Source organism: Schistocerca gregaria, chromosome 10 (assembly GCF_023897955.1).
Source record: "Schistocerca gregaria isolate iqSchGreg1 chromosome 10, iqSchGreg1.2, whole genome shotgun sequence".
Taxonomy (NCBI): Eukaryota; Metazoa; Arthropoda; class Insecta; order Orthoptera; family Acrididae; genus Schistocerca; species Schistocerca gregaria.
Window position 1 is genome coordinate 220403950 of NC_064929.1, and position 72089 is coordinate 220476038.

General features: G+C 40.1%; 1 long non-coding RNA gene across 1 annotated transcript; it reads left to right on the forward strand.

Moving 5' to 3' along the window:
- The first annotated feature begins 15890 nt into the window (after positions 1 to 15890).
- Positions 15891 to 52470, forward strand: LOC126293529 (uncharacterized). Its single transcript, XR_007552300.1, has 3 exons — positions 15891 to 16111; positions 16736 to 16876; positions 51950 to 52470. It is a non-coding gene; the product is annotated as an uncharacterized LOC126293529 (long non-coding RNA).
- Positions 52471 to 72089: the final 19619 nt, after the last annotated feature.

Consider the following 72089-nt stretch of genomic DNA (forward strand, 5'->3'; position numbering starts at 1 on the left):
CAACAGCTGTATTTGTAAAGAGATAAAAAAAAATAAAGAAAGGAAAGGAGTAGGTGGGAAATCATGACTCCAAGCCAAACAAGGCATTGCAGTGGTGAAAGTTGAAAATTTGTGCCAGACCGGGACTCGAACCTAGATGCTCAGATTCTCCGGAAAAGTGGTCTTAACCATCCTGTCTGACTAAAATTCTCAACTTATCACATCCTGCATTGCAGTATCTCTGCACTTGCACTGAAACATGTTATGAAACCATCATGCTTGATTATATTAACATGAGTAAATGTTGTCTGCTGAGTCAGATGTCTGACTGACAGTAATTCTGCAGCATATATCTCTGGTTCAAGATACTGGAACTTTCATTTATGGCGTATGGCATGTGATGCCACTTTACAGTTCACACTTATGTTTGGCACTTTGGATGCTCAGTCTCTATTATTATTGACTGACATTATTCATTCCTCCCCCCTGTTTGCAAATATCAATACATCAAGGAACATGTGCTTTGCCATGTACATAAATAAAGACCCTATGCATACAACAGTTCCTAAATAATTAGGTTTTTGGTGACAAATTTCCATCACAGTTATGGAATTACATTTGACATTTCTGAAGTAATCCTATGCAACTCTGGTTTTTAATCTCACAAGCCAGTACCTGAGTCTCATTCTGGCACTGGCTACAACAGTGCACAAAGGAAACTCAGGTGCTGTCTTTGGAATGATAATCAACTGTCATTCACAGTTAAAAATGTAGTGTTTACCATAAACAGTGACAGTGTGTCTTCACATTGACCACTGCTGAGAGTATTTTGCAGAATGTCAATTCGAGTGTCCCCCCTCAAACTGATAATAGCATCACAGCGATAGTCTCACCTGACACTACTAGAAGGCAGCAGTTTATGCTAGCGGAACAGATTCATATGCTGGGGCAAGAAGTAAGTACTTTCCAGTGAATGCTCAAAGAAGTGATAAACAAAATGTTGCCTAACACCCACTCAGAAGACAACAGCTACAGCAACAAGTTCTGTAGTACCTAAGAATTAACTTCAGACTGGTGTTGGTACCATGGGGAACTCAAGCGTGAAAGAGTGTCTCTCCTTGCACTTACAAATGACAATAGTGACTGGGTTTGGCCCAGCTGGCCACTGTTCCTAGAAGTAATGCCTATCCTTCAACAATGACAAAAGTGATGTTTGCAGTTCTTTGCAACTTTTCAATGCTTTTGCTAACAAACATGACCAACAAACAGCTGCTGCCAAATCAGTCAAAGGATCTGCCTTTACACCGAGTACTGGCAGTGTTGATATTTACAAAACTCAGGAGTGACAAAACACTCCAGGTACTTCTTGTGGGCCATGCTGATTATATGTCACAGTCACTTGTGTTCCATGCACATACTTCATTGGGTCAGGATCAGATGTCAGAGTACTGCCAGTAATCAAGATGAACAAACATAAGCTGACTCTTGGCTTACAGGTGCTAATAACTCCAAAATTTCTACATTTGGGAAATGAACTGTGATTCTGAACTTAGGCTTCAGGTGACCATTGCAATGGAATTTTGTTCGAGCTGATGCCTCAGGACCCATTCTTGGCACCCATTTCTTGCACCATTATAACAAAGACATTTCCACATGGCAAGCACAAATCCATATGGGATTTGCGGAAGTTCATGTATGGCTTGGTAAAGCAAGCAGCTCACATCCTCTGCACTACACCATGTCTCATCGCACATCACATCATAGTGAGATTCACTGCTCTCCTCCAAGAGATCACTTGGCAATCAGTGTAGATTGTAATGGTTGCTGGCCTACTGCCCACAACTACATCTCGAACGATTCTCATATTTTAAAGTGTGCTTCCCGTTACTTGAAAGACAAGTTATCATAAATAAAGGAATGAAAAAACAAACACTTCTACTGAATAATTCTAAAATGTAACTAATTAATGGAAAATCTCATATAAAGATGTGAAACAATTACTAACAAAGAGATAGAGGGGCTGGCCAGTACTTACCTCAGCTCAGTACAGCCGATAGAAACACAAAAAACAACCGAAAATTTAAGTTCCTAGCTTTCAGAATAAATGTTCCTTCATCAGGGAGGAGAGAGGGGAAAGAAAGGGAAGAAGGGAAAGTAGATTTTGTTACTCACAACCCAGGTTATGAAGCAACAGGGAAAGGAAAACAGGGAAGGTAGAAAGGATGGAGGCATGGTTGTCAGAGGGAAGCCAAAGATATTCTACTGTAGGTACTGTGCCAGCTTCAAACCAAAGAGGTTGCATACAGAAGTAAAGAGGTATATAGTATAAAGATGTAGGATGAAAAGATGCATGAATGGCTAAAGAGGAAAGGGAAAGAGGAGAAGACTGAAAAGTAAATGGGAGTGAGGTTGTTTAACGTAGGTTCAGTCCAGGGGGATGGCGGGATGAAAGGATGTGCTGGAGTGCAAGTTCCCATCTCCGCAGTTCAGAGGGACTGGTGTTGGGTGGAAGAAGCCAAATGGCACATACGGTGTAGCAGGTTCCTAGGTCCCTAGAATTATGCTGGAGGGCATGCTCCGCTACTGGGTATTGGACATCTCCTAGGCGGACAGTTCGTCTGTGTCCGTTCATGCGCTCAGCCAGTTTAGTTGTTGTCATACCAATGTAAAAGGCTGTGCAGTGCAGGCATGTCAGCTGATAAATGACATGTGTAGTTTCACATGTGGCCCTGCATTGAATTGTGTGTGTTTTACCAGTAGTGGGGCTGGAGTAGGTGGTTGTGGGGGGGGGGGGGGGGGGGGATGCATGGGGCAGGTTTTGCAGCAGGGTCAGTTACAGGGGTAGGAACCGCTGGGTAGAGAAGGTAGTCTGGGAATATTGTAGGGTTTAACAAGGATGTTACGGAGGTTAGGGGGGCGACGAAAGGCAACTCTGGGTGGTGTGGGAAGAATTTTGTCAAGGGATGATCTCATTTCAGGGATTGACTTGAGAAAGTCATATCCCTGGTGGAGTAATTTATTGATGTATTCGAGGCCAGGATAATATTGGGTGACAAGGGGGATGTTTCTGTGTGTTCTGAGGGTAGGAACATTGTTGTTGGACAGGGAGGAATGTATTGCCAACCTCTTCATGGGACGCATGGAGGAGGCTTTCCTGAAGACCCAACAGCTGCTTCCTCTGGCCTGGTATAGGTTTATTGAAGACATCTTTGTGGTCTGGACTCATGGTGAAGAAACACTCCTGAATTTCACCTGGTCCTTCTCCAAAACCCAAGCCACCTTTCTGGATGTTGACCTTCATCTTGTTGAAGCTCACATCCACACCTCTGTCCATATCAAACCCACCAACAAACAACACTACCTTCACTTTGATAGCTGCCATCCATTCCACATCAATCTCTCCCTTCCCTACAGCCTAGGTATTCGTGGCAAACGTATCTGCTCCAGTGACGAATCCCTCAACAATTAGACCAATAACCTGACCAGTGCTTTCCTCTCCCGCAACTATCCTGCAGACCTTGTCCACAAACAGATCTCCCAAGCAATACATTCCTCCCCGTCCAACAACAATATTCCCCCCTTCAGACCACACAGAAGCATCCCCCTTTCCTGGCCTCGAATACATCAATAAATTACTCCGCCAGGGATATGACTTTCTCAAGTCAACCCCTGAAATGAGATCATCCCTTGACAAAATTCTCCCCACACCACCCAGAGTTGCCTTTCATCGTCCCCCTAACCTCCGTAACATCCTCGTTAAACCCTACAATATTCCCAGACTACCTTCTCTACCCAGCGGTTCCTACCCCTGTAACCGACCCCGCTGCAAAACCTGCCCCATGCGTCCCCCCACAACCACCTACTCCAGCCCCGCTACTGGTAAAACATACACAATTCAAGGCAGGGCCACATGTGAAACTACACATGTCATTTATCGGCTGAAATGCCTGCACTGCTCAGCCTTTTACATTGGTATGACAACAACTAAACTGGCTGAGCGCATGAACGGACACAGACGAACTGTCCGCCTAGTAGATGTCCAATACCCAGCAGCGGAGCATGCCCTCCAGCATAATTCTAGGGACCTAGGAACCTGCTACACCATATGTGCCATTTGGCTTCTCCCACCCAACACCAGTCCCTCTGAACTGCGGAGATGGGAACTTGCACTCCAGCACATCCTTTCATCCCGCCATCCCCCTGGACTGAACCTACGTTAAACAACCTCACTCCCATTTTCTTTTCAGCCTTCTCCTCTTTCCCTTTCCTCTTTAGCCATTCATGCATCTTTTTATCCTACATCTTTATACTATATACCTCTTTACTTCTGTATGCAACCTCTTTGGTTTGAAGCTGGCACAGTACCTACAGTAGAATATCTTTGGCTTCCCTCTGACAACCATGCCTCCATCCTTTCTACCTTCCCTGTTTTCCTTTCCCTGTTGCTTCATAACCTGGGTTGTGAGTAACTAAATCCACTTTCCCTTCTTCCCATTCTTTCCCCTCTCTCCTCCCTGATGAAGGAACATTTATTCCGAAAGCTAGGAACTTAAATTTTCGATTGTTTTTTGTGTTTCTATCGGCTGTACTGAGCTGAAGTAAGTACTGGCCAAATTCTAAAATGTGTATGAACTACAGAGATTCTTCTCTGCCCCAGCTTGCATCAGCACCATGAGTTTCTCTGCTCACAGCTGCTGCGGATCAACCTACGCCTAGTTCTGTTATTTCACATAGTGCAAAACATCGCATTGAGACTACTCCCAGAGCTCTTGTAAATTTCAAGGCTCGCAAGCTATCATCATTACATCCTTGATCTACAGATAATATTGTGTTCTCAAACGTTACTGTGAATCAGTATCATGCCCTTCGCCCTAAGCCTAAGACGAACGACGCCTTCATTTCAACATCACAGGCTTTGCCACCACTGGACACTGTCCATATATTACAGAAGCCATCACAAGTCTGTACCTGTGCCAGGTGGCACAATACAAATACTCCTAGGACACCAGCTCCACTCTACCAGTGGGGAGGGGGGCGAGTGGTGGTGGGAGCTGTATGGCAACACTATTAACCAAATGCTTTGACAATTGCTGAAGGGATGCAGCATGTAATATATTGTGTATGTTGCCTTTGTGACCTGCCTTTTGTCATACTTATGTGATTGATGTTTTATGTCGTTTCATGTTGTATGCTTTTGCCAGTGCGCAATAATAAATTGCAGTATTTCGCATGTGGCTTAAGTTTTCTTTGCTAATGTGTGACTCTGAATGTATGCTCCATTCCAGATTTATGTTTTGTATAACTGATTTATTCAGCAAAATACAGCTTCCTACTGAATGGTGGTACTTAATGATATAAAAATGTGAGTTCGTCTAGTAAGAATGTCCCATTATCAATTTAACTAGCAGTACACAAGTGACGATAGTCTCCTTTTAGTATTCTCAAATTAGTAAGTGCGTTTATACACTAGTTCTTCCAAATCCAAGCTGTGATGCATAAACTAAAGTCCCTGTATGACAAATTATTGTCACATGTTCCAACAGTCAAAGTCACTCTCACAAGTCTGTTCATAATCTGTTTCTTGGCTGCACTGCTGATCAGGAAGAAAAAAAGTCTCCTATAGTTGTTAGCAAATGTCCACTCTCACATAAGAAAAAACCAAGCCAGCCTTCTCTGTGTGGTGGCAATAACATAACCTTTTCCTGCATTTTCCAGCAGCTCCGAGGAGCACATCTCCCACCACTGTGTCCATCAGTGTCACCAAGCTTTAGCCAACTGAATGTCAAGTAGCTCCCCACCACATAATGCACTTTTTGCAATGCTTTGACACATCATTGTACTTGGAATAGAACGAAAATGAACTTGAGACACAAATGTAAATGGAATTGGACCACCATAAATACAAAAATAATTATGCACTTAATTTACATGTGTTGCATGAAACAGTATTTGACACCATGTCTACAGACACTAATTACTATTCCATGAAACATAGATCTATGATTTAAAACAAATACTAACAAAGAGATAGAGGGGCTGGTCAGTAATTACCTCAGCTCAGTACAGCCGATAGATACACAAAAAACAACCGAAAATTTACGTTCCTAGCTTTCTTAATAAATGTTCCTTCATCAGGGAGGAGAGAGGAGAAAGAACGGGAAGAAGGGAAAGTGGATTTTGTTACTCACAACCCAGGTTATGAAGCAACAGGGAAAGGAAAACAGGGAAGGTAGAAAGGATGGAGGCATGGTTGTCAGAGGGAAGCCAAAGATATTCTACTGTAGGTACTGTGCCAGCTTCAAACCAAAGAGGTTGCATACAGAAGTAAAGAGGTATATAGTATAAAGATGTAGGATGAAAAGATGCATGAATGGCTAAAGAGGAAAGGGAAAGAGGAGAAGACTGAAAAGTAAATGGGAGTGAGGTTGTTTAACGTAGGTTCAGTCCAGGGGGATGGCGGGATGAAAGGATGTGCTGGAGTGCAAGTTCCCATCTCCGCAGTTCAGAGGGACTGGTGTTGGGTGGAAGAAGCCAAATGGCACATACGGTGTAGCAGGTTCCTAGGTCCCTAGAATTATGCTGGAGGGCATGCTCCGCTACTGGGTATTGGACATCTCCTAGGCGGACAGTTCGTCTGTGTCCGTTCATGCGCTCAGCCAGTTTAGTTGTTGTCATACCAATGTAAAAGGCTGTGCAGTGCAGGCATGTCAGCTGATAAATGACATGTGTAGTTTCACATGTGGCCCTGCATTGAATTGTGTGTGTTTTACCAGTAGTGGGGCTGGAGTAGGTGGTTGTGGGGGGGGGGGGGGGGGGATGCATGGGGCAGGTTTTGCAGCAGGGTCAGTTACAGGGGTAGGAACCGCTGGGTAGAGAAGGTAGTCTGGGAATATTGTAGGGTTTAACAAGGATGTTACGGAGGTTAGGGGGGCGACGAAAGGCAACTCTGGGTGGTGTGGGAAGAATTTTGTCAAGGGATGATCTCATTTCAGGGATTGACTTGAGAAAGTCATATCCCTGGTGGAGTAATTTATTGATGTATTCGAGGCCAGGATAATATTGGGTGACAAGGGGGATGTTTCTGTGTGTTCTGAGGGTAGGAACATTGTTGTTGGACAGGGAGGAATGTATTGCCAACCTCTTCATGGGACGCATGGAGGAGGCTTTCCTGAAGACCCAACAGCTGCTTCCTCTGGCCTGGTATAGGTTTATTGAAGACATCTTTGTGGTCTGGACTCATGGTGAAGAAACACTCCTGAATTTCACCTGGTCCTTCTCCAAAACCCAAGCCACCTTTCTGGATGTTGACCTTCATCTTGTTGAAGCTCACATCCACACCTCTGTCCATATCAAACCCACCAACAAACAACACTACCTTCACTTTGATAGCTGCCATCCATTCCACATCAATCTCTCCCTTCCCTACAGCCTAGGTATTCGTGGCAAACGTATCTGCTCCAGTGACGAATCCCTCAACAATTAGACCAATAACCTGACCAGTGCTTTCCTCTCCCGCAACTATCCTGCAGACCTTGTCCACAAACAGATCTCCCAAGCAATACATTCCTCCCCGTCCAACAACAATATTCCCCCCTTCAGACCACACAGAAGCATCCCCCTTTCCTGGCCTCGAATACATCAATAAATTACTCCGCCAGGGATATGACTTTCTCAAGTCAACCCCTGAAATGAGATCATCCCTTGACAAAATTCTCCCCACACCACCCAGAGTTGCCTTTCATCGTCCCCCTAACCTCCGTAACATCCTCGTTAAACCCTACAATATTCCCAGACTACCTTCTCTACCCAGCGGTTCCTACCCCTGTAACCGACCCCGCTGCAAAACCTGCCCCATGCGTCCCCCCACAACCACCTACTCCAGCCCCGCTACTGGTAAAACATACACAATTCAAGGCAGGGCCACATGTGAAACTACACATGTCATTTATCGGCTGAAATGCCTGCACTGCTCAGCCTTTTACATTGGTATGACAACAACTAAACTGGCTGAGCGCATGAACGGACACAGACGAACTGTCCGCCTAGTAGATGTCCAATACCCAGCAGCGGAGCATGCCCTCCAGCATAATTCTAGGGACCTAGGAACCTGCTACACCATATGTGCCATTTGGCTTCTCCCACCCAACACCAGTCCCTCTGAACTGCGGAGATGGGAACTTGCACTCCAGCACATCCTTTCATCCCGCCATCCCCCTGGACTGAACCTACGTTAAACAACCTCACTCCCATTTTCTTTTCAGCCTTCTCCTCTTTCCCTTTCCTCTTTAGCCATTCATGCATCTTTTTATCCTACATCTTTATACTATATACCTCTTTACTTCTGTATGCAACCTCTTTGGTTTGAAGCTGGCACAGTACCTACAGTAGAATATCTTTGGCTTCCCTCTGACAACCATGCCTCCATCCTTTCTACCTTCCCTGTTTTCCTTTCCCTGTTGCTTCATAACCTGGGTTGTGAGTAACTAAATCCACTTTCCCTTCTTCCCATTCTTTCCCCTCTCTCCTCCCTGATGAAGGAACATTTATTCCGAAAGCTAGGAACTTAAATTTTCGATTGTTTTTTGTGTTTCTATCGGCTGTACTGAGCTGAAGTAAGTACTGGCCAAATTCTAAAATGTGTATGAACTACAGAGATTCTTCTCTGCCCCAGCTTGCATCAGCACCATGAGTTTCTCTGCTCACAGCTGCTGCGGATCAACCTACGCCTAGTTCTGTTATTTCACATAGTGCAAAACATCGCATTGAGACTACTCCCAGAGCTCTTGTAAATTTCAAGGCTCGCAAGCTATCATCATTACATCCTTGATCTACAGATAATATTGTGTTCTCAAACGTTACTGTGAATCAGTATCATGCCCTTCGCCCTAAGCCTAAGACGAACGACGCCTTCATTTCAACATCACAGGCTTTGCCACCACTGGACACTGTCCATATATTACAGAAGCCATCACAAGTCTGTACCTGTGCCAGGTGGCACAATACAAATACTCCTAGGACACCAGCTCCACTCTACCAGTGGGGAGGGGGGCGAGTGGTGGTGGGAGCTGTATGGCAACACTATTAACCAAATGCTTTGACAATTGCTGAAGGGATGCAGCATGTAATATATTGTGTATGTTGCCTTTGTGACCTGCCTTTTGTCATACTTATGTGATTGATGTTTTATGTCGTTTCATGTTGTATGCTTTTGCCAGTGCGCAATAATAAATTGCAGTATTTCGCATGTGGCTTAAGTTTTCTTTGCTAATGTGTGACTCTGAATGTATGCTCCATTCCAGATTTATGTTTTGTATAACTGATTTATTCAGCAAAATACAGCTTCCTACTGAATGGTGGTACTTAATGATATAAAAATGTGAGTTCGTCTAGTAAGAATGTCCCATTATCAATTTAACTAGCAGTACACAAGTGACGATAGTCTCCTTTTAGTATTCTCAAATTAGTAAGTGCGTTTATACACTAGTTCTTCCAAATCCAAGCTGTGATGCATAAACTAAAGTCCCTGTATGACAAATTATTGTCACATGTTCCAACAGTCAAAGTCACTCTCACAAGTCTGTTCATAATCTGTTTCTTGGCTGCACTGCTGATCAGGAAGAAAAAAAGTCTCCTATAGTTGTTAGCAAATGTCCACTCTCACATAAGAAAAAACCAAGCCAGCCTTCTCTGTGTGGTGGCAATAACATAACCTTTTCCTGCATTTTCCAGCAGCTCCGAGGAGCACATCTCCCACCACTGTGTCCATCAGTGTCACCAAGCTTTAGCCAACTGAATGTCAAGTAGCTCCCCACCACATAATGCACTTTTTGCAATGCTTTGACACATCATTGTACTTGGAATAGAACGAAAATGAACTTGAGACACAAATGTAAATGGAATTGGACCACCATAAATACAAAAATAATTATGCACTTAATTTACATGTGTTGCATGAAACAGTATTTGACACCATGTCTACAGACACTAATTATTATTCCATGAAACATAGATCTATGATTTAAAACAAATACTAACAAAGAGATAGAGGGGCTGGTCAGTAATTACCTCAGCTCAGTACAGCCGATAGATACACAAAAAACAACCGAAAATTTACGTTCCTAGCTTTCTTAATAAATGTTCCTTCATCAGGGAGGAGAGAGGAGAAAGAACGGGAAGAAGGGAAAGTGGATTTAGTTACTCACAACCCAGGTTATGAAGCAACAGGGAAGGAAAACAGGGAGGGTAGCAAGGATGGAGGCATGGTTGTCAGAGGGAAGCCAAAGATATTCTACTGTAAGTACTGTGCCAGCTTCAAACCAAAGAGGATGCATACAGAAGTAAAGAGGTATATAGTATAAAGATGTAGGATGAAAAGATGTATGAATGGCTAAAGAGGAAAGGGAAAGAGGAGAAGACTGAAGAGTAAATGGGAGTTAGGTTGTTTAACGTAGGTTCAGTCCAGGGGGATGACGGGATGAAAGGATGTGTTGGAGTGCAAATTCCCATCTCCGCAGTTCAGAGGGACTGGTGTTGGGTGGAAGAAGCCAAATGGCACATATGGTGTAGCAGGTTCCTAGGTCCCTAGAATTATGCTGAGATTTTGAGATGTCCAATACCCAGTAGCGGAGCATGCCCTCCAGCATAATTCTAGGGACCTAGGAACCTGCTACACCGTATGTGCCATTTGGCTTCTCCCACCCAACACCAGTCCCTTTGAACTGCGGAGATGGGAACTTGCACTCCACCATCAGATGCGGTCTGAAGAAGGTCCATCCACACTTCGACACGCTGTGCCTTCTGATTAGCAGTCAACATCCTTGGCACAAATTTTGTGGCGACACGATGCATGTCCAATTCATCAGTCAACATTCGTTAACATGTCCCATAACTAACACCCACTAAATCCACAAGGTCTCTAATGGTTCGACGTTGATCCACACAAATGAATTGTTGAAGTTGGGCAACAATGTTTGGCATTGTGCGGCTAACGGACCTTCTAGTGTGAGCATCATCTTCAACGTCTGTACAGCCTGCACTGTACTGAGCTTGCCACTCAAACACACGTGTGTGACTCCTGCTCTATCCCCCGAACACTTGTTGAATTATTGCAAGGATCTCCATAGCATTTTTCCTGGGATTTTGCACAGAATTTGATACACACAGGCTGTTCTGTTCACAGATCCATCATAAAATCGCCACACACCAAACACGGAGTATTAAGGAAATCACTGTAGACGTGCAACATGTCCTCCTAACTGAATGCCACTCCACACACTGATTCATCAGATATGCAGCTCTCATCACCTAGCGGTGCAAAGATCTACTACTGCAACTTTCCAGTTGGCAGCACCAGTACATAAAATTTTGTATTCCACCTCGTATTTGTGGAAGTGACTGGGAGACACCAGAACGTTTAAGATTGATTATGTAATAGTTAGACAGAGATTTAGGTATCAGATTTTAAACTGTAAGACATTTTCAGGGCCAGATGAGGACTCTGAGCACAATTTATTGATTATGAATTGTAGATTAAAACTGAAGAAATGGGAAAAGGGTAGGAAATTAAGGAGATGGGAACTGGATAAATTGAAAGAACCAGAAGTTGTTGAGAGCTTCAGAGTGAGCATCAAGCAACGATTGACTAGAACAGGGGAAAGGAATAAAGTAGGAGACGAATGGGTAGCTTTAAGAGATAAAATAGTGAAGGCAGTACAGGATCAAATTGGAAAAAAGACATGGCCTAATATAAATCCTTGGATAACACAATAGATATTAAATTTAATTGATGAAAGGAGACAACATATAAATGCAGACAATGAAGCAAGCTAAAGGGAATAAAAATGTCTAAAAAGTAAGATTGACAGGGAGTGAGTGCAAAATGGCTAAGCAGGATGGCCAGAGGACAAATGCAAGGATTTAGATGCATCCACAGCTTTACTCTGCAAACCTTATGAGGTGCATGGCAGAGGGTACATCTAGTTGTACCAGTTATTAGGGTTTCTCACTATTCCATTCACGTATGGAGAGTGTGAAGAATATTGTTTGAATGCCTCTGTGAATGCAGTAATTATTTTAATTTTATCCTCACACTTGTGTGAGCGAAATGTAAGGGGTTGTAGCATATCCCTAGAGTAATCAATTAAAGCCAGTTCTTGAAACTTTGTTAATAAACTGTATCAGGATAGTTTACATCTGTCTTCAAGAGTCTGCCATTTCAGTTCCATCACCATCTTTGCATTAAAGAAACCTGTGACCATTTGTGCTGCCCTTCTTGTGCACGTTCAATATCCAGAGTTAGTCCTGCATGATATTGGAGTTCCACTTCAAATCGCTATGTTTTATTTTTCGCTGATTGCATGTTTCAATGAAATTTTGTTAAGTGTATGAAATTAGTTGACCCAATGATTTATTTTCTTCGTTACACATACTAATAATGCCTTCTGTAGTGATTGACTATCTGGTAAGTGCCTGTGCAAAAGTTTCTAAATTAATGGGACATTCTTTAGGCAGGGGAAGCTTTTTTGTTTTAATTGACCCTAAAACAAGCCATAGCTTGATGGGATGTCGCTATTTCCCTGTCCAATTGTATGTATACTGAATAGAGCTTTTAGCAAGTACAACTGTTAAATACAACATGTACATAAAGTCGGGTAACACTTCCAATCATTTTATTGCTACAACATTCTAATTATTTGACCGTGCCTTTTCTTGACAAGAAAATGAAATCTGCTGAAGCCATTTGAATTTCAACAATTACATTCAACTTGAATCTCAACAATTACATTCAACTAACTAAATTTTGTACAATAATTCTTCTCAACATACCTGAAATAATTTTTCTTACAGTTTGTGAATCAAATAATTACATTCCATAAATAAAAATACTTCTATCGAAGTTAAAAATTTTCTGTATTTGAACATGCGGTATTCAATATGGCTATTTCAGCATGTATGGGATGGCTAACGGATTTTAATAGTTATCTTGATTCCTTTGGCAAATGACAATAATAAAGTCTAGTTTTTGTTTTTGCTCAGATCCTCAATAGATTCTTCATGACAAAGACTGAGAATGTCTTCATTCTGGGGCATAACAAAAGCCTTAGCAGTAGGCCTACTCACCAGTCTCCAACTTGTACTATATACGGTGTCAGTTGTGGGGATAAGCATGGCTACACAGATCCCAGACAGAAGGCAGTACCTCAGAAACTCCAGAAACAAAGCAGACTGACCTGTACCATAGCCACACTTATAGTTTAGGTTCAAAGGTGACGATTTGGTTGTGAGTTGGTGATGCCAATGAATGTGAATACAGAGTCTTACTAGTGAAATACTGATATGTAGGCTTGATGCCTAGATTAGGTTGAAAGGTGAAAGACTGATTTGAGTTGGTGAATCAGTACTGAAGGTTTCAGTTAATCCAATAGGTATGCCAGTTGATGGTGTGTGGTCTCGTCAGACCTTCAGTGAATTTCTACTGTGACTGATGGTTTAGGCCTACTGCCCAGTTACTTTCCTTAACTCAGTCACTGTTTACAGAGATGGGCTGTGCAGTGTTTATTCCAACTGATTGGAGAAGTCAAATTTTGTAGTTTTTGAGATTTATTAAACATTAGTTTGGCACCAACTCATCTGAGTGACTGGAAAGAGGTATATAAATATTGAGCAGTCAGTTTAACTGACCAGAGACAGGAGTTTATTCTTTCTTATTTCTCACCACTCCTTCCAAATACATCAACATCTATACTCTGCAAACCATGTGAAGTGCACTGCAGAGCATATGTCCCAGTTATTAGGGTTTCTTCCCATTCCATACATGTATGGAGCATCGGAAGCATGATTGTTTGAATGCAATAATTATTCTAATCTTGTCCTCACCATCCCTATGTGAGCAAAACATAGAAGATTGCAGTATATTCCGAAAGTCATCATTTAAAGATGGTTCTTGAAACATTATTAGTAGACTTTCTTGGAATAGTTTACGTCTATCTTCAAGAGAGTTCCAGTTCAATTCCTTCAGTATTTCTGAGATGCTTCCATGGATCAGACAAACCTGTGACCATTTGTGCCACCCTATTCAATATTCCCTGTTAATGCTATACGGTATGGGTCCCAGACACTTGAGCAGTATACTACAACTGGTCGCGTAAGTGGTTAGTAAGGAATCTCCTTAATAGATTGATTGCACTCCCCCAGTGTTCCGCCGATAAACTGAAATCTATCACCTGCTTTACCCATCACTGAGCCTACACTCGGGTATTTGTGTGAGTTGGTCAATTCCAACAATCACTCACTGAAATTATAGTCACAGGCAACTATATTTCTTTGTTTCGTGAAGTACACAATTTTACATTTCTGGACATTAAAAACATGTTGCCAACCCTTACACCATTTTGAAATATTATTGAGATCCAAATGAATATTTATGCAGCTTTTTTCAGACAGTACTTAATTATGGATAACTGCACCATCTGCAGAAAGTTTGAGGTTTCTATTGATACACTGTATGTATGAGTATTTTCTCAGTGATGGCATGACAACATTAAGGGGACACTGCAAACGGTCAGTGGGTCTGTTGTTCACATACCACACTGGCGTCTCAATCTTCCATTTTGCTCTCGTGAAGTCCAATAAGCCACAATACAATATCTACTATAATTATAATACATAAAAGTGTATGTCTTTGCAAACTAAATCTCATAGATGAGATACAAGTTAATTCATTGTTTCACTCAATAAATGTCAACATGAAGGAGCGTTCAGGAATGTGCAACAGGTCAAATTATTCATTAGGTGACAGCAAAAGCCACTACAGGCAGCTTCTGTAGACTATACCAGTTAATTCTATATCATTCTTTTTATATAAAAAAAAGCTACTTTAGGGAGAAAAAAGCCATTGCTAGTAATAGACACAAAGCAGTTACTATGAAATTCCTCCACTCCACTACTTGTAAACTCTCAGTTTAAAACATTACTAGGGCTAGAGTATGAGGTACAAGTTATGTAATGGACTTTGCATTAAAATAAATGTGAAAGAATAGTCCATTATGAAATATAGTTTCTCTTAACAAGGCAAAATGCGTTAGAATATCGTGCAAATGCAAACATTAGGCTACGTTACAGGTCAATCTGTTGGCATAAATTTTATTTGGTTTTCATATTTATTAGCTTCACGAATTCACTACAAAATTCTTTTCTTTTCTACAAATAAGTACCGCATTCCAAGAGGTGTTTTATATTTCGCTTTCAAGAATGCATGTTACATCTGTGTGAAATTTATTCGCTGCACAATGGGTAGCACGCAGCAGTATCCTGCTCCAAGCAAAGCCAGATAATTTCACCTGAACATCCCACACGTAACAGACTAATCGGTCAACTTTTCGCGGCAGCTGTAATGGCTAAAAAAATCTTATTCTGTATTTCTTTCTCTTTCGTTTGCATTTGACAACGAATGCTATTGCTGTATTGCATATGGTCAAAAAGAGTGTCTGTATTGACAAGTCGATCGATACTTCCTACGAAGCAAGCAAATAAGCTGTGATTGATGGAATGTGAAAATTGCAAAATAGCGGGACATGTCGGGCGTTTTGCGGGCCTTTTTTTTTGCTAATTCTTCCAGTGCGGGATTTGAGGTTCCATTGATGCACGGTCCCGCAGAATCTGGGACATTTGACCGCCTTTAGCCTTACATCATCACAAAAATATTCCACTCGCAGTGACAGCATATGAACTTTGGTGGGACGGTTACCACGACAACGCAAAATACGACATAATTTGTTGCGCGAAATAGTGTGCGTGATGGGTGGATAGACAAATTGGTGCATGTATAGGTCCTTTAACAGCACAAAAATTGATTGGCAGCAATGAAATCCAACATGCAGTTTTTCAGTACATGTCAGGATCGTGTCAACCACTCCTTTTTTCCAAGCATATATGTTGGCAATGCGTCAGCTCCCTTAGCCAATGGGAGGATAGTTTTAGGTAGCCAATGAGAGATGAGGAACTGAGGAAATATTCCGAGCGCTGGAATTGAAAGTGTTCGACGTTCTATACTGTGGTTATTCGTAGTTTCCTTGAATTTTCAGCTCAGCAGATTCGACAATATTTTGTGGATGGAACTTGCGGCGAAATATAGGTTTGTAATGTAGCCCAAGATTCTAATTATTGAATTTCGTTCTCTGGTTAGCTGTAATTGTAGCTTAGACGTAACTATTTAATGTTTCGTAGTTACAGAAGTTCAGTGCGTTAACAGTTATTGTAATGTATTGAGTTAATCTGTAGTTAGTAGATAATATTTATTAGTGAGAAAATACGCCGCATCGACATTGTATCCCACAGCTATAGCTAAGTTTTAGTGTTTAATTTTACGAAAATATCAATAATTTTGCGTAATAGCAGCTACAAGTTTTTTGTAACGTCAGTATTCACAAAACGAATAGTTGAATATTATCAAATTACTTTTTTTATCTCGATTGTGCAGTAGCTGTGAACTAACCTAACCACCGTTTCTGTGACAATAAACGATCTTAAAATCTAAATTAACAATTTTCATATTCTCTCGTAAAATAAGTTTCATTGTGGTGTGAATAATGTTTACGCTTAAAAACTACTCCTAAATTATGTAGCTGATTTGCCGTAAAATAATTCTTATTGTCAAACAGTTTTGCATAAAATTCCCTTACGTGTCATCTTTCATGATCATAGCATGCCAACCAAATACCATCAGTGTTATTATGAACAAATGTACGTACTGTTGTAGGAGGATGGAGGCTCCAGTCTTCATACAGTCATCCTGATCCTAGTTTTCCATCATCTCTCAAAATTAATTCAGGAAATTCCGGATGGTTCCTACTATATGGCCACAGCCAACTACCTGTTCCATCCTTGTCATACTATATCTGTAAGTATGCAAATGTCTGTGTATGTTAATTGTTTTATTGTTGTTTTTCTTAACTTGTAATGCCATTTTATGTTCAGTATTCGTGTACGAGTGTCACTTCTGTAAATACAGTAATTGTCACTTTTGCTACACAGTATTTGATAAACAGTGGCTTATCTTGGAAGTAGGTGCTGATTTGGCAGCAGTTCAGGAAGAGTTGGCAGTGCTTGATAATGAATTATGGCCAAAATTAGCTAATAGCACTATCTTAATAAAGCACAATACAGCTTATAATGTACAATGTTTTGTTTTATAAATTAGTAGAAAGTTGGGCAATGGGATATGTTTTTAATTTTCTTTTGAATTGGCAGACACTCCAAGTTTCTTTCTTTATGTTGTATGGAAACGCGTTGAATCTCTTGCCACCAGAGTACGGAACTATTGGCAATTAAACAAGAAGGCAAAGTCTACTGAAAAGAATTGTTTTTTAATTGTATTGTGATTGTGTAACTCACAGCTCAGCTAATAATAATAATAATAATAATAATAAAGACAGACTGAAATATTCCATGTTTTGATACCATGACCTTTCAAATTCTGGGCCTCAGCCTTGCCATTGAACCACCAGGCCCAGTGCTGTCTAGCTGACGCTAATTTGGTTATCGGTGGCAAAAACCATTCTTTAAGATGTATTCTTGTTGGAATGTAACTGCTGGAGAGTAGTTACCCAGGGTACTATTTCCATGAATGTGACATGCCAGTTGTATGTTCATAATTACCTCTACATTAAGTCTTTTCTTGCTGCACTCATGTCACTCCTTGAAGCTGTATTCCTGCTATGCGTTTGCACTCGTAGCTATATTGTATTTCTTCACCGCCTGAAGGAAAACTCTGTAGTAGTGCAAAATTATGTTTGCCACCTACTGGCTACAAAATCTCATAAAAACTTATTTTCAAAATCTTTCTGCATTTACCAGCCGCATTACACTTTTTACATATCAATTAAATATTCACATTTAACCACTTAATAAACAAACTTGTCAACAGACATATTGTTAGTATCACAAATCCAAGAAGTAAGTAATTAATTAATTCCCTACAGTCTTCTTTTGTTGTTCATTTTGGAATGACAGCGATTGTCATGCTGACTTCTTCTTCTTTGGCTTCCATGGCACTCGCACCACGTAGAACTCATCTTAATATCTAAGATTTACAATCTTCATTTATCTTCGGCATTCATATTTTAGTATATCAGTTTTCTCTGAGTTGTTCATGACACCTTCAAGGGATAAATATTCACGTCAAGCAAGTACTACTGCACTCACCATACCATACATTGCTCCTGCTATGCTATGTCACTGCATACATACTGTCTGCACAGATCACAGATTGGGGCATCCACAGTACATTTTTCACACAGCATAAAATGTTTATCGAAGACAAGACCATATTTCACCAGGGTGAGTGCCCTCAGTGGAACACAGGTCTTTGTCATGAATAACCCATGTTATAGTATGCTGTTGTTGTTGTCTTCAGTCCTGAGACTGGTTTGATGCAGCTCTTCATGCTACTCTATCCTGTGCAAGCCTCTTCATCTCCCCCAGTACCTACTGCAACCTACATCCTTCTGAATCTGCTTGGTGTATTCATCTCTTGGTCACCCTCTACGATTTTTAACCTCCACGCTGCCATCCAGTACTAAATTGGTGATTCCTTGATGCCTCAGAACATGTCCTACCAACCGATCCCTTCTTCTTGTCAAGTTGTGCCACAAACTTCTCTTCTCCCCAATCCTATTCAACACCTCCTCATTAGTTACGTGATCTACCCATCTAATCTTCAGCATTCTTCTGTAGCACCACATTTCAAAAGCTTCTATTCTCTTCTTGACCCAACTATTTATCGTCCATGTTTCACTTCCATACATGGCTGCACTCCATACAAATACTTTCAGAAACGACTTCCTGACATTTTAATCTATACTCAATGTTAACAAATTGCTCTTCTTCAGAAACGCTTTCCTTGCCATTGCCAGTCTACATTTTATATTTTCTCAACTTCTACCATCATCAGTTATTTTGCTCCCCAAATAGCAAACCTCCTTTACTACTTTAGGTATCTCATTTCCTATTCTAATACCCTCAACATCACCCGACTTAATTTGACTACATTCCTTTATCCTTGTTTTGCTTTTGTTGATGTTAATCTTATATCCTCCCTTCAAGACCCTATCCATTCCGTTCAACTGCTCTTCCAAGTCCTTTTCTGTCTCTGATAGAATTACAATGTCATCAGCGAACCTCAAAGTTTTTATTTATTCTCCATAGATTTTAATAACTTCTCTGAATTTTTGTTTTGTTTCCTTCATTGCTTGCTCAATATACAGATTGAACCTGCCTCCATAGTAATACAGCTGAAAATGTGGTCATGAGGCATACATAGCCTTCAGTGGTTTTTATACAATTTTCTATTGCATTCCTCTGTAGTTTTGAAGTCCTGTCTGTGTACAAATTGTGTGAAACCACCAATGCCTGTGGCCACTTCTTCCAAGAAGGGATGGAGTAGAACGATGTAGAAGATGGCCAGCCAGTCTGGGGTACCAGGAGTAATTCAGTAATACTTTATTGACAACATTAAGTTTTCTTTCATGTCCTGAAGTGGCACGCTACTACAAGCAAAAGTTCCCACAGTTCCTACGTGACAACCCAGCATGTCCTTCAAGGTAGAAACACTTCATTCTATGAGCTCCCTGCTGAATCCACTAGCGTACCACACACTGCATTTACCCAATAGAGAACATAATAAGCAAGTCAGGTGTGTGGTCGCTGGAGTATCTCGGACAGCATGGCACAGTGTAGGTGCTGTATTGGACTTCTGCCTTCAAACACAGCTGATGGCTTGTGCTCTCACCCTCTGGCCCAACTCACCATGACTGGCCACCAGCCACACAACAATGAACCACCGCGTCTCAAATATCCCATTCTTTTTGTTTTATTCATGCACACCCTGACCGACATGTCCCCTCCCCCCTCCCCCCACTTCCCCCTCATGGTGAGAATTTCTCTATTTGAGTACCAAGAATGTATTAAGTTTCAATGAGTTTCACACTTCAATTTTGTAGAACTCCCTTCTGATGGCCCCCCTCTCCTACACTGACCAAGCTGCTCCTCTTTTATGCCTGCACAGAGATGTCCAAATATGTCTGAATGTCTGTGGAGCAATGGGAGCCCATTCTTCGTCAAGATCTGCAACCAGAGAATGTTGTTGGATGTTGGGCACTGGGGTCTGGAGCGAAGTTGACTTTCTAACTCATCCCAAAGGTCCCCTTTTGTTCAGATGGGAACTTTAGGCATCATTCCATGTCGGGAATGTTATAGTCCACAAGCAATTGCTTCGCAAATGCTGCTTTATGGCAGGGTGCTTTGTCACGATGGTACATTCAATCACTGTCTCCAAACCCCTGCTCTACTGTATGCAAAGTACACATCTCTGTAAAATGTCTTCATATCCTTCGACATAAAGCATTTTCTAAAGCTTTATAATCACAAGAAATGTCCCGATGCTGTAAAACACGCTCCTCCACAATTCACTGTTGGTCCTATACTTCATGATGGGTAACATTCTCCAGTCATTCACCAGACGTAACCTGTTTCATCAAATTGCCACCGGGCATACTGTGATGTTTAACTCCAGATCCCTTGTTTCCAGTAATGTTGCTCTTAACACAATATTGAATGTTGCTTAGCACTGAGAATAGAAACGTGTGGCTTATCAGAAGCTGCTAAACCATTGTACACCATTATTTTTAACTTCCCACATACAAGTCATTGTGGTATCTGTGCTGCTGCTGGTAGCATGTTGAAACTCATGAGTGACTCCTTTCATTAATTTCATACAGACTTCTTAAAGCTGCTCTCCACAGTGCTCAAAAGTCCCTATCCATCCGTAGATGAAGTCTGCCTGGTCTTGGTTTAGGTGTGGGTTGTTCCTTCACATTTCCACTTAACAATAACTCACCAACAGTCAACTTGGACAGCTTTAGAATAGTTGAAATGCACCTCATGGATATGTGGTTTAGGTGACATCCAAGGATAGTCCACATTGAAAGTCACTCCTCTTTCTGCCTCTAATTGTGCCACAGCATCGAATGGTAACACGTCTGATCATTGTAGTTATTCACTGGGCCAGTGAGACCTGGAGCTGCCGTCGGCATCAGTGCATGTGCCTGATAAGAGCTGAGTCACCTCGTCCCAGCCCCCTTTTGGTACTGCTGGAGTTTTGACTTGAGGATAAAGGTCTGCTGGGTGCAGTTTGCAACCAACCGGCAGTACACCGTGTGGTGCAGTTGGTAGCCATAGCCACAGCTCTGTATAGCAATACATGAATATTTTAGAACAGAGTCGGCAGAAATCACAAGATTGTCTCACGAGGAAGGTAATACAAGCAATCAAGGCAATAGGCAAATACGTGATCACCATTCGAAGGATATTCAATGAGAAAATTTCATGTTGCTTTGGTCTTGAAGCTGAACATTTCTTTCATGCAATTCTCTACACTAGAGTATCCTGTGTAACCCTCTTTATTACTACATGTACATACATATTCTGTGAACCATTGAAATGCATGGCATAGAGTACTTACCATGTACTACAGGTCAATGTTCCTTTCTATTCCATTCATGTATATCGTGCCCTTATTTATCTTTAATTAGTGGTATAATTATTCTAGTCTTGTCTTTGCAGTCCCTGGAGGAGTGGCATATATTAGATGGCTTTTATAAGATAATTGTCAAGAATAGGCTAATTCAGCTTTCATCATTTTACTTGGTGCTCCCCATAGTGCAGTCTACATCCATCAGAATCTGCATGCAGTAATCAAGCCTAGGTGACACTGCAGAATTTTGACCCTCACTTTATCCCACCGCTTTGCCCCTCCCAATTAGCAGACTGCCTACCTGATGTGTTCTAAGTAGGACTGTTGATATTTTTAAAAATATCGAGAATTCGATATATCAATATTTAAGAATATATCATTATCAGCCCTCGATATTTCAAAAAAAAAAAAAAAGTATCGATATATTGACGGAGAAAATATTGATATACTGGCCTATAAAAATATTGACTGCACACTGTAAATGTACCACCGGTTTTAGAGCTATATATTTAAGTTTTGATTTCTTTAGGATTAAAGGAAATGACTAAAAATTCTTAATTCTGAACCAGAACTTTCCAAGCATTATTAAGTATTGATTTATTATTAGATATTCTGTACTTCAGCAAGCCAGCAGCCTGCTTAAACACCTTAGAGCAGGGATTTAAAGGAAAATGAGCATGTTCACACTTGGCGATTACCACTTTGTAGTAATGGTAACTGCATAAGGTGTCTGATGGGTCTCTCATTGAGTTTTGTTGCACATTGGAATTGTCCTGAACACGTCATGTTGAGTTCCCTGGTTTTTTATTTGTGAAAATGCCAGCAACCTATCAATTGTAGTGTCAAAATTGCATGGTGAAGTTAAACATTGCAGTTTCTGTTGGTAGTGCCAAGCACCGTTACGTCAGTGTTTCTCCTCCCACATCTCCACCCATGGAAAAAACCAGTCTTGTCATTTAGATTTTTGTTCTATATTTTCAACAACTGTTTTTTGAAGAATGCCAATGTGAAGAAATAGCACACTAGTGGCGTTAAAAAATGAACTGTGCTTTGGAGTCTTCATCAAACTGAGAAAGACTGGACGTGATGAAAGCTCAAAAAGTAGTAAGACTCATTGACATTGTGAAAGTAAAATTATGTTCTACTATAGTTTCAAAAGAATAACTTCAAATATTTACTGAAAAAAAACATGAAATAAAAATATGGGCACCTGATATTGCCATTTTGATATTGATATATCAATGAAAAAATTATCTCCGATAAATATGGATATTTTTTGGAAAAAGTATTGATATATTGATATTTCATCAACAGCACTAGTTCTAAGAGAGTCACGTATGTATGGTCACTTCTCACTGCCCCAAATAAACACCAGCACAATACTGTAACAGTTCTGTGCAACATACCACCCAAAGCTATATGTATAGCTCCATGGGATCAGCTGTTCATTAACCCTGGTTTCACTTGTTTACATTTAGTTCTTCTTTTAAAGTTTAAGAGATCTGAAGTATCATGACTCTGGCTCCAGCCATGGTATCCAATTTATTTTTCTGTTGTTTATAACATAAATTCGTTACCTAGTGGGTATGCCATTTCTGGCGTGTGAGTGAGTTTGTAATATTTCATCTTATTTTGTTGGTGTTATTAACTATCCTGATATGTAACACCAGGTGTAATACTTGCAAGTATTTTGTGTTCTCTGAATTGGTTTACAGAACATACTGTCATGCAAAGCCAACTGTAATGTTCTTATGCCATACTGTTAATAATAAGCAATGTAACAAACAGAAATACAGTTACCTATCCGGACAGCAAAATCACAACAAATGTAATAACCATGTGTGTTGACCTAAGGAATAAGCATCAGACTTTCACTCGTTTCTTCAAATAAGTTATTAGTTCAGAGGTATGGCAAATAACAGTAGTTAGACTACTATTCTGCATCGATAACAATATATGTGGTTGGTGGTACAATATTATTCATCAGTCTAATTAGGCACACATACTGAAGCTGAGTAGGACAACCCATAAGATTGCAACTGCCTACATACCTAACAGACTTCACTGTAGATTTAGGTAAAATATGGTTCAGCAATACAAGAAAAGTTCAGCCGCTCGAAACGAAACTACAGTACCAAATTGCTTAAGCAAACAGACTGATTTCATGAAAGCAAAAACAAATTTTGGACAGGGGTGGGTTTCTACATCAACATATTTGGTACTCAACATTTCATTGATTCACAATAAACTGTTTAACGCCACCATTTATCACCATTAATCATTAACTTAGTATTTCCTTTCACTAATACATAATGTGAAAGCAGCGAACAATTTATCTAATGTGGTCTCTGAATCTGGCATAACCTCACGTAATCATTTTAACACAGAAAATAATAGCAATGTTTATTATGAAATTCTCAGTTATTCTTTCCATTAATTATTTCACTGATTTGCCAACAGTGTATTAAAGATTTCACAGTCTTGGCTGAATACAGGTCACTTGGCATTTTCATTTACCAGGTTAGGATCCTGCTTGGTTTATGAGCAGCATAAATTACCAGGTGGACGCAATTGTTAATGTGGATGATGGTTATTATTCTTAAAGCACATTTCAGCTTCCTGGCACACACTATAATACATAGCTAAAATGTCGTATCCTGTAAGCTGTGATCAGCGACGGTGGTGTTGGTGGCAACAACTGCATTAATATCAGAACAGCCAAGAGCAGTTACCCATGTCGGTCTTATTTCCTCTTCATAGCGATGATCCATCTTATAATCAATAGCCCGTTTTTCTCCCCATACCAGGCCGTGATAAACTGCAGTTTCCAACCGAGGCAAGATGCAACAATATGGTGCACTCCACACTATGCTGGTGCTGTACGTGCTAGATCACTGGCCACCTACTAACTGTGTTCGCGCTCGCCAAAGTGCGCCAAAAGTTTCCACTCCCACCTTTTCCTACGCTTACACAGCTTTCCATTCGAGACGGAACTACTCCATCTTTTATACTACACGTATTGGGTACAGCCCTAAGTGAGTGCCAGTAACTATTACATACATAATTACATTGTAGCACCTTTTTATATTTAATAATTATAACAAATAGATATCTTTACAATATTTAAAAGTAAATATGGACAATAATGTCACACATGCCCCTGTTTCAGTAATGTTTTAATGTATACTACCGTTAAGCATTACTGAAACAACCAAAGTTACGGTTGTTCATATTTGCTTGACTTCAAGACCTCAATTTTTTTTATGTACCCTACATAAGCAATAAATCTCTTATACTAAATATCATACACTTTATAGTTACATAATAAATACACATAATCTCATGAAAAATGGAAATGGTTTCATACAAATATTGTACTTACATATCCACACAAGAAATACCTATGATTACAAGAAATAACACACCTTCTGTCATATAAGAAAATATACATAATTACACAAAAAATACGTAGTCACATTGCAAATACACCTAGTACAGTGTAACATTACTTTAGCAAGAAACATCTATGTACCCTTCATGCGTTGTTTTACCTAAACTATATGCTTTCATACCTCTATTGCTGCTCCCAATATGGGTTACTATGGCAGTCCATTATTTCCACAAATTGCTGTTTCGCGCCTTTTGGCTGCCTCTATGTTTCAATGTACTGGCAGTCCGTTTTAACATTTTACTCCTCACATTTTAACTGACCAAGCAATTTCGTGTCACACCTGCTGTATACCTCATTTGCAGTGCTTTATCGGTGATACATTCTTATTTGCTTCATATAATTAGGCTCAATAACTTTATATACATCCAATTTGTCTCAGAATCTGAAACTGACATAGTTGTAGTACATATAAAACACATTACATAAATTTTACACTTTTCTTTCAGGTGTCTAACATTATTAATTAAGAATTGTTTACCCATTTCTGACCACATATCTTTTAAGATCGATAATATTTCTGGTACCTAATGGTTTCTTCGTCTTCGGGTATATTAGGTAATAAGCATTTGGGTGCGGTATCACTTTTATTTCGAAAGGTCCTTGGTAAACATATTTGAATTTAGATATTTCATGGTTTGCCTCACTAGACTTCTCGTGTGTATTTACGAGTACCAGTTCACCTATATTGAACTTTACAAATTTTTATCTCTCATCATGTCTTTTAGCTCCCATTTCTGCTTTCCTTCTCAACCCTTCTCTTGCCAAGTCCTTATTTTTCTCTAAACTTAAGCCTTGGTTTGGAGGAAACTATTGTTTTGTCAATTACAGTCTTACTTTTGTAACCCAACATGATCTCTTCAAGGGTAAAACCAGTTGTGTCATGTTGTAATGAATTCATAATTTTCTCAAATTTTGGAATAAATTTTCCCCGTGTATGGTGACAGTATGTTCTGCATAGTCTACCTAATTCATGCATGTATCGTTCTATGGAACTGTTCTGGGAATGGTATGCTGATAGATGTGTTACTTGTATGTTCCTCTGTTCCATACCTTCTACCCATAGTTTTTCAATACACTGCAGACCATTATCTGACAAGACTCTTTTTGGTGTTCCTACCGTCTGAAAGTATTCTACCATTTTGCTGAACACAGTTTGTGCTGCAGCTCACCTAAAAGGATAAAGTTTTATGAATTTTGAAAAGATGTCCAAAACTACTAATATATATGTGAATTTACCACACGTTCTCGGCAGAGGTCCAAATAAATCCATTGATAGTAATTCTAAGCTATTGTTCAGTTTTATACTTTGCATTGTCCCTCTACTTGTATTGTTAGTAACCTTTGCCCTCTGACATACGTCACAGGATTTTAACCGACTGGTTACTTTCTTCAAAGCGTTGATACCAATTTTGGCTACGCTTGCTAACTTCTCATAGCACTTCTTTGCACCACAGTGCCCATAAGCCAAATGAAAATAGTCTGTCAATTTGGTTTCGAATTGTGATGGACAGCAAATTTGCCATTCCTCACTGTCCTTACTTTTCCTCACATCTGTGGACAGTCTATACTGTCAAATTTGGCCTTTACTGATTTCCATACTTCGTCATTTTGCAATCTCTTCATATTTTTGCAAATAGAAACTATCTTCTTGCTGCCCACTACATCCTTTAAATACAGTATTTTGAATGTCCTTTTGTCATAATTATCATGCACATTTAATCCTTTACCATATGGTAATCTAGACAAAGCATCTGCTATGTTGTTTTCTGCTCCCTTTACATACAGAATTTCATAATCAAATTCTTGCAGATAAAGAGCCCAATGAGCTAACCTTTGGTTTAACAACCTAAAGTCCTTTAAAAATGTAAGAGCTTTATGATCTGCGTGCATAATTAATTTATGTTCCCATAAATAATTACGAAATTATTTCAGTCCCCAAATTGTAGCTAGTGCTTCCTTTTCTGAAATTGTGTAATTGTTTTGTGCACAATGCTGGCTTCTTGTTCTACCTCTTGAAATATTTCTACTCCTGCCCCACAGTTACTACTGTCAGTACTCATGTGAAATGGTAGTGACAAATCTGGATGGTGCAACAGGTTGTTCTTTAGTAATTCAGTCTTAATTTGTTCAAAATCCTTCTGACATTCCTCCGTGCAAATAAACGCACTGTTTTTACGTAACAAATTGTTCAATGCTTCAGTGTTAAATGCATGTCCTTTTACAAACTTTCTGTAAAATCCGTATAACCGTAAGTGTGCCTTTAATTGTTTCTTATTCTTGGGAGGAGTGACACCTTTCAATGGCTTTAAGTTTTTCAGGGTCCTTTACAATACCAGTTGTCGTAATAATATGACTTAAAAAAATTTTAGTTCTTTTCTTACAAGTTCACATTTTTTAAATTTCAGAGTCATTCCTCCCATCTGTAAAGCCATCAACACTTGTTCCAACAATCCAGTGTTCCTCCCACTCTTGGGTAGCTATTAACAGATTGTCTACATATATTTAATGCCGTCTTTATTCCAAGGAATAAACATACATGAGATACAGGTACTGGGTGTCTTATACCACATCATACCTCCGGAACGAAGGTTTACAGGGCATCACACCTCAATGTATATACATAGAAATAAACATAACTTAAATAACAAAACAGAACAAAATGCAGAAGGAAGAAAGGAATAAAGACTGGTTCTTGCTACTGTGAAAGACCCCAGGAGTCAGGGTTGGAAAGAGCCAGCACACTATCCAATGCCAGCCCTGGACATTGGGTGACGAGACGTCATACAGTCGAAGATCTTGTATGAAGCGTAGCACGACGTTAACACCTTTGATGAGACGATGGAAAATTCCCGCACTTTGAAGCCCAGCTTCAAGAGGTCACGTGTGGATTGTGGGGACCAGATTCCCCTCCAGCTCAGGGTGACTGTGGCTGAGGAGAAGACAACACCCTGGACGCCAGGACGAAGGCAGAGAACAGCATGCCTGATGGACGACGTGTTGTACTTCGCCGCCTTCTGCTGGTGACACCAGTCGAGCCGGAGGTGATCTCCGACTATCTGGGCGTCGACAATGCGGTACTCAAAAGTTCTCCCGAGTATCCAATCCAAAGCACGAATATATACTGACACTGATGTGTTCAGACCGAATGGCAACAGTTTATAGTGGTAACACCTTCTGGCGAAGAGAAAAGCGGTATACTTTCTCAATTTGACACTGAGCTGCACCTTCCAGCAGCTAGCAGTCGTGTCAAGGCTGGATAAATGGCTTACATTATAGAATTTCTGTAGCATATCGTAGAGAGATTCAGGATGATCAATTTCCTTTTTCACTATTTTATTCAGTATCCTTGCATCAATGACTATCCTCACTCCACCATCCCGTTTGGCCACAATAAAAAGCGGGTTACTGTATTCTCTATTACTATGCTCAATAATTCCCCATTCTAACATTTTGTCGATTTCTGCTTGAACTGCCTGTTTCTTTGCCGCAGGCACAGGATAAGGATGAACAAAAAACGGTTTGTGTGGTAGAATTTCCATTCTGTATTCAAAACCTTTTATTCTACCTGGTTCGTCCGAAAATACTGTACAATTTTCTTCCAAAATTTGTAACAGTTCCTCCTTTTGTCGTTGATTTAACTCGGGTATACTGTTTACTAGGTTCTTAATTTCTCCCAACATCTGTTCTGTACTCTTCATGCTTCTCATATGGTAAACTTCAAATAGTTCAGATAACCCTTTGTTATCTGTTTCTATCTCAATCATCATAGATGTAAAGTTCACTTCTAACTTCTCGTTCGTTTCCTCAAAACCGATATCCAAATTTACGTCCTCGTTGGTTATCCTAACTATCTCGTTAGCACAATTGATAATCACCTTTCGTTTGTGCAACCAATCCACACCTAGGAGTACTTCAGTACTAAGTTCTTCAATTACTAGAAAGTAATGTGAAAACGTTTGTCCTTTTATCTTAAAGTCGACCAAGGTTTGTTTCTTTACCGGTTTGTTTCTTTTCCCAGTAGCACATACAATACGTATTCCTTGGACAGTCATTACTACTATTCCAGGTTGTTCTCTGTGTATTCATAAAACAACTTAGACAACGCACTGACCTGCGATCCTGTGTCTAATAATGCTCCTAACTTACAACCATATATCTCAATCGGTATAATGGTCTGTTTCTTAGGCTTCTCTTCTGTATCGCCTTGTCCTTCCCATAACAAGTCCTCATCCACCATTGCATCTTCCCACGAAATGGCGTTCATTTCCTTTGATTGTACGTCTGGCAGCTCTTTCTTCCTTTTGATCGGAAATTCCTTCACGATCTCCTCCTGCAATGCCGGACATATTCCATCATTCAGGTCTCTCTTGTCGTTTTTGGTTCCTTAATCTGTAAATTCTTTCTGTTCTACGTTAGCATCAGTTTTCAGCAACTTTCCGCATGAAAGGTTTTTGTTTTCTGTTCCTACTGCCTTTATACAACAAAGTTCTTCCGATAGTTTTCTTACTTCAATTTCGGAGTCACTCGAATAATTACTGTCTTTGACTACTTCCAAGGGAGCACTTTCTATATCACTTCCAGGCTCTAGCAAGAATGCTTGTCGTAACTTCTTGGTAAATCCAAGTCATTACTAGTCTCATAATCCATGCATTGTTGGATTCTTTCGAGAGTAGTAAGATATTCCTCCTTATTTTCCTTTGCAGTTCTCAGGTCTTTACTAACACAGAGTTTGTTTTCATCCGAACTACTTTCTACATCTACGGCAATGACATCAGCTTGCACTTCAAATACACTGTAATCCTTGTGGAGTTCAATTAATCGCATGCATTCATTGTCTTTTAATTCAGGCTTATGGCTGACAGCAACACTTTCCTTCCTTCCATGGCCGCGGAATGACTCATCAGCAACATGTAAGATTCCATCTTTCAAATTGTTGCTAAGTACGGCTTCCTCCTTTTCGGCCACTCGTGTTCTTTGCACGGTGCTTTTTGTTTCGTTTAAATTGGCAGCTTGCGAACTCTGCACGGCTCCACTACAGAAACTTTCCTCCCTTCCTGCTGAGTTCCCCGTTTAGCGCTACTTTGTGTATCTTATATTGCTTCAGGCCGTCATACAAATTGCTCATTTGTATATGCCATTTACCTATTCCTTCGGACCAATTCTCCGTTTCCTTTGCCTCCCATTGTCTATCGCCTGCCTGAAAAATTCCTTCTGCGAGTGAAACTCCTTCCACCTGCTCGTCTACTACTTCAGCTGATTGCCTCACTGGGTTCCTGACTGACTCTATTGCGTCCTCTGCCGTCCGAACTGCTTGAGAGAACTTGCATTCTGCCGTGGCTACTGGTAAATGCGCAGTAGCGCCATCACTGCGCTCTCACCTGTCAAATTGTGGCAGAATCTTCACGCCATCCGTTGCTGCGCGGCGACTGTTCCAGCTCGCTTTAGCACAGCGCTGCAGTACTTCTGCACTGCGATCATGATGTTGAAAACCTTTCTTGCATCTGGGCCATTTTTCTTTACCGCGTCCGTCCGACTCTTAACATTCGCGGACTCGTTTTTCGAGCAGCTTTCCGCTGAATAATTGCGCGATCCATTTCTTCTACCATGTCTATTAAAATGACCTCTTCCCCTTCACACCATATTGATTTGATAACGTTCGTTATCTCTTTTGTCATCATGATGCAATCTTTGGTTCCTATTCCCATTATTTCTATTCTGGCGGTTATTATTGTTTTCGTGCCAATGGTCCTCATCACTGACCTTTTCCAGATGTGCTGAGAATGATTTGTGGTTGCTACCCACATATCTCTTAGAATCTTCTGGCAACTTCTTCCAGAGTTCCCAAATAATTTCGGAATCTGATCTGCGATTTCTTAAACGAGCTAACGTACTATACCAGGACTCACAAAATTCTTTCGTGGTCATTCGGTTGTTCCTTTCAAACATTTTGACCATTACAAACTCACGTCATAGGCTATTTTGTATGTTGTCGGACCAGTATTCGTCCAAAATTGTTGCCTAAACGTACTGAAGGACATTTCTTCAATACTCTGGTTTATGCCCCATCTTTTAGCATCTCCTGTTAATCCACTAATTAAGATGTTGATCTTTTCCTGATCGGTGGTATTTTCAGGAAAACCCTTTCACAGTTTTTTATGAAATCCACAGGGGATAATCCGCTGTGTTTTTTGTAAGGGCCGAATTTTTCTTCGCCCTCCAATACTTTGCTATGACTTACTCCGTTTACTATGTAAGAGATGTTGTTCTTAATTTGATTTGCAAGGTTGCTAACCTTCTCCTGAATGCAAGTCGTGTTATTACAGTATTTTGCCTGGCACAGTTATATCTGTTTCTTTAGCCCTTTTTCAGTTTCTCAAACAGTATTTCTCAGTTGAGATATCTGTTCCTTATTCGTCTCAATGATGGTTTTCTTCGCTTGTGAAACCTCCTTTTTCACTTCAGCTTTAACCATAGGTTCGACCTGCTCATCTATTTTCTCTACTTCTGTTTCAAACCTAGCATTGATTTCAACGATTTCAGTTTGAATGTTACTAACATCTTCCTTCAGATCCTTGTCACTTTTAATATTTATTAATTCCTCAGTAAGAAATCCTATTTTATTTTTTACCTTTTCTATATGTTCAGTTTGTTTTTTAAGCTGTAGATCTACATATTTTGTGTGTTCTCTAAATTGTTGTTTTGTGTGTTCTTTAAGCTGTTCATTCTGAGATTTAATTTGTTCAGTTTGCCTTTGAAGCTGTTGTTTTGTTTGAATTTTAAGCTGTTCACTTTGGGATTTGATTTGTTCACTGAAAGTTTTGGTCTGTCTCTGTATGTGCACATTAATGCTGTTCAACAAAGCATACCAATCTACTTGTGATTGTGCTTTTTGTTCTGTGTCATTTCCCTGATCCCTGTCTTCCTCTTCAGAATCTAACTTTTCTTTCTTTATCTGGGATGGATTTAACAACATAAAAGTCTCATCTTGAAGATATACCTGCTGAACCTCTTTTTCAACCAGTGAGAGAGATTCATTTATGTTTTGCTCACTATCACTGTATATAGAGCTTGTTTCACTATCATCCTCCTGATTCACTTCCATGTATTGCATTGCCTTATCTTTATCCATTTTTAACAATTTCTTAAACCACATGTATTGTTCCTAATGACTGTAACAGATCCGTGCCCCTTAACTTCCTGTACCTCTCTCAAAAGTCCTGGCACGCGGTGCCAAGTGTAATATTCCTCCTTATTTTGTGTGTGTTATTTACTGTCCTAATATGTAAAACCAGATGTAATACTTGTATGTATTTTGTGTTCATTGAATTGGTTTACAGAACATACTGTCATGCAAAGCCAACTGTAATATTCTTATGCCATACTGTTACTAATAAGCAATGTAACAAACAGAAATACAGTTACCTATCCAGACAGCAAAACCACAACAACAAATGTAATAACCATGTGTGTTGACCTAAGGAATAAGCATCAGACTTTAACTAGTTTCTTCAAATAAGTCATTAGTTCAGAGGTGTGGCAAATAACAGTAGTTAGACTACTATTCTGCACCGATAACAATATATGTGGTTGGTGGTACACTATTATTCACCATTCTAATTAGGCACACACACTGAAGCTGAGTAGGACAACCGATAAGATTGCAACTCCCTACATACCTAACAGACAGATAAAAGATGGTTCAGCAATACAAGAAAAGTTCAGCCACTCGAAACGAAACTACAGTACCCAATTGCGTAAGGAAACAGACTGATTTCATGAAAGCAAAAACAAATTTTGAACAGGGGTGGGTTTCTACATCAACATATTTGGTACTCAACATTTCATTGATTCACAATAAACTGTTTAACGCCACCATTTATCACCATTAATCATTAACTTAGTATTTCCTTTCACTAATACATAATGTGAAAGCAGCGAACAATTTATCTAATGTGGTCTCTGAATCTGGCATAACCTCACGTAATCATTTTAACACAGAAAATAATAGCAATGTTTATTATGAAATTCTCAGTTATTCTTTCCATTAATTATTTCACTGATTTGCCAACAGTGTATTAAAGATTTCACAGTCTTGGCTGAATACAGGTCACTTGGCATTTTCATTTACCAGGTTAGGATCCTGCTTGGTTTATGAGCAGCATAAATTACCAGGTGGACACAATTGTTAATTTGGACGATGGTTATTATTCTTAAAGCACATTTCACCTTCCTGGCACACACTATAATACATAGCTAAAACCTCGTACCCTGTAAGCTGTGATCAGCGACGGTGGCGTTGGTGGCAACAACTGCATTAATATCAGAATGACCAAGAGCAGTTATCCATGTGGGACTTATTTCCTCTTCATAGCGATGATCCATCTTATAATCAATAGCCCGTTTTTCTCCCCATACCAGGCCGTGATAAACTGCAGTTTCCAACCGAGGCAAGATGCAACAATATGGTGCACTCCACACTATGCTGGTGCTGTACGTGCTCGATCACTGGCCACCTACTGACTTTGTTTGCACTTGCCAAAGCGCGCCAAACATTTCCGCTACCACCTTTATCTACGCTTACACAGCTTTCCGTTCGTGACGCAACTACTCCATCTTTTATACTACACATATCGGGTACAGCCCTAAGAGAGTGCATTACACACATAATTAAATTATAGCACCTTTTTACATTTAATAATTATAACAAATAGATATCTTTACAATATTTAAAAGTAAATATTACACACTTTTTCTCAATGTGTACATTCACTTTAATCTTATCATTGAGTTTCAGTATCGACTTCGCTTCAAACAAGATCTCTACTTCTGCTTTAACAGTTTCCATAAAATATTTACAATTTTTTTTAAAAAAAAAGATATGAACAATAATGCACAACTTACGTGAGAGTCCCAGTACTAGATTATGTGAATATAGACTTAATTTCTTTTCTAACAATTGGAATAAGTGAAGTATTTACTGTCAATAAGAAATAGTGATGTACTCATCGAAGAAGTAGCCTTTTGTTTGCTGTCTGATATAATGTTTAATAAAGATATGCTGGCCCAAACTCCAGGCACTGGTCTGATCATCATGGTGCTTTACCAGGAGCAGTATCTTACTGGAGTTGTTGTGCTGCTATCTTCCTCTGACTTTTGAACCACATAACCAGGCACTTACAAGAGGACTTGTAGTGTAACGAAGACTCCAAAGCACAGTTCAACTTCGAATTTATTGTGAGAGGTTTAAGAAGGAATATCTGGAAATAGGCATATGTAGTAATTTACAGTTAAATGACTACACAAAACTAGTAATAGGAAAGGCAAATGCCAGACAGATTCATTGAAAGAAACCCAAGAAATCACAAAGGGTGTAGCTTAGCTTAGAAAACAGCAGAGATGTTGATCGCAGATAGGCGCAGCAAAAAGACTGTCTCAACATAAGCTTTTGGCCAAGGCCTTTGTTGAAAATAGTGCGCACACACACACGCGCACACACACACACACACACACACACACACACACACACACACACACACACACACACAAGGCTGCAGTCATGCTTGTGCAAATTGTATTTGTGTGTGTGTTTGTTGGCCGAAAGCTTATGTTGTGATAGTCTTTTTGTTATGCCTATGTGCAACTCAGCATCTCCGCTATATGGTGAGTAGCAACTTCCGTTTTCATAATATTACTACATTCCATCCTGGATTTTCCATTGTTTGATTTTAGCTTAGAAAACATTCATTCAATCAGCACTGGAGGACTGCTTGTCAATTTGGGACCCACAAGCATCTACAAGGGAAGATGAGGACAAAGGACAGGTTGTCGGCTCTTAGCTCTCTAAAATCTACAACACACTTTTCTTATGCACTGCAGAATTCTCTTGCACATATAGAAATAGTTGTTTGATTGTACTAAACCATGGTTTAATCTACACTGGTGCTATTATTATTGTTATTGTTATTATGTACTATTCTGCCTAGTGGCACATTGACGTCAGTATATGGAGAATTTCTGACATCAATGTTCCCTGTCTTGAGCTTGTTCCTTTAGTTTGCTGCATCTCCTTTCATCTTTCATGTCATCCAGACATTGAATTTTTCTTCTTCCTCATCTTGTATTTCATTTGATTTCCCTCCAATGACATTGTATATGAGCTCCTCGTGTGTGAGTGTGTGTCCGATCCTGTTGAACTTCCTTTGAATAATTGTATACAGAATAGTTTTCTTCTCTACTGCTCTCCTCAGTGTATAATCGTTTGTCACCGAACTGCCCTCTTGATCTTCCGTATTATTCTCCAGCACTACACATTAAATTTTTCCAGGTATTTTTTTCTCAATTCCTCTCATGGTCCACATCTCTGCTTCAAATAGTGCAGTGCTCCAAATTTCATTTATGCAGTGTGCATCCTTTGTCAGTGAGCTTCCCAAGCATTCCAGCTGCATCACGTTCTCAATTTTCGTCAGTTATCCTCCAAGGTTTTTCCCGGTTTGTAATCCCCATCACTTCTGATTGCTCAGTGTTGATTTCCATTCCATATTTTGTTCCAGTATGAACCAATTGGTTTTTGATTTTTGGTGAGCACTGCCAGATCATCTGTGTACTTGATGGTGTTGAGGATTAGTTGTCCTATCCTGAAGTTTCCACATATTTTCAAAGCTTTCCTCTCACCAGCCATTCTCCTTGCAGGTTGAAGAGACTCTGTGATTGACAACATCCTTGTCTTACTCCTCTTCCTATTTCCATATTGTTAGTTTCTTCATAGCTCAGTTGCATATTTATTATTTGCCTCACGTACTAGTTGAGACTTAGTCTCTGGTCTCTCCAGTGCATTCCTATCTCCTTACAGACCTTCATCAATTTTGTCCATTTGACTCTGTCAAAGGCCTTCTTCCAGTCTATACAAGAAGCACAATTTTTTTTTCATTAACAGCCAAAACTTTCTCTAATAAAACCCTCAGTGTGCCAATGATGTCCCTGATTTCTTTTCATTTCCTAAATCCAAACTGATCCTCTCCTATTACTTCCTCAATTTTGTGTTCCATTTGCCTGTTGAGTAGTCTTGGAATGATCTTCACCATTTGTGAGATCAGACTAATTGTTTTGTAGTCACTAAATTTCTTAGCTTTTGGTTTCTTCTCAAGAGTAATCATTGTCATGTGCAGTTTTGTAAATTTTGTTGATGCGTTGCGTCATCAGCTTCAAACCTCTGTTTCCGATTTCTTTTAGCAAAACCACTGGTGTGTTGTCATTTCCTGTAGCTTTCCTCCCCTTTAAGTACTTAGTTGTCTTCTCTGTTTCCATTGTCAGTATGCTGGACCCTTTTTCATCTTTATCAGTAGCCTTCTCTGTCCCTATTTTGACATCTCCTGGACAATGTTCCTTACCATAAAGTTTTTACAATTTTCCCCATATTTTCAGCATGTGTATTTGTTCAGTAACTATATATCATTTACAGTCTTACTCCTTTGTTCTCGCTCGTCCCTCCCAGTTCCTTCATTTTCTGGTATATGATGTTGTACCTTCCTCTTCATTGTAGTTGCATTAATTCATCACACATTTCTTCTGTGTACTTTTCCTTCATTTTGTTTCTTTCGTGAGTGCATTGTTAACTTTTCTGTATTTACCTTCATTAACATTTTTACACTTCCTCCTTGCCTACATCTTTTCCAGCATCTCAGTGGTGATCCAGCATTTCCTTACTCTCATTGTTTCGCTCGCAACATTTAACGTGTTCAACAAAACCAGAGTAACATTTTGCCACTGCACTTCTATGCTTGCATTTTCACCTCACACTTCACTAAATTGTTGATCCAAGAATTCTCTTACTGCTTTATTTTTCTCTTGTAGCTTTCCCAGGTCCCATCCCTGCTTTCTCCTCCCTCACTGTCCTATCCTCTTCAGCCTTGTACTGATACCTACAACCCAAAGGCCAAGATATTAACTGACATCAACAGGCAGCATAGTCTTGGTATCTTCTATGCTGCTCCAAAAACCTCTGTCAAGTATGCAGTTATCTGATATCTGTTAATCACCGGGGCTCTTCCGTATGTACAGTTTACTCTTCCTTTTCTTGTATTAAGTGTTCATCACCACCAAGTTGTTTCACTAACAGAATTCCACCAACATCCCTCCTCCTGTAATTTCTTCTTCCTAATCCATCTGTCCCATGACGTTTACGTCACTACCTTGCCCAACCACACTATTCCAGGCAACCATGACTATGGTGTTTACTCTTCCTCTGCTTCTGTGCAGATGATGTCTCCTATTCATAGTGCATTTTTCTTCCTTTGTTGTCGTGGTCTGATATTGGCACGTACTCTTGAACTACTGCCCAGGAGGATCACCACTCTTTGGCAGGTTTGTGCTTGGCTACCTCGGGGCCCCAGCCTTTTGAGTATCTTTTCCCTTCCATGCTGCATGTCTATCCTCATCCTGTTCTTTTTCCCCTCCCATGGGGAACATGCCTGGGCTGGTTTTGTAAGTGTATTCTGCATTTTTGGTAATCAGTATCAGATTACTCTCCACTGTTTTTCATTGCTTTCTTCTTCCATCGTTCACCTCCTATTCTTCCTCCACTTTGGCATGTGAGGTTCTCTTTTCCTTCTTCCTCTCTGTGTGCTCCTGAAGGCTGGCCCATGCATTTGATGTGTAACAAGTGACTGGATAATGCATTATTCCCAGCTCCAGCCCTAGCCCCAGATCGACAGGTAGGGTTCGCACGTACCCTCTGGTACAGGCCAGGCCCTGGGAGGGATTATTGCCTGAGCTGCAATCTTCCCAAATTGCCTATTTGTCCCTCTATCAGGTGTTCAGGGAGTGTGATCTGAAGTGTAAACAGTCACCTAAAGTGGGTGCAGCCCCTTCTGAAGGGGGTCCACAGTTGGAAGGAGCATGCTGTCAGAGATGCAGGAAATCGTGGGGGGATTTTCTGGCAATGAGCCAATCATCTTCACTGTCAACAGTTATGAAATGTAAACAAAATGAGGCTAACAATTCACAGACCCTCCCAGCTGCCCCACAGTTCCTTATGGTTTCATGTGCTGAAGACATCAGTCATTCACCATTTACTATTCAGAAATGTGATGATGCAGTTCCTGGCCCTTTCTCTTGTACAAGCAATGACACTTTGCTTTTGGAAACTACATTTGACTGTCAAGCACAACAACTGCTTGCAGCTTGACTCCTCCATGGCCAAAGTTGTGTCAAGGCCCATCGAACACTGAATTCTTCACGTGGTGCTATTTGCACTAGGCTGCTCAATGGTCTGATGGAGGCAAAAATCCAAATGTACATCTCTGATCAGTGCGCCATTGCAGTCCATCAGGTGATGAAAAAAGTAGAGGCCTCTTTAGTGCTCACAAACATTGTCTTTCTCACATTTGATAGAGCGGTTCTTCCATCAAAGCTCACAGTCAGACCATATATTGTGAACCTGTTGTGCTGCTACCAGTGTCAACGCTACAACCACACTCGAGAGCCTGTCGACACCCAGCCAAATGTGTAACCTGTAGTAGGGATGCTCACAAGGGTGATTGTCCCTCTCCTTCTCCCCACTGCATCAACTGCGCAATGGCGACCATGTGGCTTCCTCCTGCAGTTGTCCCCTGTACCTCGATGAGCGGACTGTCCAGCAGATCGGAGTGAAGGAAAAAGTGCCTTACTTGGTCACTTGCAAGATGATGGCTAGTTGGAAACCCTGTGTTCTTGCGATGTCTCATTCCATGAAGGACATGGCCATGCAGACATGTGACCTCAAATTTAGCACCGTGGTTGTGAAATCGCCCAGCATCATGGTAGCTTCCCCTCTCCTTCTCCAGCTGTGCAACATGCCACCAGACTATTGCCTCGCAGAGTGAAGTCACCAGCTACACAACTGGCATGCCTGAAAGAATAGAAGGAATACTCCCCCTGAAAGAACAGAAGGAATACTCCCATGAAGACTTACTAAGTCCCTCCAGCCAACCAACATCTGAATCTTCCTCTGCCAACCGGAATGGCTCAAAGAAGTCAAACAAAGGTAAATGGTCTTCTCCTTCGCCGACTCAAAAATCCCCTTCAACAGTGTCACCATGTGATACCCTTGTCTGGTCGACCTCCGTGTTGCTGGTGCACACTACTGGTTTGTATGCCCTGGACTGTGCAGGCTGACAGAAGGAGAAAGCCGAAGCTTCTGTAGTCCTCATGGAGCTGGATCCTCCAGCCTCTGTGCCCTGCAGCAGTGAGTCTTCGAAGGCTGTCACTCAGTGGTAGGTGATGTTGCACCCCTTCATTTTTTCCTTGTCATTGCTCTCCTTCAGTGGAATTTCCATGGTCTTTGATCCAACAAAGAGTGTTTGCAGCTGCTCTTAGTATTGCAGTGTCCACTTGTTCTCTGCCTTCACGAAATAAAATTGCGTCCTCACGGCCTTTTGGAGCTCCTGCATTTTTTCCTGGTCCATTTTGACCTTCCCTCTTATGGGTGTGTCATGCTCCTTATATGGGATGACGTTCATGGTCAATCCATCTCCCTGACTACCCGGTATCAAGCTGTTGAAGTTTGCCTTTTCTTCCTCACTTTTCACATCCCTCCATCATTGGATGTCACCAGGGAAGACTTCCTTCAGCTTATTGGCAGCTACCTCATCCCTTTCTGCTGCTGCAAAGTGACTTTAATGCGCACCATCCCCTTTGGAGTTCTCCCAGAACCTGTCCGAGAGGTGATCTCTTGGCTGACTTCAATCAACTTAACCTCTTCTGTCTTAACATAGGAGCATCCACATTCCTTTGAAACTTCAGACACACCTATTGCCATTTGGACCTTTCCTCGTGCACTGGTCCACAGCTCGTAGTCTTGCGGTTGCGTTCTCGCTTCCATAGCATGGGTACCCGGTTTGATTCCCAATGGGGTCTGGGATTTTCACCAGCCTCGAGATGAATGGGTGTTTGTGTTGTCCTCATCAACTCCTCATCATCATTCATGAAAGTGGCAAGATTGGACTGAGCAAGGGTTGGGCAATTTGTACGGGTGCTGATAGCTGTGGAGTTGAGTGCCCCACAAATCAAACATAGTCATTATCATCTTCTGCACTCCCCAGCTTGCCCATTGTCTCGAGTTGTCCATTCTCTCCGACACTTACTCGAGCAACTATCTCCCATGTGAGACGTGCTCTCCATATTTTTAACCATCATCCTACAATGACCAACTGAATTCATTGTGAACAGTTGTCTGCACAGCGTTGTATTCTTCAGGATAGCAAAATTGCTAGCTGGATTTCATTCACTAGTTCTTTTAACAGTTCCACTCCCTCTTCTGTTCTGTGAGCCAACCTCCAACAGCTCTCTGGGACCAAATCCATTTCCCAATTTCTGGCCCAACAGTAGCAGACGATGTCATTGTGGATTCTATTGCTATCTCCAACTCCTTGGATGACCATTTTGTGGAGATTTTGAGCTCCTCCCCCTAACACCCAGTCTTCCTCCATCAGAAATGAGCGGAGAATGTGCGGACAACACCCTTCTCTTATCAGAATCGTGAATGCTAGAATGGCGCCTTTACTATTGAGGGAGCTCGATCATGCTCTAATTTCATCCCAATACTCTGCCCCATGACCAGATAGTGTTCACATTCAAGTGTTGCTGCAACTTTTTCTTTGGCGAGCACTTTCTGTTTCATATGTACAACCACATCTGGGCAGAGGACACCTGCCATACCCATACCCATACCCATACCCATACCCATACCCATACCTAAACCCAGTAAGGACAAATACCTTCCTGTTAGCTGCCATCCCATCTCTCTCACCAGCCGTGTTTGCAAGGTAATGGAACAAATGATTCATGCCTGGCTGCTAAGGTGGCTTGAGTCTCGCAATTTACATACCACTGCATGGTGTGGATTTCGAGCGTACCATTCTGCAGTTGACCATTTTGTCACTTTGTTCACACATGCCATTAATGGTTTTCTGTGGGAATCCCAGACTGTGGCCATGTTTTTTGATCTGGAAAAAGCCTATGATACCTGCTGGAGGACTGGTACCCTCCATACTCTTTACATGTGGGGCTTCCAATGCCTGCCTGCCCTGTTTTCTTCAGGAATTTTTAAGAGACTGGGTTTTCAATGTAAGTGTCTGTTGTGCCTTGTGAGACACCTTTATCCAGGAAAATGGTGTGCCTCAGAGTTCCGTCCTGAACGTCGTTCTCCTTGCTATTGCCATTAGCCCTATAATGGCTTGTCTCCTGCTGGGCACCTCCGGCTCCCTGTTCATTGATGAAATTGCTATCTATTGCAGTTCTCCATGTACCTGTCTCATTGAGTGACGTCTTCAGCAGTGGCTTGATCATCTTTACGCATGGAGCATCGACAGTGACTTTCACTTTTCCACTGACAAAACAGTTTGTATGAATTCCTAGCTGCACAGTTGGTTTCTTCCACCATCTTCACATCTTGGGTCTTTTGCTCTTCCGTTTGTTGAATCCCAGGGGCTCATGCTTGATAGGCAACCCACTCTATGTGGCCCCTCAATGGTACTTCCTGAGGAACAGATCGAACCACGGTCCTCCGTTAGAACCAGTCCCTTGTCTGTTCAAAACTAGACTATGGGTGTTTCATTTATGTAGTTGCACATCCACCCCTCTTGTGCCATCTCAATACCATCCATCATTGTGATGTCTGTTTGGCCACTGGCACCTTTTAGACTAGCCTGGTTGAGAGTCTGTATGCCGAAGCTGCTGCTGTTCTACTGCTGTGACTTTCTCCTCAACAGGTATGCTTGCTGATTGCCAGTATGGGGTGCATCCCTTTTCTCTGTTTCCTCCTGCAGTTAACTTTTGGCTCTTGCTCTGGCAATTTAACTTCATGTTACCCGGCAATTTAACTTCATGCTACCTGCAAACTTTCATGATGGTTGTAAATCCTTCACCTCCTTGGCTTCGTGCAGCAGCCTGAGTTCGCCTTGGCCTTCATTAGCTTCCTAAGGACACTACTCCATCCTCACTCTATCACCTTCAGTTTCATGACCTTTCAGAACTTCATGATAGTATCTTTGTGTAAAGTGATGGCTCTCTGACTGACTGTGATGTCGGGTGTGCCTTCATCATTTTCACAGATGGGGTTGGTATCAGCTTCTGGAACACTTATCAGTATTTACAGCAGAGCTCTTTGCCCTGTATCATGCCTTGCAGTACATCCAGCGACACAGGCTCTTCAATGGTGTCATCTTCTCTGCCTCTCTGTGCCCTTCAAAGTCTCTGTGTGCTGTACACAGCCCATCCCTAAATGTAATGGGTACAGGATAGCTGTCACTTGCTCACTCTTGATGGAGCCATTGTGATGTTTATGTGGGTTCCTGGTCACATTGGTCTGCAAGGAAACAAGGCTGCTGAGCATGCTACCAAGGCTGTAGTCCTTGTACCTCAGCCTGTTAGTTGTTACATTCCCTCCAATGATCTCTGTGTTGCTGTCTGTCAGCAGGTGGTGTCACTTTGGTGTCACCACTGGTCCTCCCTTCATGGAAGCAAGCTCTGGGTTATTAAGCCTCACCCAATGGCTTGGATGACCACCTCTCGGCCTTCTCACCGTGAGGAGATCATTTTAGTAGGTTGCTTATTAGGCACTGCCTTTTGTAGCCATCACCATTGTTAAGTGGCGCTCCCCCATCATTTGGTGCTCATTTGCACTCAACGTTTGATGGTCCGCCTTTTCCTGATGGAATGCCCTTTTTTTTTTTTTAACCACTTACATTCTTGTTTGTGTTTGCCATTTGAGTTATCAACCGTTTTAGCGAATGACATGAGGGCTGTTGACCCCATTTTACTTTTTATCCGTCATAGCAGTATGGTGAAGGTCATTTAATTTTTAATTCATGACCTCTGTTTCTCTATGGTGTGTTTTATAGAACTTTCTCCATTTTTTTAGCTGTCTTCTCTTTCAGTGATTGGGTTTAACGTGTAGTCATTTTTAACTCCTCTTTTTGTCTTCGCGTTCTACAGTTCTGATGGGTGCGCATATGGCTCTAGTTGATTTTGCACCCTAAAACAAAACAAACAAACTACATTTGAACTATCAGAATGTCCACTGGTTCTGTACTTGTTTCCACAAATGGTAAATGATCACTATGGCACACCACTTTAATCACACTTAGCACTATTTGAATCACTATCACTATTGCTACACCGTGTTAAAAGCTTTTTCCACCTGAACAAAACATCACGTACTTACCTGACAGTATTTCACAACTATTTAGCCACCTCACTTTGCTTAAACACATTATGTTCACATCACATTTCTCGATTTCTTTCTTCAGATTTTCCAGTTCCTCTGCTGTTTGAAGTGTTCTTATTAAAATGGTCATCTCTTTTGATGACACCTGAAATACTGCCAACCTGGAGATCTAAATTGGGAGGGGGCCACATATACCTCCAGAATTTTTTACTCTAGGAAATGCCATCATTATTCTCTGGAAACATAAAAAACATAGAGATCTTTAATTTCCTTACCATGTCACAGTGTCGTGGCTGAAGAACCAGACTGTGATTGGTTTCACCCTTGCACCTTTGATCTTGGTCAATTTAAAGTGTCGTGTACTTGGTGAATCGTGTCAGTATGGTGTCTGCTGCTGCCTGGTACCAGCCTACCCACATCACCAGCTGCCCACCCCGTACAAAATTGACATTAGCTTATAGAGTTGCCTCTTCTGCAATCTCTTCATCTCCTTTCTCACTTCTTTTGAGGTCTTCACTGTTATCCTGGCAAGGAGACCTTACAAGTGTGACCCATCACAAACACAATCATCTCTTCCACTTCCTCGTACATGTCCTTATCAAGCTGCAGAGCAGCGTGAGTCCAACCTCCAGCAAGTGGATTCACCTACCATCCCCCCCCCCCCCCCCTCTCCTCCCTCATGAGCACAACACAGATCTGGATGTAGTACACCTTGCCAACATTTGCAGGACATGCTACCAGCACTACTCAATAACCACAGTAGTGTTACATACTTTTTGCCCAACTATAAACTAAACCATGCTTCATATATGGTTGCAAATGCATCAGTTGGAAATACAACATGCTATTTACTGTGCTAGAAGTGAAAGAATGAAACTTTCCATGAACATGTAGAGAGAAAGTGACACCATTCTGTAACATATTGACAGAATTGCTCAACAATACATCTAACTAGGTACTGCAGGACTGTGTTAATGCAATTCTAGGGCATTCAGAGTTTGATCTAGTGTCCAGTTTTAGTGCACATTTAGATGGTTTGTCACAAACATCTAGACAAAATACTGGTTCTGGATTACACTTGGCATCAAGTATCCCAAACATTTAGCTTTCAGCTCACATTTCTTCAACATTATTCATGTTGCTTAAACTTAAAAAATAGAAGACATTGAAATAATGTAATCCATTGATTAATATGGTAAGAGATAAATTTCTGTGAGCAAATAATGTGATATTCAACATTTGACACAAATAGTTTTATATCCTTTCGGTACCGATTCCTCTCCCCTAATGAAGAAGCTCAGGTTATGAAACTGATATACACATATACCTACATAATACATAAAATATATATTTGTTATTGAGAAAAAACAATCTCCATGATAAAAAGATCAGAAAGTGATGGCAAATACCAAAATATCCCTATTAGCATATAGACACCAAATACAGTCAAATTCTTTGAAACAGCCCTGGACTATGTCAAATGGTTAGCTAGTATACATGATGGTCTGATGAAGGGTCACTGCATTAGGAATGTTGCTGCATATGCTTATTGTCTTAAACGGACCCACAAATAATGGTCAGTCATCAGCAGAACATGTAGACAGTACCACTAATCATCACTGACATATCCAACTGCTATCACTAACATTTTTTTGTATCGTGTTTGACAGGAAGCATCTTAGTCGATCTGTGACCATATTTAGCAGTGGATGGAAGTACACTAGTCTCGCTCATCAACATAATTTTTATTAACATCTTATCATTACACATTTCAGGACTCCCCATTATCAGATTAGTCAAAATCCCAGCAACAGTCCAACAGATCATCAGTACCCAAACTCAGTAACATTATCCTCTGCATTTCTGATAATGTGATTGAAATATACTGAAGCCTCATCTTCAAATTTTCACAAGGCTGTCCTGCAGGAAGTCTTAGAGTGCTTTCAATATATTTCTTGTAGATAGCTACCTACAATTTCAGCCTACATTTTAATCAGAAACTCCAACTGGTGTTTAATCTGAATTGTTGTAACAAAAGGATTATCATCCACCCACAAAAATTTGCTATCCCATTTATTTCAAATATTGGCTCATGTGTAAACAAGACAGAAGACACAAACTGTGGATTAGCAGTTGGTGGGACAGATCAATAGCAATAGTTCTCTTATGGCATACTACTGGTGGGGAAAAGATACTGAAGACCATACACAAAACTGTTTATGTACCCTCCATGTGGCATAATGAGATGTACAACATGGTACACCTGTCTCCGCTATGGTGACAACTGAATGCTCAACAATCTGATTTGTGCATTCATTTTTGTCACATCTGCTAGCAAGTCTTAGCCCAATTTGATGCACCATTTGTGTTGCTACTGATCTTATCTCAGTTATTTTATGATAAACAGCACTGAAGGTTGTCTTCTATCCAGAAGCACATTTTCATACAGCCTTGTGTACATTACCATTCACTTGGCCTCGCATAAAATCATATTTACCTGCTCGTAAAATGTATATCCCGATGGTTGACCAGAACATTTATCACATAGTTCATTAGTACCATGTAAGTGAAAGAATCAGTGCAGACTAATATAAAAAGTATACAAATGTCTTACTTATTTCCGTGTTCCATGCACCATAATTTCATTCTCTCATTATGATATGCAATGAACCAGTTTCAAAATTCTAGCACTAAAAATGGAAAGTATGACAGTATACAGGCTGTCCAAATCATCTGTTAAATTTGTTACACCATTAAGTAGGTGGTCAACAATTTTTCATGGCTGAATACCACACTCCTTTCTGTACAACACAAAGGCTGAGAAGTGGATAACTAAACTCAGTTCTGTTTTGAGCCTCTGTTGGCTTCCCTGTTTCATTTCTCAAAGCTACCAATTCATCTTCTACTGCATTTGTTTCCCTTGTTCTTGTCAATTGTTACCTAATGGTCCCCATGAAACTCCCAAGAACCTCTGGTTCTTTAAACTTACACTGACCCCCATCTCCTCAATTTCCTACCTTTCTGCAGTTTCTTGATTTTTAATATACAGTCAACAGCCAATAAATTGTCTTCGGAGTTCACATTTGCCCCTGGGGAGTCTTCCAATTTACAATCTGTACCCAAAATCTCTTTCTTACCATTATATAAACAATCTGAAATCTTCCGGTGTCTCCAGGTCTCTTCTGTGTGTACAATGTTCTTTCATGGTTTTTAAGCCAAGTGTCAGTGATGGTTAAATTACGCTCTGTGAAAAATTCTGCCAGGCAGCTTCCATTTTGATACCCCTAAAGTATGTTAATATTTTTCCAAAACACCCTGTAGATGGCATTAGTGTTAAAGTTTATTTCCTGATTGATCATTTTTTAGGAAAAGTATATATTGGCACTTCACGAATTATTATAATTATTGGTGTCCATCAGAATTATTGCAAGTGTGATGCTCTGTTTTGTTTCTAGCTCAGGTTACCAATTTTCACTATCGAAATTACTGGCACAATTATGAATAAATTACTCCTGCGGAATATTTTTTATCTACATTTCATGACTTGTTAACATCATTGTTGGATGCTTCCTGTATTTAATATAAAAGAAAAACTGTATGATTTCAGATCATCAAGACAAAAAAATGAATAATCATACTAATACTTATTCTTGATTAATATTAATTATTTATGAATTCATATCATTATCGTAAAAATACTCTAGGTTTGGCAAAAAGCAGAAGTGTTGAGCTGTCGATAGGCACATGCAAAAGAAGGAAAACTTATTAGCTTTTGGAGTTATCGTTTGATGAGCTACAGTAAAATACAAAAAGACCCAAACTCTTACACACATTCATACGCATGCATATGTACCCACATGGTACCAGCTAGACTGACAGTTCCAATGCTATTTTGCACCAGGTGACTGGCTGTGGTGGTGATAGTATTGGGTAGAGTGGGTACATGGAGAGGCAGGCAGGAGGCACAAAGAGGGGCTGGGATGAATGGCTAGCAGTTTGGAGGGAGGTGGCCAGATTGCCATTTAGGAATTTGGGAGGAACAGTTGCCAAATATGTGGGTTGGTCCAATTATAACTGGTGTTGGGAAGCAACACATACTGGAAGTCGCATGTGAATGCAATAAGGAAGAGGGTGTCAGGACAGAGAAAGGGCGAACTGTTGGATGGAGTGTGTGGGGACAGGAGGGTACCTGAGTTTGGGGTCAGGACAATTGCAGGAGCTGAGGATGTGTTGTAAGGGTAGCTCCCATCTGTGCAGTTCAGAGAAGCTTGTGGCAGAGTAAAGGTTCCAGAGTGCATAGGTTGTGAAGCAGCCATTGAAACTGAGCATGTTGTGCCACTGGGCAGTCAATTATGTTCTTGACAGCAGACTGGTAGTGGCAATTCATCCTGGTAGACAATCGGTTGATAGCCATCCCAGCATAAGAGGCTGTACAGGGCTTGCAGAATAGTTTATGTATGAAATGGCTGCTTTCATAAGTGGCCCAGACTCTGATGGTGAGGATAAGCACTTGACAGGACTGGAGAAGGAGGTGCCTGGTGTGGGTGGATTGGGCAGGTCTCGCAGTTTGGTCTCCACAGGAATATAATTCTTGTGGCAAGGGCTTCAGAGTGGGGGTGGCGTAGGAATGCACTAAGGTGGTGTTATGTAGGTTGGTGGGCGGTGGAACACCACTTTAGGAAGTGCAGGAAGGATTTTGGCTAGGACGTCTCCCGCTTCAGGAAAGAGTGAAAGATAATCATAGCTCTTGTGAAGGATATGATTCAGTTGTTGCATTCAAGACTGATATTGGCTGATGAGGGGTATGGACCTTTGTTGCTAATTGTTGGTGGTGGTGGGAGGATTTGGGGTATGTAAGGAAATGGCATGGGAATTCTGATTGGTGGGGAGGGGAGAGGGCAGGGTATACCCTGTATGAAGACCTTTGTGTGACCTTAAACGTAGTGGGGAACAGCATTCTTGTCACTACTGATGTGTTGTCCACAGGTGGTTAGGCTACGTGGGTTTTATTTTTGTGGTGTGGGAGGTGGTGACATCAACTGTGACAAATAGGGGTTCAGGAGGTAAAGAGGCGAGGATGGTGGAAAGATGGTGAAGGAAGTGGTTAGTATCATTAATGTGGGAGGCTAGGTTTCAGGCAAGTGGGTGGAGGTGTTGGTCAACAAGAGCTGAAATTCTTCCAGAGGGACCACAATAGCTGGCTACAATGGGCCACCCAGGATTGTTGGATTTGGGGATTATGTGGAAGGGTGCTGTTGGCTTGAGGAGCAAGATCATTATGAGTAAATGCTCCATAAAAGAAAGAATGATGCCTGGATAAAGTTTGATGCTACATTCCACCTTTCAGACGAAAAATATACAAAATTTGTTTTGATGCAAACAAAACAGTTGTATTCTTGCTTATTCCACCTCCACACAATTGAGCTCCGTTAAATAGAAAGTGGGCAAGGGGCAATGTCCCTGCAACCTAAAAGCACACTGTTTGTGTATCCTTCTAGTCATGACAACCTACAATAATAGATTAATAGTGATTTATTTAGCTTATCAATCATTTCTGTAACTTTTTTGGAGAGTGTTGTAAATTTATCTTTTTAACTGATTAGTGTTTAGTGAATACACGTAATCCCCATGTCCAGTTTTCTTCTACTGTCATCAAAGAATTTTCGACGTATCTAAAGTGCATGTACAGTATGAAGGGCCGATTCAAGAACATTATACTGCACAAGTGACTTATCGTACTCCTCCACCCTTCCCTCACCACATTTGCCATTGTACACTTTCATCCATGTCAGTTTCCACTACTAATTGTGATGTACAGTACATAAAAATTTTGCACTTGAGTTATGCTGTCAGCTCGGTTCCCCAGGCATCTGCTATTACTTGTGGTATGTGCTGTACAGAATTCTTATAGTTATGATGCAGCTAGTGCCTCTCCAAGTTTGGCACTCCAGCTCTCTATTTGTGTCACCTGTGTCTTGAACTGGTCCTTTCTGTATGGTATATGTAACATAATTGTTAGATACAGCAATCATTTCTGACCTATAATGATGTGTAATTATCTTGAACATATGAACTATATGGTGATTGTTATCTTTCCTCCTTCCATTATTCTCACTGCATCATTTTATTGATATACAATTTTCATAAAATAATACCACATAATGAGCTAGTTAATTATAAACAGGCTGAGTATCTGGGGCAGTTATATGATGCTTCGTAAGCCCAGCATCAACTACATACTCACTGACACCCCTACCTAGCTTGTTGAGGGCATGAACGAGCTTGCGAGCAGTATTACAGTCTTGCAGGTTCTGTAAACTGTGCAGCTGCCTCTGGCCCAGGGCACTCAACTTGACAGCCTGAAGCTCTCGCTACACCTCATAGCTGCCCACTCTGGCCCATTCATCATTGTCTGACTTTAGGGACCTGTCTTAAAGAGAAAATTAGTTGAAATGTCAATCAACTTAAAGTACACACGACAAGTCATAAATGAGGGAAAACTTAAGATGTGCAGTTGAAACATACCACCCTAAACATATACTAGAGTAGTAAATGTATCGATGTATGGTTTTCACTATGTTATAGCAGACAATGTGGTGAATTTTCTGATGTACAAAACAATTTTTTTATGTTTTTATGCCAAATTATAACACTAATTTTGTTATTTTTAAATGAAAACTATGTGTCTTCAAAGTGAATTTCAAAACCATAGTGTGTGGAACTTAGTAGCAAGATAACAGTATCTGCCATGATGTTCTAAATGTAAGTAATCTCTTAACTCTGGAATTGTTCGTGTGTATATTGTTATCACATTTATAGCAGGTGCTCAAAATGTTACTTAATTTCTTCTGGATTTGTTAAGGGCTCTAGATATCTGGATGAAACAAGAAGTCATGTAGGTGCCACACCTGGATTGCCTTTTCTTAGTTGTGATAGTTTCTAATAACTTCTGTTGAGGACTACATAGCCAGATACATTTAAAATTTCTGTGAGTAAAACAGGGACCAATGATCGGATTCCTATAAAGTTTGCTCAGCACACTGGGTGACCGAGGTAACAGCTTATCCATTTCTTTCAACCAGTGTGGATTTTCAAGTGGACAGGTAATGCATATTGTGAAAATATATTTGGTCATGATCTGTAAATGATGCTTTTTCCATAAACAAAATCTTACACAGGAACACTGCATTCATAGACACCAGAACAGTCACATAAACTGTTGATGGGGTGAAATGTGGAAACGGTTAAAATGGGTCGGGATGCGCTATTTGCAGAACACTCATTTTGATTAATCCCTCTCACCTGCTAGAGCTTCCTACTGGTGACATGTTGATTTTGTGTTACTGCAGTTATAATGTTAGTTCCATTTCTCTCATGTATTACTGTTCTTTCTTTAAGGATGAAAATGTAAAGAGTAAAATGTGATTCTTGAATTTATCATTATGTTTGCAAATGAAGATCGTATGGGATTGGAACAATCAGGACATGTTCCAGTACAGGATAGCACCACAGCTCCAACAGTTTGACAACAGTGATTGTAAACAAAAACTGTATCCACATTTTCAACTGTTGTTTACATTGTGAAAATCTGAATATCTCCACAAACAAGTTGCCCTACTGCTACAACAACTGAACAAATATTAATGCACTTCAAGCATCAGAGTGAACTCACAAACTTTAGTTGGGTTATGTGTTGACAGAATGGGCAGAGTCACACCACATGAAATTTGAGCTGTGAACACAGAGTGGTCGATATTGCTAGGGACCACACCATTTGGAATGCTAGAGAAATTGAGCTGTCTGGCAACTGTCTGCTCCTAGCTCATGCACACACATGAGAACCTCTAAAAGTTCCTTTCAGATTTTCCAAGCAATAGCTGTAGTAACATATATTGATTGAAGACCAGTTTAACTAGGAATATATTTTGATCTTAAAATATCAGATAAAGAGAAAAAAAATTTTTTTGAAAAATTATAGCTCTTCCTACCTCACCAAAAAGTGCATCAAAACACATACAATGTTCATTGATAACACATGCAAGGCAGGTCTGCATATCTTCTCAGCCTGTTTAGAGACAGAGACAGAGACAGAGACAGAGAGAGGGGGGGGGGGGGGGATCAGGTGGGCAAGCAAGTCATTTTTCATAAACATGGTTATTCGTGGATGTATTTCTTAGTGAGGCGAAGTAAGAGTTGGGATTTATGTTGTTACAACTATTATTTTAAAATGGCATTATAAGCCATAATGACAAAATTTGTGGATAAATAACGTGTAATAATATTCTCCATTCTATTATTTCTATACTTTGGAACAGCTATGAGTAGTTATTGGAAGGGGCAAGATACATAGGTATCCCACATGATGTTTATTGCTGTTGAACACTGAACTGTATTGTCAATAGAAGTGTGCTCAGTTGACCTCTCTACCAGTAACAAGACAAAAGTGAACAACTTCTCACACTTTCCAGAGTTTCTACTATAGAAAAATGTAGGATTACTTTCCACGTACCAATTTATACAGTAATTACAACTTGGGTGATAGGAAATATTTAGGTTTTCTTTAGCTCCTTCTGTGTCAGTCTCATCATCTTCAGAGCAGCAATAACAACCACCACCTTAAATTATTTGTTGTATATATTCTAATCTCTGTTTGCCTCTGCAGTTCTTGCCCTCTACAGTCCCTGCAGTAAAGTGGAAGTTATTCCCTGATGTTTTAGCAGAGTTGTTTTCCACATATATCTCTCCCTACCAATTCACCTAATGTCTTATCTGTGTGCTTCATTTTCAGCATCCTCAGTCCAAAGCATAAATCACAAGCCTAAGTCCTTTTCTTGACAACACAAGCAAGACAATTCTGCAGCCTAGAGCTATGTGTTGCTTTAGACTATATCAACAGGTGGTGTGTTTGCACATGCCACAAGTGTTGTTGCTCTACAGTCCCACTTTGAAAGCGATCACAGCAACAAAGCCACAGCAGCCTTTGGCCTTAAATAGATTGGGCATACTGCATAAGGGGAACCTAACAATACTGTTGAACACAAAATACTTTTATTGTGTATTTTGTGATGGCAGTACCACACAGCTCGTAAGCATTTGTGAAAACACCATTGTTCCACCACCAAGAGATCATCATCAGTTATTCTGTATATCAAGGGAGATAACTCCTTAAATGCATTTCATATGTAACTGTCAATACAATGCAGTCTAATGAAGTGTTTCTGTTACCTTGTACAACATTCAGTCAATTCATATTAGCTATAAACCATATGGAACTATTGTTTTATCACTTAGTGTACTAATTTTCACTGTGTGTGCATGTTATCATTAATAAGATACTGTGTATGTAACTATGTTCCAACATATTGTCAGCCTACATATTATAGTTCATTATGGTTAATGTTTCCTGTAAGGAATTAGAACCTAACTGTGATAATATGTACATATTACTTCAAGTCAGTAATGTACCATACATAAATATATTAAAAATGTACTTTCTTGTACTCCACTTACATTAAAACTAAAGAGTGTTGTTTCCTTCAAAGGTCACAGTGTAAAGAAAACATTGCACATACAAAATGTGAGGAGGAGAAAATTTAGATAGAAGAGAATACAAATATGTGTGTGTGTGTGTGTGTGTGTGTGTGTGTGTGTGTGTGTGTGCGCGTGCGAGTGTACACCTGTCCTTTTTTTCCCCTAAGGGAAGTCTTTCCGCTCCCGGGATTGGAATGACTCCTTACCCTCTCCCTTAAAACCCACATCCTTTCGTCTTTCCCTCTCCTTCCTGAAGAAGCAACCATCGGTTGCGAAAGCTAGTAATTCTGTGTGTGTGTTTGTGTGTTTTGTTCATGTGCCTGTCTGCCGGCGCTTTCCCACTTGGTAAGTCTTGGAATCTTTGTTTTTAATACATAGTATACTATTGCATACAAAGTATAGATTGCTGAGTTTCTATATATGACTGTCATATATGATCAGAGTGTCATATGATATACAACATGTATAATTTCATTTCATTTCATTTCATTTTATTATCTTCCTGTAAATCATTTATGTGATTTAGAAATTGTCACAAGTTTAATTAACTTGCAAAGTACATGTAGTACAAACATAACAAAATGCCACTTAAGTAACTTTTTTCAATGCATTTTTGGGAGTACAACATTTGTGATGAACATGTACATAAATGTTAAGACAATAATTTTACGCACATTCAAAGTACTCATCTAAGTCATAGAAACTTTTTCTTAAAAGGTAATTTTTAAGCTCTGTCTTAAATTTTACTTAATCAGTTATTTCCTTCATTTACACTGTTTACCCCAGAATACTATACCATAGGACACAATAGACCAAAAGTAAGCAAAATACACTAATCTAGCTCACTCTATGCTGCATACTCTACATATCATCTTCACTGTGAAACATGCCGAATTGAGCCTGTGGGATAAATATTTGATATGCTCTTTCCAGCTTATGTTTTGATCAAGAAGCATGCACAGAGATATGATTGATTGCACATTCTCCATCTCTTGTCACTCAGTTTTAACAGGAGGTTATTTCCTTCAGTTGCTTTGCCATACTGGTTATAATTTGTTTTAATTAAGTTAAATGTTAATTTGTTTGCATTAAACCACTGGTATACATATTTCATGACTATGTCAGTTGTGGTGGATAGTTATTTTCATCATCACTTCTAATTATGCTTGTGTCATCGCCGAACAACATAATTTTGGTAGCAATATTTAGATTCTTTGTCATTTATATAAACTGAACAATAAGAGCCTAAGAACACTGCCCTGCAGGATGCCTATTTCCCCCTTTTGTGCATCTGAAACCCATTTTACTTTCTGGGTATTGTGGTCTGAGATTATATCTATGACCTGAGTTCTGTCTTGAAGGTAAGATCCAAACCATTTCCACACAACTCTTCTTACTCCTATTGCCTCCTTCTTGTTTGACAAAATTTGGTGATTTACTGTATCAAAGTCTTTTTGATAGACCTAAGTTAATTCCCACTACACATTTTTTGTTGTCAAGATTCCTACAATGTCATCAGTGTAGGCATGGATGACTGATTGTGTGCTGGCCTGAACAGAAGCCATGTTGCTAGCAGTTCAGAAGTTTGTATGCATCTAAGTAACCTTTAAGTCTTATTTTTCACTAATGTCTCCAAAATTTTGGAAAATGATTAGAGAAACTGCGGTCTAACTTTTAGGATTTTCAACCTCTTCAGAAACATCCCTTAGCTGAATGACAAATTGACAATATGTACCAGGGGCTTTACAACTGGTTGTGTAACTTTTTTAATTACTAACACTTAATACATGCCTGCAGACATTTTTGGTTTTACTCTTTATCACCTTTAATGTTTCATTTATATTGGTGGGAGTTAACATCATGTTACTGGCTAGTTTCAAATATGTTAATTTCTTGCATTTGGTAAAGTTTTTGCTTAATGACACAGGCATACTTAAAGAATAGTTATTAATGTAATTTTCCAGATTTTCAACTTTTAATTCAATATTGTCACAGTTTTTGAGTACTATTTCCTGATCCATGAGGCTGTTACCCATTTCCCTTTTCATTATTTTCCAAGTAGTTCTTGATTTACTGCCCAATTTTCCTATTAATATATCACTACTTAGTAATTTTGCTTTTATTATTAACTTTTCTATATATATCTTTCGTAGTTTATTACATGTTCTTCAAACTTGGGGCCAGTAAACTTTTCATTTTAGAGTTAAGCATTTTCATTGCCCTGGATGAATTTCTAATACCTGTTGTAATCCAGGAATTAGTTTGTAAATGCCTGTATGAGTTTGTTCTGACAATATTTTTCAGAAAATGCATTTCAAACTTTAACATAAAGAGGGAAAAGGAAACATTATATGCAGCATTTGTACTTGATTGTAACAATACTTTTGCCGATGATTGGTTAATAACCAGTGTATTTATGAAATGACTGCAACTGTTAGAGGAGAAAGTTCTGTTGTATATTTTATGTGAAGCATTTTTAGTCACTGGAGCTGTGACAATTTTAAGGATTATTTCATTGTGATTGGATACTCCTAGGCTGACATTAATTACATCTTTATCTGTAGTTCCTAGATTTGTGAAGAAATTATCTGAGGCTTTCTGAAGAGTTTGTTACTCTTGTAGGGCTAGTGATGTACAGATACAAGTTGAAGCTCTGTAGAACATTCAGGAACTGATCTTGCCTTTTCAGTTAACAAGCGTGTTATGTATGCAAACTCTCTGTATCATTTTCCATTTGACTTGTGGACATAAAACAGCTATGTAGTCACCAGTATAAGGTGTGTGTCTGCATGAAATGTTGGAATTAGATTGTACATGTAGAATGAACATTAAGTGTTTGGTACATTTTATTATTGAAAATATAATGTACTTTAAAAATTGACAGCAGATAATGGTGTATAAGTGCATCACATGTAAGTAATTTGTTATATGTATGTACACTATCAGCAGCAATAGTTACTGTATCATACTTTTAATTTCTATGTCTTTGATGGATTTTATGCTGTATAATGCCATAGGCCATGTTAACTGTTTTAAATCACTTTGTTAGTAGGTGATGTATTGCGTGAATTTTCATAAGCAACTTGCTACTAGGTGATGTGTTATTAGGTGACTTTTCATTAGTACATACACCAAGTAGTATTGTATTGACAGTGAAATATGAAATGCATTTCACAGGTTATCTCCTTTTGTACACAGGGTACCTTGCAATGGTCTGAGGATTGAAATTGGTCATAATATCTCAGCAGCTCTTGATGGTGGAACTGTGACATTGTATAAATAAAACAATAGAAAATCCATAATGGAATGTAACAAAATTATGAAAAGGATAGCTGCTACTCACCATATAGTAGAAATTCTGAGTTGCAGATAGGCACAGCAAAAAGAATGTCACAAAATAATCTTTCGGCAAACAAAGCCTTTGTCAAAAACACACACTTCTCTCTCTCTCTCTCTCTCTCTCTCTCTCTCTCTCTCTCTCTCTCTCTCTCTCTCTCTCACTGGCTCCAGCTGTCAGAGACTGTGGTGTGTGTGTGTGTGTGTGTGTGTGTGTGTGTGTGTGTGTGTGTGTGTGTGTCTCACCTATTTTTGTTTTGATGAAGGCCTTGTTAGCCGTTTTGTGACAGTCTTTTTGTTGTCCCCATCTGTGCCTTAGCATCTCTGCTGTATTGCAAGTAGCAACTATCCTTTCATAATATTGTTACATTATTAAAAATACATTGATTGTGGTGGGTATTCCCTTTCCTTTTCAGACATCATTGGTAATTGTACCCTTTGTGTAAGCTGAGGCTGAATCATGTAATGAAAGAATTGTGATAGCAGCAGATATTTTGCAGCATCTGACTCAAGGTGAGCTCACTGTCAGTAGAGTGCATGGGAGAAGGTATTTCGCACAGCTCCAGGTAACGGTAGCTCATTCCATTCCATTCCATTTCCATATGGTGAGTGGGAAGAATGCTTAACATCTCTCCAGCAAACTTGCATATCAAACTCTCATAAAACTTGCATATCAAACTCTCATAAAATTGCTCAAATTTATGTCAAATGCAGGCAGTACACACTGCTGTGAAGATGGGAAACTTAATGAATGTAATATGTGCAGAACACAACTCAATCACAGCAGCTGATTTCCTAACAACTGCAGTTACATTTTGATCTTTATCTTTCAAAAGTGTCCTAAAAACAAGCAAGTCAACAAATTGAATGAGGGAATATTGTCCTAATTATGTGTATATCTACACTGGAATTTAGTGGCAACAATTTTCCAAAACAAACATGCTGCCAAAAGTTGTAGAACACACAATTGAAACATGCACATGTTGGTGGACTATGGAGACCCATTATTCATGACACGTGCAAACTTCCAAAAATTCTCAAATATATACAGTACTTTGAATCATATAGATATATCTTGAAATTATGTAGAACATCAAGTAAAAGCAGAAATGTATGATGACATGAGCTTTACCCAGCATACTGAATGTTCAAATAACTTATGGGACTGCAGCCAGTAACATTATTGACAACCACAAATATTTCGACATTTTAATATCCCATCATTTTTATAGTATGGGTACACCAGTCTAAATCCTCAGTCATCAAAACTGTTACAGAATATAAAGGTTGGCAAAAGAATGTCCTGGATTGCCGGTAGTGGTGCGGGCAGTTTTCAGCTGTCAAGTGCAAATGGCTACAGTTGAAAACAGTAGTCATCTACAGAGCTAAGGTGTTTCCACAGAGACATATACACAGTTGCATTATGTGACTGGATGAAGTAGATGCACAAATCAGCCACACTGAGCTCACTGCAGCTGCATGGGATCATCTTTTATTGACTATACTTCAGCACCATCACACAACCAGTGGTGGTGGTCATCAGATGTTATCAGTGGTAATATATTAACCAAAAGCGGGTAGCTTTAATCCTGTCCCTCTGTTGTTTCACCAGGATGACAGCAAGATCCCAAGCATAATTCAGACAAATACATTCCATATCTATTCATAAAACATGTAATTTACAGCACAGAATACAGCAAGGGTCCTTTTTTTCTGCATTCATCATCCAAACCTATGCATGGGTTTGGATAAAATCCGTCCAAAATATGTGGAATTAGGACAGAAAGAGGACCTTTAAGTTATGTGTGAAATGTTAGATATATTTACTTCGCAAATGTAGATTCTGACATGTGGTCTCAACATACACACAGAGGAAATACCAGAAGTCACCTTACATATACGTAAACATTCACAAATTCTGCATTAAGCCTAGATCCCGTCACCACCTACACAACTTTGCGAAAGACAGACAGAATAGTATTTTTTTTTTCCTCCTACTAAAAACGGAGAAATCTGTGAAGCTAATAAAGCATATCTGATGTGCCTCCACTTTGCTTGTACGATACACAGGCACATCCTGCCACCTGTGGTCCTTGCGGGTCATGTCGATGTACCCCACATTGTCTGATGACTGGCTGCTGCTACTGCCATTGACTGGTTAGTGTGTTTCCCATCTTGACCAGCTACTTCTGCAGGTGACACAGCTCTTCTAACATGTAGCCCCACATCTCCTGAATGCGCTGTGTGACGCTCTGTCTTACCACCTTTCAGCACTGCTCTGGCTTGTGATGTTGCTCTAGGGCAAAAATTGAACAAACTGCCATTGAAACTGTTTTCGGTCAAAAGACACACAGAATTGTGGCAGTACTCCTGTCAGCATGTACAGAGGCTGCAAAATCGCCACATATTATTCATATGGCACACTCCTGTGCAATGAAAACTGTGAAACATGAGTTGTCCAAGAAGATAATATAATATGATATTACTGAATGAAAATAATGGAAGTACTGTATGTCAACGTATTGATTGGTTTCTCTGCAAGACTTGCAGTGACTGAATTGGAAAATTGCTGAAATGCAGTGTTTTAAGACTTTTAACACACACACACACACACACCCCGCCCAGTTTTCTTGTCAAAACCAAAAGGAAGGTCGGTGAATGCAAGTGAGGCAACCAGATACTGAGACAAGTTCAATCCTGAGAAGGAAACCAGTCATATCCTTTGCGAATAAAGCATCTCAATTTCCACTTTAACTGATTTGGGGAAGCTGGAGAGAAACCTAAATCTTCTAAACCCAGAATGGGATTTGGATATTCATCCTCCCAAAACACTTCCCGGAAGTCTAGGAATGAAGGGTCAAATATTGAGGGTTTGACAATATTCTCCATTCAGATGTTAGAGAGCTTCAGGAACTAGCCACGCAGTGGGATGTGCTGTAAAGCTTTGAGGACGGAGCGTGAGTCGTGCTTGGGTAGCTCAGTTAGTGGAGCACTTGCCCGCGAAAGGCAAAGGTCCCGACTTCGTGTCTCCGTCCGGTACACCGTTTTAATCTACCAGGAAGTTACAAGTTTTACATTATTTGTCCAGACAGGTCCTTCCCAGCAGATACAGTTGTTTCATGGTTTTCCATATAATTTTACTATTTGAGCTTGCTAATATTACACAACTAAACAACTTCGAGCATTACAACGACCTGTCTGTCGCCAGACATCTCGAAGTTGCTCATAAGCTCTTGTTCATCGTGACTGCCTCTCTCATTAACATATTTGGCTTCCCTATTTTATCTCGTATCAACACTAATAACTTGTATGATGCAGAAATCTTGAGAAACTAATTTATGAAATCTTTTGGATCCGTGATTCTGATTTAAAGCAGTAATTAACATGTGACCATTCGGTCCTCATTTCAACCAGTATCGGACCCATATCCTCTTTTCCTTGTTTGTTGCTTGCAAGCTATAGGTAATACAACTACAGCACACGTTTTTGTCAGTCATAGGGATAGCGTGAGGTCGCTTCATTATATTGAAGGTTTGACAAACTAGTATTCTCAGGCCCCTTAATGCTGACTGTTTTACTATACTTGCAACAAGAATAGTGTCATTATTTCAGTATCTTGTGTTATTGCGGTAAACATTATGCATTTTGACCAGTGTTGTACTTTCTTAAAATAATGTTTCTATTTCTGCAATAATAGACAGTAAGATCAGTGTGCTTCAGCAGCAGAACTTTGTAACTGCACAGATTCAACGTCATTCATCCAGTTTCAAAGATAACATAACCATGTAATAACTGCTACAAAAATATTCAAAGTAGCGTTTTACTTGTATACATACCTTCATCAAGAAAGCCCAAATATGTTAACATAAAATAGGCAAGTATAAAACATCCAGAACACAAAATCTTTTTTCATTCGTTGCTCGTTGGAAAACAAGCCATTTGTTCGACAATATGTGAACGAAAATAGCTATATATAGTCGTCTGGTTTCTAAGTTTCATTCACAACACAATGAGAACCTAACACTTCCACTCGACTTGAGATCGTTTACCTCTCATCTTAAAATTTAAATAACTCTTAACGCCATATTAACTTACAGTGTGATTGTAACTGACTGCTTAAATCACGTACGAAAGAGGGACACGAGTCGCTACTTTGCTTAGCATGCGGCCATAACGTCGAGTGCTGCCATCACGGATCACTCACTCGAGACTGGTGGCAGGTATAGCTGTTCTTCCACCGCTAAAAACTATTTTGATATGTTGGTTATATTTTGTACACAGCAACGTATGTCCTAAAACCCACCAAATGTAAACTGGCCGGTAGCTACAGTCCCCACTTCTCACAATATTTATGGTGGTTTACTTATTTGGGAAGTAACACAAAAACAAAGGGCAAAAATGAAAGTAAAACAGTTTACTATGAAGCTGTGTTGTGAGACCAGTTAGCTCCAGAATAGAATGCGAAAGACAGCATAGTGGAGAACACTGATGAATCCCAAACCAGTGTTTTTTAAGCGAAAAGTGCTTCTGAGGAACTATCACAGAGACGGATATAGTTTTGCTTTAAGTGCTGAAACCATTTACTTTGAGGCACATCGAATGACTTAAAATTAATGTTAACAGTGGCGCGCTACTTGGCGTCTCTGGCCACGCATCACTTCGGTGCGCCGCTTGTTGATAAACGGACGTGGTGTGGACCACGAAGCTACGTGTCCACTTCACGACATCTCTGAATTGTTCCATTTGTTAATATAGAGGTAGCGCGGCGTATGGGGATCGACCGAGATTTGAACACGGATATCCCCCTCGGCAGTCTGACACCGCTACCACATGACCACGGCGCCGTCGCTATTTGAACTCGCTCGATACATTACACATCTTGAGCTTGGATCGTTCACTGTTACATATTTACTTCGTTTTCCAGAGTTTAGTACGACTTCCTGTTTTCATGCTTGATCTCTGTCCAGTTTTTGAGGGGGTGCGATGGGAAATTTGACTCATTAGTTACACGCTCCACGTATGATTTGAACGGTAAATCTTAATGATATGGAAGGAGTTGTTATATATTTACATCGAATTTGTCGGTGAATATGCTTCCATATTGAGCATTTATTAGCTTTTTTCCATTTTTGAATTAAAGGCAAGTATCGGACAGCAATTCCTACCCATCACAATTTACTTCAAAGAGAAACTTTTCAGTTTAGTTTAAAAAACAGTTCAAATGGCTCTGAGCACCATGGGTCGTAACTTCTGAGGTCATCAGTCCCCTAGGACTTAGAACTACTTAAACCTAACTTACCTAAGGACATCACACACACCCATGCCCGAGACAGGATTCGAACCAGCGGTCGCGCGGTTCCAAACTGTAGCGCCTAAAACCGCCCGGCCACACAGTCTGGCAGTTTAGTTTGAAATTTTACTTTGCTGTCTGTTATTCTATATCAGTGGGTAAGTGAATTTGCTTTTGGTTGCAGCATTGTGAACCCCCTGTTTCTGCTGCAGACAACCTTAATGTGGCGTAATAAATGTCGGTTCCACCCCCCCCCCCTTCCTTCTTCTGGTATTGTAATTATGTGCATCATTGTTCCTTCGAAGTGCTGTGGATTATTTTCAACAAATTCATGAGGGAATAGTTACTGTGAAACGGATAGACGTTAATACTGAAGAATCGTGACGGCATTGTTCAAACTGACTGGTTGTATCCAAGTTATCACAAATGATGCATTGCAAAGATTTACAAGCACGGACAAATGCTGAAAAACGTATTACATACATCAATTTTCGAACGCAATGTTACCTATATCATCGTATCTTATTTTTCCGTTGATCTATATAGATCAACAAGAACAGGTTACTAGTGCTAGTGACTGCAAAAGAAAAGGAATATGTAATACCGTCATGGCGAATCTCAGCTGACCTATATAGATAGCTTTACTTGACTTCACTTACATAAAATTTGTATCTAATACTTGGGATACTTTCGCTACTAATGGTAACCTACACGTTAAAAATATTGCAGTTGTCGCTTATTTCGTCTTCACTAGTACTAGTACCCTATTCTTCAGCTAAGCTATATAGGTCAGTGAAAGTACAGGATACAAATGTGCATTGCTTTTTTCGCTATTACTAGTATCCTGTTGTTCAGATGACGCTAGCGAAGGTGTAAGAATCAAATTTAAAGGTTCTCTGTGCTCTTTCTTGCTCGTATAAAACGCGACAATAATCTATTTTACACTTATATATTTCTCTCTTGTTTATTTCCATTATCTTCAATTCATTTCGATACAATTCGTGGATAAGTATGTAATCGCAAGAATTGTGACTAATTTTATCGTATGCTACATTCTTTTGTTTACAAATATCATCCGCTGCTTTCGAAGTTTACCACCACGTAGCGTCCTCGGCTCTGATATGAAGCCACTGCTCAAAGCCGACGAGTGTGATCTGACACTAGAGTATTATCCCAAATTTGCACCTGTACTTCAGTTGACCTATATAGGTCGACTTAAGTAAACATTGTCCACAATGGGAAACACTATATCCAAATTGTCTCAAAAGCACTAAGGATGAAAAAAGTACCTAACAAATTGGAACGAACAACCGATTACATTTTGACAAGCGAGTAAAGACGTGAGAATCCCATCGGCTTTAAAAAATGACGTCATAATTTATCACAGTTGATGTATTGCAAAGACAGAGACGGATGTTAACAAGCACAGGAATGAAGAGTAGGGAAAACACATTGCGGATATATACCATGTATAGCTATAATTCGAACGTAATGTTACATATATCACTTTTCTCGCAGTGGAAAGTCCTAGTATCGTACTCTTCTGTTGATTTATATAGGTCAACTGAAGGCTAGGATACTAGAGAAAGCGACTAAAGTAAAATTTGCATCCTATACTTCAATTGACCTACATAGAACTGATTAATAGTATATAAGTACTGACAAAGGAGAAAAAAGCGCGAAACGTAAAATTTGTATCGTGTACCTCAGCAGAGTCAACTGAAGAATAGGATGCAACTTTGATAGTTTAACTGAGGTACAAAATGTCTGTGCTACACACCCGTATATAGCGTTTTTGCGTTCGCTAGTACTAGTATCCTATTCTTTGGTTGATCCAGAGGAACCAGCAACTGGAACGACTCACTATCAGACAGTGGTATAATTCAAAATGTGCATACAAATGATTCAAAATTATTAAAATGACAAGCGACAGAAAGTATATGAAGTATCTAACGCTCAATAACACATTTATTTTTATTTACAATTATGACGCTTTGCCCCAGAAGTTATTCGATTTATCGTCTGAGTTGTATCCCGTTCTTCAACTGACCCCACACGCCAAGCACCAGGCAGGCACGAAGAAGTGTGTTAACATAACTTTTCAGCCAAAACCACCCTCAGAAAAGAAGCAAAGCACACACAGACATTCAAATACACACGCATCACTGCTGTCTCCGGCTATTCTGGCCAGGACCTGTTTAAAGGAGTAGGAAAAAGCGGATGAGATGATGCCCCAACAATCAGCGCGGTTTCCTAACCTTGTGTTCTGCAGGGACGAGACCGTTATTGCAGTGTGGCTCGGATGTCGGAGCGTTTGCGATTTGGAAGGCAATGGAAAACAGAAGAGAGGACACTAAGTAAGGCAGATCGAAAATGAAATGGCAAAAATAAAACACCTACAATGAAAGTAAACAGTTCAACCATGATTCGTGTGTACAAAACAAAATATTGGTCGAACGGCTCCACTTACGAATGAATGTGATTCCTTTAAACCTTAGATTACAATCAGATCGATTAGTACTCCCATAAAAAAAGAAAACTGGCACTTTTTATGAAACACAATCGAAACTGGACGCGGGCACGCCGGCGTGACGTCACGAAGTATCACCGCTGTGAATCATGGAGGTAGGTATAAATGCCGTGAATCAAATATATTTTGGCCTGCTTAAGATGGCAGACGTCAAGTTTATGACGTATGAAAGAGGCCCGTTAATGTCGTAATGTTTTTTAGGGAAAAAGGAACTGATACACTGAGGATACGATGGAATGTCAGTGATGAGAGGACACTTCGATGATCTTTACATGAAAGTATCAGATAAATACCCTACAGCCCTCTTTATAAATTGCTATGAACATCTTATTAATTAGGTACCTCAACAGTCTATACAGTCCAACAAAGAGGTTAGTCTTGTTCAGTGGTCCTAAATCTATGAGTCTTTCTTCTCTTATTCCCGCACGAACTTTCGGTTTCCATGCCCAAAAAGCTTCCGTTAATACCTCATATACTTCGTGACATTGATGGATTTGAACATGCCACTGAAAGGAGATATTTGGAAAACTTGACTGAAATGCATTTAGAGGATGTTCTGGCGTGTAGAAGGAGTTCAACATTATATTTTTAATAGAATTGTCGAACTTGCTGGAATTTTCATGTGTACTGCTCATCACACTCCAGTCCAAGAACGTTGAGATTTTAAATTGCAGTAACAAAATAGTGGAGTTTCAGAAACAGCCGCAAAACGAAAGAGAACTTTTAACCGTTGTCTGCTTTCGATAAAACTGGGGACGAACTTAACACCAACAAAATAATGAAGGCTGAATCACTCGGTAACTACTTACGAAGACTACATTTCGAAATAGTAGATAATATCAGCAAATAAAAATTAATTCTCCTCTCCTGAAAAATTGGAATACTTTCCATTGGTAAATCTGTAAAAAAAACGAGCCTTTTTATAAAGAAATTTACCGAAAAAGTACGAGAACTATACGGAAATCTTTTAAATTTCACAAGGAAGGCTTGCTGTCCCTTCCCGTATATCGGAAGCATCACCGTTCATTTTGTCCCATTTTCGCAAAATTTTGTTATGAGCTTGCCTTAAGCACTGAAGTTAGTCTGTAAGTGCAACATGTAAATGTATCCTCAGTTTTATTTATGTCAACAAGTTTACGTTGACAAGACCGTCTCACACAAAGCCAGGCCATCAAATATAATTTCAGATTTTTTTCAGTAGTCTGATCAGTGAAAGCTATGTTCATGTTTCTGCAGTCAAACTTGGCTCTGTTTGAAAAAATATAAAAATCATGGAGAATAATAAAGTGTGGGTAATTTGGTTACTGTCTGAAACTCAAGGTATTGCAGTAGAGTTCTAGCTTCACGCGCACAGGGTTCGATTCTCGGCAGGGTCAGGGATTTTGCCTCCTCAAGACGACTAGGTCTTATGCCGTCTTCATCATCACTCTAGGGATGGGCTGTGATCGCGCTCGAGAAACGAGCGATTCGAAGGCCATTTCTCGGGTACGCTCAAGACGTTGACAGTGCTGCGCTCTCTGAGGAATTGCTCAAACCTACGGTACACGAAGCACTCAGCTGCAGCGGTCGTACATACGTGCCAGGAAAACTTTGAAATTCTATGATTGATATCAACACTACTACCGTTATTAATGTTTACTGAAGTAAAGACAAAAATCATAGAATTGTTTAAAACAAAGCACAGAATTCGCATAAAACAAGCTTTATTCTTACAAAATAAATCACCTTGTACATTCTGCATGTATGCTTAAACGTGAAAGAGAAGTGCTAAAGCCTTTTACACACAGAAACTGCGTACATGCGTTTACTTACTGAAGAAAAAAAGGAAACAAAAGTTGTTCAGCAGAAGGCATTTTTACGTCGCATTGCTAAACTACCGTCGATTTTTGTTTAGAAATATGATTTTATTAACCAATTGGCCCTATAGTCTGCTTCCTTATTTTCGAAAACAGGACTGCTTATAAACATTCTTTCACTAGGAACAGAAGTTGCAGGTATTGCAAGATATTTTTTTGCCACGACAGCTAGACCTGGGTAACTGTTTTCATTTTTCTTTCCAGTAGTTAAAGGATTATCCGTGCGTTGTAGGTACGGTTCTTCCAAATATCGTTGTATCTCCAGGTCTATGCTATCACAAACGCTTTTCATTAGATTTTTATTGAAAACCTCTTCATCGAAAGAAGCCCATGAGAAACTACTGGCGTTTTGTACGGCATGGTACTCGTGGCTAGTGTCGTTAGCAGCCGAATGAGTAGATCGTACGGTCTCTACCACGTTTGTGCACTCTGCAATTAGGCTTGCAACGGCATGTTTTGAATGAATGGGATTCGTAAATGGTAACGTTTTGAATCTTGGGTCGAGAACTGTGGCTAAGGCATGTACTTTGTATTGAGCCTAGCCGGGATATTAGTGAGTTGTGCAGACGTCGCTGTAACTCTTGCGCTGTCGTGGTAGCTCACTTCCTATTGCATACGGTTATGATTAGCTGTCTGATTATTGGAATAGCTTTCGAAAGAGAGGTGTAGTTTTCAGTTGAGGTTTCACTTGTTACCACTTCAAATGGCCCTAGTACATACAAACATTCGCTCAAAATTCGTCACTCGTCAGCTGTGGTGTTCTCTACACCTGAATACAAAGTTGATAAACAGGCTGCAATGCATTCCTTTTGCTCCACTAGACGTTGTAGCATATAAAACGTACTGTTCAATCGGGTTTCGGTTTCCTGAATCAATTTATGAACAGGTTTTTTCATAAGATCCTGGATCTAAAGTTTTTCATTAGTATTGCAATTTGTTTTAAAATAGCTAACAAATTTTCTGGCCTTATGCAGAACTCACTATTGCTGTTCAAAGAACTTTTCACAACTAAATTGATAGTGTTGCTAAACAAGGCACATGCTGCATATCTATGTTGCCCCTGTGAATAAGTTGTACGGCCGCCGTCATGTTACTGGCGTTGTCAGTTGTGATGCTTACAACTTTGTTTTCAGTGTTCGATTTGGAAATTACGTTATCTAACGCCTCACTAATATTCAGCGCTGTATGTTTTCCGGGAAACGGAATGTCTCGAGAGCTAAAGCTTTCAGGCACCAATTAGTGTTAATGAAATGACCAGTTACAGCAATATATGCCTCACTATTGAGTGAGGTCCAAATATCGGTCGTTGAAGAAACACAAGTAGTCTTCCACGGCCAAGTTTACAGCCTCTTTCTGTTTATGGTAATCGTGCTCAATCCTGAGGCGCAACTTTTTTCGATTTGGTATCGAGTATTGTGTGCGTCCAACAGTGAAACAAAACGTCGACAACCAGTGTCCTCTACGACTGAAAGCGGTTGAAAATCGTCTGTTATCTACATCTACATGACTACTCTGCAATTCACATTTAAGTGCTTGGCAGAGGGTTCATCGAACCACGATCATACTCTCTCTACCATTCCACTCCCGAACAGCGCGCGGGAGAAACGAACACCGAAACCTTTATGTTCGAGCTCTGATTTCTCTTATTTTATTTTGATGATCATTCCTAGCTATGTAGGTTGGATTCAACAAAATATTTTCGCATTCGGAAGAGGAAGTTGGTGACTGAAATTTCGTAAAGAGATCTCGCTGCGACGAAAAACGTCTTTGCTGTAATGACTTCCATCCCAATTCGCGTATCATATCTGCTACACTCTCTCCCCTATTACGTGATAATACAAAACGAGCCGCCCTTTTTTGCACCCTAACGATGTCCTCCGTCAATCCCACCTGGTAAGGATCCCACACCGCGCAGCAATATTCTAACAGAGGACAAACGAGTGTAGTGTAAGCTGTCTCTTTAGTGGACTTGTTTAATCTTCTAAGTGTCCTGATAATGAAACGCAACCTTTGGCTCGCCTTCCCCACTATATTATCTGTGTGGTCTTTACAACTGAAGTTGTTCGTAATTTTTACACCCAGGTACTTAGTTGAATTGACAGCCTTCAGAATTGTACTATTTATCGGGTAATCGAATTCCAACGGATTTCTTTTGGAACTCATGTGGATCATCTCACACTTTTCGTTATTTAGCGTCAACTGCCACCTGCCACACCATACAGCAATCTTTTCTAAATCGCTTTGCAACTGATACTGGTCTTCGGCTGACCTTACTAGACGGTAAATTACAGCATCATCTGCGAACAACCTAAGAGAACTGCTCTGATTGCTATTCCTGTTCTATATAAATGACCTGGGTGACAGAGCTCCCAGGACGCTTCCCTGGGGAACACCTGATATCACTTCAGTTTTACTCGATAATTTGCCGTCTATTACTGGCCACTAGTGCTTTATCTATCTGTTGTTGCCGTTTACTTCCCTCTACGAAGACAAACGTAAGATTTAGATCAGTGCTCCTGCGAGGGGATACGTTATGCTCGACAACTAGTCCAATAAAATTACATATCGTATGGTGCAAAACCCCCCCATGAACCATGGACCTTGCCGTTGGTGGGGAGACTTGCGTGCCTCAGCGATACAGATGGCTCTACCGTAGGTGCAACCACAACAGAGGGGTATCTGTTGAGAGGCCAGACAAACATGTGGTTCCTGAAGAGGGGCAGGAGCCTTTTCAGTAGTTGCAGGGGCAACAGTCTGGATGATTGACTGTTCTGGCCTTGCAACATTAACCAAAACGGCCTTGCTGTGCTGGTACTGCGAACGGCTGAAAGCAAGGGAAAACTACAGCCGTAATTTTTCCCGAGGACATGCAGCTTTACTGTATGATTAAATGATGATGGCGTCCTCTTGGGTAAAATATTCCGGAGGTAAAATAGTCCCCCATTCGGATCTCCGGGCGGGGACTACTCAGAAGGACGTCGTTATCAGGAGAAAGAAAACTGGCGTTCTACGGATCGGAGCGTGGAATGTCAGACCCCTTAATCGGGCAAGTAGGTTAGAAAATTTAAAAAGGGAAATGGATCGGTTAACGTTAGATATAGTGGGAATTAGTGAAGTTCGGTGGCAGGAGGACCAAGACTTTTGGTCAGGTGAATACAGGGTTATAAACACAAAATCAAATAGTGGTAATGCAGGAGTAGGTTTAATAATGAATAGGAAATTAGGAATGCGGGTAAGCTACTGCAAACAGCGTAGTGAACGCATTATTGTGTACAAGTTTATATGCCAACTAGCTCTGCAGATGATGAAGAAATTGATGAAATGTACGATGAGATAGAAGAAATTATTCAGGTGGCGAAGGGAGACGAAAATTTAATAGTCATGGGCGACTGGAATTCGTCAGTAGGAAAAGGAAGAGAAGGAAACATAGTAGGTGAATATGAATTGGGGCTAAGAAATGAAAGAGGAAGCCGTCTGGTAGAGTTTTGCACTGAGCATAGCTTAATCATAGCTAACACTTGGTTCAAGAATCATAAAAGAAGGTTGTATACATGGAAGAATCCTGGAGATACTAAAAGGTATCAGATAGATTATATAGTGGGAAGACATAGATTTAGGAATCAGGTCTTAAATTGTAGGACATTTCCAGGGGCAGATGTGGACTATGACCACAATCTACTGGTTATGACCTGTAGGTTAAAACTGCAAAAAGGTGGGAATTTAAGGACATGGGATCTGGATAAGTTGAAAGAACCAGAGGTTGTACAGAGTTTCAAGGAGAGCATAAGGGAACAATTGACAGGAATGGGGGAAAGAAACACAGTAGAAGAAGAATGGGTAGCTTTGAGGGATGAAGTAGTGAAGACAGCAGAGGATCAAGTAGGTAAAAAGACGAGGGCTGCTAGAAATCCTTGGGTAACAGAAGAAATATTGAATTTAACTGATGAAAGGAGAAAATATAAAAATGCAGTAAATGATGCACGCAAAAAGGAATACAAACATCTCAAAAATGAGATCGACAGGAAGTGCAAAATGGCTAAGCAGAGATGGCTCGAGGACAAATGTAAGGATGTAGAAGCTTATCTCACTAGGGGTAAGATAGATACTGCCTACAGGAAAATTAAAGAGACATTTGGAGAGAAGAGAACCACTTGTATGAATATAAAGAGCTCAGATGGAAACCCAGTTCTAAGCGCACAAGGGAAGGCAGAAAGGTGGAAGGAGTATATAGAGGGTTTATACAAGGGCGATGTACCTGAGGACAATATTATGGAAATGGAAGAGGACGTAGATGAAGACGAAATAGGAGACAAGATACTGCGTGAAGAGTTTGACAGAGCACTGAAAGACCTGAGTCGAAACAAGGCCCCAGGAGTAGACAACATTCCATTAGAACTGACGCCCTTGGTAGAGCCAGTCATGACAAAACTCTACCAACTGGTGAGCAAGATGTATGAGACAGGCGAAATACCCTCAGATTTCAAGAAGAATATAACAATTCCAATCCCAAAGGAAGCAGGTGTTGACAGATGTGAAAATTACCGAACTATCTGTTTAATAAGTCACAGCTGCAAAATACTAACGCGAATTCTTTACAGAGGAATGGAAAAATTGGTAGATGTGGACCTCGGGGAGGATCAGTTTGGATTCCGTAGAAATGTTGGAACACTTGAGGCAATACTGACCCTACGACGATTAAGAAAAGGCAAATCTACGTTTCTAGCATTTGTAGACTTTGAGAAGGCTTTTGACAATGTTGACTGGAATACTCACTTTCAAATTCTAAAGGTGGCAGGGGTAAAATATAGCGAGCAAAAGGCTACTTACAATTAGTACAGAAACCAGATGGCAGTTACAAGAGTTGAGGGGCATGAAAGGAAAGCAGTGCTTGCGAAAGGAGTGAGACAGGGTTGTAGCCTTTCCCTGATGTTATTCAATCTGTATATTGAGCAAGCAGTAAAGGAAACAAAAGAAAAATTCGGAGTAGGTATTAAAATTCATGGAGAAGAAGTAAAAACTTTGAGGTTTGCCGACGACATTGTAATTCTGTCAGAGACGGCAAAGGACTTGGAAGATCAGTTGAACGGAATGGACAGCGTCTTGAAAGTAGGATATAAGATGAACATCAACAAAAGCAAAACGAGGATAATGGAATGTAGTCATATTAAATCGGGTGATGCTGAGGGAATTAGATTAGGAAATGAGGCACTTAAAGTAGTAGATGAGTTTTGCTACTTAGAAAGTAAAATAACTGATGATGGTCGAAGTAGAGAGAATATAAAATGTAGACTGGCAATGGCAAGGAAAGCGTTTCTGAAGAAGAGAAATTTGTTAACATCGAATATAGGTTTATGTATTAGGAAGTCGTTTCTGAAAGTATTTGTTTGGAGTGTAGCCATGTATGGAAGTGAAACATGGACGATAACTAGTTTGGACAAGAAGAGAATAGAAGTTTTCGAAATGTGGTGCTACAGAAGAATGCTGAAATAAGGTGGATAGATCACATAACTAATGAGGAGGTATTGAATAGGATCGGGGAGAAGGGAAGTTTGTGGCACAACTTGACTAGAAGAATGGACCGGTTGGTAGGGCATGTTTTGAGGCATCAAGGGATCACAAATTTAGCATTGGAGGGTAAAAATCGTAGAGGGAGACCAAGAGATGAACACACTAAGCAGGTTCAGAAGGATCTATGTCGCAGTAGGTACTGGGAGATGAAGAAGCTTGCACAGGATAGAGTAGCATGGAGAGCTGCATCAAACCAGTCTCAGGACTGAAGACAACAACAACATCATGCAAAAGCTAGGATAGTATAGGTTTGATTTTGGGGTATGTTGTAGATTATCGGAGTACGATTAAAAAATCAATTTTTTAAAGCGTGGCGGACCGCTTTGGACACTATCCGAGCTTTTGCACGGAATTCACGTTTTGTGCCACACGTACCTGGATATTTCGTCTGCCTCGCACTCTTGGAAGAATGAGCCTCTGTATCCACGGACGTCGCTGTTTTATTGCTCGATAAATTGTGCAGTTGAAGATGTCTAATCATGCCCGTTGTATTTTTTGATTCATTACAGAGATTTTTACCACACATGTTGCAAGTAACGTTATCTCCAACCTCTGATAAGTATCGCACCATGATGTTCGTTTTCGAGTGTCCATATTGATTTGAATAACATATTGCGGCACGGCGTGTGTTGTCGCAGCCAATTGGCGCGGCGCCACACACCGCCGAGTCGTTTCTCGTGAGCTTCTCGAGAATTGCTTGAAAACTAGAGGCTCGAGAAATTCTCGGTGCGCTCGAGTCTCCGCGCCTCGCCATCCCATCACTGCATCACTCATCCCCATTACGGTCAGAAGAAGGCACCAGAGAGTAAATATCTCT